This window comes from Saccoglossus kowalevskii, chromosome 6 (genome assembly GCF_978046115.1).
Source record: "Saccoglossus kowalevskii chromosome 6, keSacKowa6.1, whole genome shotgun sequence".
Classification (NCBI taxonomy): Eukaryota; Metazoa; Hemichordata; class Enteropneusta; family Harrimaniidae; genus Saccoglossus; species Saccoglossus kowalevskii.
Window position 1 is genome coordinate 27,286,814 of NC_140646.1, and position 60,948 is coordinate 27,347,761.

The window sequence follows — 60,948 nt, forward strand, 5'->3', positions numbered from 1 at the left end:
AATCGAATCGCTAAACCACTGCATGTGCATATGTCCCACATAAAGTACTAGGCACATGCAAAGAATGAACAGAATCGGTCCAAGGGATTCTGAGATACGACTCCGGACGGACGGACGCACGGACGGACGAACGGACGCACAGACGCACGGACGGAGACCGAATTATAAGTCCCCGTTTTCGGACTTCGTCCGAACGAGGACTAACAAGTCATTTATCTAATTTTTCGCCAGTTTTTTAAAGTTGTTTTTTAAATATTTCAATTTCAATCTTTCCTGACGCCTAAAATAGTCTATTTAAGTTTTTATTCAAGAGAGTGTTCATTGTTACTAGCGTGAATGGGTAAGCTTCATTTCGTCAATGAGCTGCTATCACTGTAAACAATATTAAATTATTCTTCTAATGCTCAGTTTATCTTTTGAAAACAACTATTTTTTGATTTGAAAAAAAAAATCATGCCGTTTTCCCATCAAAATGCAAGCCAAAAGATCATACTACAACATCGGCAAATCTCTTCCGCGTTGCGTTCAATAACATTAACATATTTAAATGAGCTACGGTAATTTGAACACGTTGGTATCATCCAGCATTTTGATTGGTTAATTAGCGATTTGACCTATTAGGTCAACTTGTGCAAGATAAAGAACATGGTGGATACCCGACAGCATCGAGTATTTATATGCGACCAGAATCATTTGCTTATGATGAAACTAAGTTGAATTTTATTTGCATTTCATAACAATTTAATTTTTGTACGTTATTATAATCTCTACTGAGTAATAATCAACAATTGTGAAACGCAGCATGACCAGATTGCACGACAGTGATCATTTGTTGCTACGCAATGCAGTTGTGTTAGTTTTTATTTGAAACTTCGTTTAGAATATACCGGTACTTTCATTACCCCAAAACGTACAGACCAATATTCAAGTGAAACGCAGGATCAAATGCTGTTTGACTTAGTAAACGCACCCAAGAGTGATTAGTGACCCCCGGGGCTTAACAGTCGATCCTCAAGTTAATTTGGACTATGCTAGTCGATGAAGTCACTCGAGTATAGTACACAAGATGATTTTTTTATGAATAAATTAGCATAAATTATCGCTCAGGAGAAGTTTTAACTTCTATTCGTTTATAAACCCCCCCATTTTTCGTCAATTTGCCGGTTCCCGGGGGGGGGGGGGGGGATTGTTATACTCTGACAACTACGGTAGTGGCAAAAAGTCTGTCTGCTGCTGTGTCATCATCGTCCAGTGTCGCTGCTGCAAACGTTTTTGTGGATATAATTTCAATAATATTCAGCTGATCACTATCAAACTTATATATATATATATGGTTAATCTGTTGATATAGTTGGCCTGTATAGATTTGATCTTCCAAAAAGTGTACCAGTATATAGTGTCATTGCTTTGCAAGTGGAAGATAAAAGTTAATTTTTTTTTTTTACTTCTTTATTTTCCTCTTTTTTTCGAATGAAGAATTATATATTTTCATGTGATTTTTTTTTTCAAATTATTTGTTTTGCTTATCAGTAGAGGGCGCCCTTTAACGTTTTGTTCAATAACTTAATAATTTCTAATATTTTCAAAGAATTTAATAACAAGAACTGTTCTCTGACCGTGGTGGTATCAAGTAGGGTAACACCATTGATCAAAATAGGAAGGGATGTGCAGTCATGATTTCTATGAATTTAACTAATCTTATCAGGTTGATTGGTCATGATAAATAAATTATTTACATTAGTGTTGATTTTGTTTCTGTCTTGCTGTTCATAATTGTAAGCCTGCTTTTGAATTCCTTTAAATTTTCAAAAAAAGAATCATTATAAGTAACATTTTTTTCTATACTCTAATTAGGTGATACAAAAATGACATTCCTCACTCTATACTGTGATCTTCCGACCAACTGTTGTGAACTTCTCTACCCCTTGTAGTTCATCTCTTGATCCTATGCTATGATCTGCCCACCCTTACATATACAGGGTAAGCCATATGTAGTTTAACTATGTTTATTTTGCATATAACATTTGTAGTTTGCATTGATACAGATACTAAAGAGGCTGCTACACACATGTGTTATTGAACACCCTATTTACCTCTCAAATCATCTATCTGGTTATGTAATACTTACTTTCAAATGGTACTTCCATGGTAATAAATTCCCACAAAGTTATTCCAAAACTATAAAAAAAACAGTCACACAATGATTTATTTCTTCTGCAGGATATAAATGACTTATTGATATATTGATCAAATCAATGGCGAATTAATTATGTCAAGGTCAACTAGGGTCATAAAAATCTCATTGATATCTAAATCAGATGAGAATGCTAGAAACGATTATATTATATTGATATATATATATATATATATAAATACCGCTATTGTGAATGACTGGAAGAGAGATAAACCAAACACGAGACTTGATGGTTGAAATAGCTCCACTTTCCAACAAGAACATTGTGGTAGCCATATCAAGCAATACACACCCATAAGACAAAACACAATTAACCCACAAAAAAGTTGATTCTGGTTGTTAAAAACATTCCAACCAACCTAATATCCTCAAACTGTTCAGGCACAAAAATAATGTACACCTTAAATATCAAAGCAATCTGGCTGATAGTTTTTCAAAAAGAAGTGGAAAGTATTATAGTTTTTCACCAAAAATGACATAAATATTTACTAAAAATAGAAATTTAATAATATCATCACGAAATGATCTGATAGGGGGGTCCACCTACATATAACATATCAAAGCAATCTGGATGGTAATTTTACTATGATGCATGATTGCCTTGAAATACATCTAAAACTAGTGCATTTTCAATATTTTTGAACTTATATTTGAACCTATAATGTTACATTGAACAATTAACGTGCACATAATTATAGTCACATTTGGGAATGGCATATACCAATGATTGTTGTCATGGGGCAGTCTAAAATAAACAAGGTGTCAACTGACTTTGAGCATTAATTGGCTCTTTGCCAAAAACAAAGTAAAATAGCACGAGACAGAATAGGTTAATTGTCAATATCAGTCAAACCACAAAGTAACCAACACTGGCAATACTACACACAAAAATTTTTTACGATATCTCTGGATTCAGCATGTGCCATTGTATGTGCCATTGTTATTTGTTGACTCCAGGTCAAATAAACAAATACCAGGGTTAAAAAACAACACTAAGTCAAATTATTGTAGATTGAATAATCAAAATATTGACCCAACTGAAAAATAGGATATCACGGTTGCTCATATGATAAGAGGATTTATTACCTGTAAACATCAAACTCATAAGTCGGTTTTTTGTTGATATCTTCCAGACTCTCTGGTGCTATATGACTTATAGTGCCAATTAGTTCATATGACGATTTTTTGCGATATCGCGTAGAACATCTATTCCATATGGCCAAACCAAAATCAGACACCTGTAATTCCATAGATAAAAGGACTTACTGTTTTCTATAATGCACGCCAAATAGTTTTGTAAGTGTATATACCGTTTAATTTTCATCACTGTTTTCATGATTTGATAGAAGGCTTTCCTGATGATGAAATTTTGTGAAGTCACTGACTCCCTAGGACCCTAGCAAAATTCACTGCGACTCCCAATGATTCAAATGAAATTCACTGTGACTCCCTAGGAGCCAAGTGAAAGTTATTGTGACACTTTAGAACTCGGGTGAACATCACTGTGACTCCTTAAAACCTACTGTAAAATACTTTACTGTTTTCGTTCAGAATTTATCTTCAGTGTAAATTAAGTGTATGGAATAAACCTTATTCTATGTTTTACATTCATCATGTCAAAAAATCAGTGAAAATAAATCCACACAAGACACCCAAACAGTTTTTTCAGCAAAAATTAATTCCAGCTAAAATAAAGTATTTTATAGTAAGTTAAAGTCACTGACTCCTTGGGACACCAGTGAAAGTCACTGCAAATCTTTAGGACCTAGTGAAAGTTACTGTGACTACAATGTACTTCGGACTGCAGTGAAAGTTACGGAATCCTTAGAACCCCAGTGAAAGCCACCGACTCCTTAGGACCCTGGTGAAAGTCATTGTGACTCCCTAGAACCCTAATAAAAGTCACTGACTCCTTAGGACCACAATGAAAGTTGTTGTGACTCGCTCTCCTGTTGACCTAGTGAAGCGTCTAGTACAAATATGAACTAAATATAAACTGTCTTGACCATATGCTCCGAAGCACATACCAGATAAATTACACCAAATGGCTGGATACTAATAGAGAACAGTACACAAATTATTTTGTTATATTTTTAGCTTTTTCTGCTTTCATTTCCATGTTCTCATTGATATTTTGGGAGTGACCTAAGATTTAAAATATTCTGAATTTCAATTTATTTAAATTATTGCTATTACATTTGCACATTAACTGACCTTTGTTTGGAAACGTCTATTAACAAGCACATTTTCAATTTTCAAGTCTCTATGTACAATTTCTGCTGTGGTGTGGAGATAGTTCATCCCGAGTATAATGCTGTGCACCATGTCGACTTTCATTGCCCATGCAACATCATAATTTTCTAGGAATTGCTTCACAGATCCATGATGCATCAATTCCATTACTAAGCCAAAACTGCAAGGTTCCTTGATAATGCCGTAGTGTAAAACTATATGCTTGCAACGTAAAGAAGATAATAAAGTGGCTTCTTTTTCAAGTGACCGTTTGTCCCTGGAAAACCAATGATGACAAATTTATAGGCATTAGCAACATGCATACATGTAGGTTAACATTCTTAAAGTTGTCAGCTTAATAAGGTCAGGGAAGAAAGCAGTCAGTGAATTAAGCTATAAAAGATATGTTGTTAACACATAAATACATGTAGTTAGCTTACTAAGGTCAGGAAAGAAAGCAGTCAGTGAATTAAGCTATAACAGATATGTTGTTAACACATAAATACATGTAGTTAGCTTACTAAGGTCAGGGAAGAAAGCAGTCAGTGAATTAAGCTATAACAGATATGTTGTTAACACATAAATACATGTAGTTAGCTTAATAAGGTCAGGGAAGAAAGCAGTCAGTGAATTAAGCTATAACAGATATGTTGTTAACACATAAATACATGTAGTTAGCTTACTAAGGTCAGGGAAGAAAGCAGTCAGTGAATTAAGCTATAACAGATATGTTGTTAACACATAAATACATGTAGTTAGCTTAATAAGGTCAGGGAAGAAAGCAGTCAGTGAATTAAGCTATAACAGATATGTTGTTAACACATAAATACATGTAGTTAGCTTACTAAGGTCAGGAAAGAAAGCAGTCAGTGAATTAAGCTATAACAGATATGTTGTTAACACATAAATACATGTAGTTAGCTTACTAAGGTCAGGGAAGAAAGCAGTCAGTGAATTAAGCTATAACAGATATGTTGTTAACACATAAATACATGTAGTTAGCTTAATAAGGTCAGGGAAGAAAGCAGTCAGTGAATTAAGCTATAACAGATATGTTGTTAACACATAAATACATGTAGTTAGCTTACTAAGGTCAGGGAAGAAAGCAGTCAGTGAATTAAGCTATAACAGATATGTTGTTAACACATAAATACATGTAGTTAGCTTACTAAGGTCAGGGAAGAAAGCAGTCAGTGAATTAAGCTATAACAGATATGTTGTTAACACATAAATACATGTAGTTAGCTTAATAAGGTCAGGGAAGAAAGCAGTCAGTGAATTAAGCTATAACAGATATGTTGTTAACACATAAATACATGTAGTTAGCTTACTAAGGTCAGGGAAGAAAGCAGTCAGTGAATTAAGCTATAACAGATATGTTGTTAACACATAAATACATGTAGTTAGCTTACTAAGGTCAGGGAAGAAAGCAGTCAGTGAATTAAGCTATAACAGATATGTTGTTAACACATAAATACATGTAGTTAGCTTACTAAGGTCAGGGAAGAAAGCAGTCAGTGAATTAAGCTATAACAGATATGTTGTTAACACATAAATACATGTAGTTAGCTTAATAAGGTCAGGGAAGAAAGCAGTCAGTGAATTAAGCTATAACAGATATGTTGTTAACACATAAATACATGTAGTTAGCTTACTAAGGTCAGGGAAAAAAGCAGTCAGTGAATTAAGCTATAACAGATATGTTGTTAACACATAAATACATGTAGTTAGCTTAATAAGGTCAGGGAAGAAAGCAGTCAGTGAATTAAGCTATAACAGATATGTTGTTAACACATAAATACATGTAGTTAGCTTAATAAGGTCAGGGAAGAAAGCAGTCAGTGAATTAAGCTATAACAGATATGTTGTTAACACATAAATACATGTAGTTAGCTTACTAAGGTCAGGGAAGAAAGCAGTCAGTGAATTAAGCTATAACAGATATGTTGTTAACACATAAATACATGTAGTTAGCTTACTAAGGTCAGGGAAGAAAGCAGTCAGTGAATTAAGCTATAACAGATATGTTGTTAACACATAAATACATGTAGTTAGCTTACTAAGGTCAGGGAAGAAAGCAGTCAGTGAATTAAGCTATAACAGATATGTTGTTAACACATAAATACATGTAGTTAGCTTAATAAGGTCAGGGAAGAAAGCAGTCAGTGAATTAAGCTATAACAGATATGTTGTTAACACATAAATACATGTAGTTAGCTTAATAAGGCCAGGGAAGAAAGCAGTCAGTGAATTAAGCTATAACAGATATGTTGTTAACACATAAATACATGTAGTTAGCTTAATAAGGTCAGGGAAGAAAGCAGTCAGTGAATTAAGCTATAACAGATATGTTGTTAACACATAAATACATGTAGTTAGCTTACTAAGGTCAGGGAAGAAAGCAGTCAGTGAATTAAGCTATAACAGATATGTTGTTAACACATAAATACATGTAGTTAGCTTAATAAGGTCAGGGAAGAAAGCAGTCGGTGAATTAACCTATAACAGATATGTTGTTAACACATAAATACATGTAGTTAGCTTAATAAGGTCAGGGAAGAAAGCAGTCAGTGAATTAAGCTATAACAGACAAAAATACATGTAGTTAAAAATTAAATCTGACCAAGGGGCTAATTAAAATCCATATAAAATGGTTCAATCACTATTGATGGCTTCACATCAGTGTTTCAAAATCAAAGTGGGCTGTCATAGACAAGACTTGCATGAACATCACAGAGGCATCAACATCCCTCTAATGTTATTCTTATAATGCAATTTTATCAATTTTGACCTCAAAAATAAGACCCTTCTAAATTTCTAAACATTCAAGCCCTACATAGGGATGTACATATACATGTACATTACATATGTATTAAGATATTTTATTCTGATTACATATGAAAGATAAAAGTGTCAATAATTTTCAATATTATAAAATTAAATTTCAGTAAGAGTCGTACGTGTTAATTGTTATATCTATGCAGTCTCAAATTCTGATATCATTAAACAAATATCACGAATACCATATCACACCTGTACCAGCAGTGATATACACACTAAACATGTTCATCATCGTGTGATTAGGTGCCGTTATTTTAGTAGCATGGAAACACCTACCTATCAGTGGCTTTTTCAAAGTTCTTCATCTCTTTCAAAGCAACTTCACCCCAATCGGTATGACTCACTTTATACACATCACCAAAACTACCACTACCAATTCGCTTCTTGTTGGTAATTTTGCTTTTGCACGTTTGAATAAGCTTTGATTGTGCCATATTCACTCAATAATGGTCGACCAGTTATGTGCTATCATATAAACTGGGATATGAACCAATTTCAGAATTAAATAAGATAGAAACAAAGATGCATAAAATACCTGTACATGCCACTGAAACTGAACACTTAACTTCGGAACTTTTAAATATGCAATTTTTGGTTTCTATTGCCTCTATTGAGTGAACCCAAATTCTAAGAAGCATGGTAGGCTAGTGCACTAGTTAATATAAACCCTGACCCTTCCCTGTGGAAAACACAAAAATACCTTGTCATCCACACTCTACCTGTCCCTATCCCCTAGGTAGAAAATTTCATGAGAAAAGGCCAGATTCCTTTAAGTTCCCTTAAGGGGAGGGGTACATGTTAGGGTTTCTCGCTATAGCGACATCCATTTCCCCCACAAGATTTTGAGTTGTTTTATGAATCTTCTTGAATCAATCACAATAATTATGTCAACACAATTCGATTCACAATTACAATAAAATTAGTTATGTGTATTCTATATTTCAGAGTAAACATTGTGTAGAAATGCGTACACTAGGTTCAGTGCGACTTGCGTGCTCAAAGCCTCTGGCGAGTGTGCTGACTTAGATGAAATAGTTTCATAATGTATTTAAAGCCGAGGAGTTAAAAAAAAAATATTTGATATAATGTTCTTAGTCCATTGTGAATCATTGTCAGATACTAGGTCAGCCAATTCCTTGCCTGTCAAAGGTAGAAAATGTTGAATCCCGTAATCTGACACACTTGATATGTGTATGCAAGGACGTAAATATAGATCCCAGTGCACAGGACGAAGTCTGTTGAATATTCCTAAAGTAAGGTTACTTTGGGAATACCAATAAAGTGTACTATACATGTATAAAGTTCCAACAGAATTACATGTACCTGTAGTGCCACTTTATAAACCTTATTAAACCTATTTAACCAGAACATATTTGAAACACAAGCATCATGCTATTCTTTGATTTAGTGTTTAGAAGCATATTCTAGCGCCAAATCTCAAGCAATTTTGAATGCAATATTACATAAACCATATTAACTAGCTAGATCCTATTTAAATCATACGTGTCCTGCTGTTTTTTTAAAAAAATTGTATTTCTAACTTTTTTTCACATTGTGAATGATTCTACTAATTTTCCCTTGCCTTGTGTGAATAAAAAGGTTATTAAAGAGCCAGGCAAGAATTTACTCAATGACTGACAAACAATACATGGACATACCTGACAAGTTAAAACATGTTATATTGTACAAAAAAATTGTATCTTTGTTTGGAATTTATTTGCGCTATTTTCACTGAAGGAAAGATTCAGTGAAAATAAAATCCAGCGAACACATGCATATCCTATGTTTTACATTCAATTAAAAAAATCAGTGAAAATAATTTCATATAGAATTCAATATCAGAATAAAGGAGACACACACGAGTTAACGTGTTGTAGGTTAGCTGTGAAGTGCCACTTTTTATTGTGTAACACGTGATCAGCTCATGACAACATAAGATGGCGTAATGTGATTAGCTAATAAGGTCATGGTGATTATGTAACCCTAACTCTATGAATAAAGTACAAGAAATGCATGGCAAAGTCAAAGATACAACAACAGTATATTATATATTTTCTACAGAGGAAGAAAAAGACAAATATACAAATATTTATGAAGATTTTAAGAACTGCAATTTATTACATGTTCTGAATTACGTACCCTTTGTTCTTGAGGGGGTGTGAAGGGAAAGAATTAATACTGGTAAATTGGTATATAGGTCTAGTTATTCACCTCAGGTCTCTAAAGACGAAGCACTAACTCTTGCATTGAAAACAGTGTACAGCTCATTAGCTTATTCATGACGAGTTTAATAGTTTATGTTTAAGGTCGTTTGGAAACATCTAACGTATTACAATTTTTTAGTGTGTATTACAAAATTATTGATTTGGACATTTTTGCGTTTTATATTGAAATCAAGAATTTTGGTCGTATCAATTTAGATTTTTTATGATTCAGATAGAAAATTTCATGAGAAAAGGCCAGATTCCTTTAAGTTCCCTTAAAGGCCCAGGTATACTATAAATACGCTCCTAAACAATAGGGATTATTTCCTTGCTTGTTACGCTGTAGTAAACAGCTCCAGCCAAGCTCCAGTAAAAACGCGTTTTCTCGAACTTACATGTCTATTATGTCGTGCCAAAGTGGATGCATGTGACTATGAATATCACAGCAGTGACTGTGTGTAGTATTTATGACAATAAATAGTGTACGAGCTGAGATTTTGGCGGATAAAAGTAAAAAACATGAACCGGGGAAAGGGATGCGCGACTAAGCTTGAATAATTACTATTGTCAATCAAAGTCACGTGATGTTGGACCGCTGGAACAGGATGCGTCATAGGCTATGCAAGTGTTTAATACCATGCATTAAAATAGCCACACCTCCAATTCACACTTGCCCGGGGCAAGTGAATTGGGCCTTTAAGGGGAGGGGTACATGTTAGGGTTTCTCGCTATAGTGACATCCATTTCCCCCACAAGATTTTGAGTTGTTTTATGAATCTTCTTGAATCAATCACAATAATTATGTCAACACAATTCGATTCACAATTACAATAAAATTAGTTATGTGTATTCTATATTTCAGAGTAAACATTGTGTAGAAACACGTACACTAGGTTAAGTGCGACTTGCGTGCTCAAAGCCTCTGGCGAGAGTGCTGACTTAGATGAAATAGTTTCATAATGTATTTAAAGACGAGGAGTTAAAAAAAAAAATATTTGATATAATGTTCTTAGTCCATTGTGAATCATTGTCAGATACTAGGTCAGTCAATTCCTTGCCTGTCAAAGGTAGAAAATGTTGAATCCCGTCATCTGACACACTTGATACATGTATGCAAGGACGCAAATATAGATCCCAGTGCACAGGACGAAGTCTGTTGAATATTCCTAAAGTAAGGTTACTTTGGGAATACCAATAAAGTGTACTATACATGTATAAAGTTCCAACAGGATTACATGTACCTGTAGTGCCACTTTATAAACCTTATTAAACCTATTTAACCAGAACATATTTGAAACACAAGCATCATGCTATTCTTTGATTTAGTGTTTAGAAGCATACTCGAGCGCCAAATCTCAAGCAATTTTGAATGCAATATTACATAAACCATATTAACCAGCTAGATCCTATTTAAATCATACGTGTCCTGCTGTTTTTAAAAAAAAATTGTATTTCTAACTTTTTTTCACATTGTGAATGATTCTACTAATTTTCCCTTGCCTTGTGTGAATAAAAAGGTTATTAAAGAGCCAGGCAAGAATTTACTCAATGACTGACAAACAATACATGGACATACCTGACAAGTTAAAACATGTTATATTGTACAAAAAATTGTATCTTTGTTTGGAATTTATTTGCGCTATTTTCACTGAAGGAAAGATTCAGTGAAAATAAAATCCAGCGAACACATGCATATCCTATGTTTTACATTCAATTAAAAAAATCAGTGAAAATAATTTCATATAGAATTCAATATCAGAATAAAGGAGACACACACGAGTTAACGTGTTGTAGGTTAGCTGTGAAGTGCCACTTTTTATTGTGTAACACGTGATCAGCTCATGACAACATAAGATGGCGTAATGTGATTAGCTAATAAGGTCATGGTGATTATGTAACCCTAACTCTATGAATAAAGTACAAGAAATGCATGGCAAAGTCAAAGATACAACAACAGTATATTATATATTTTCTACAGAGGAAGAAAAAGACAAATATACAAATATTTATGAAGATTTTAAGAACTGCAATTTATTACATGTTCTGAATTACGTACCCTTTGTTCTTGAGGGGGTGTGAAGGGAAAGAATTAATACTGGTAAATTGGTATATAGGTCTAGTTATTCACCTCAGGTCTCTAAAGACGAAGCACTAACTCTTGCATTGAAAACAGTGTACAGCTCATTAGCTTATTCATGACGAGTTTAATAGTTTATGTTTAAGGTCGTTTGGAAACATCTAACGTATTACAATTTTTTAGTGTGTATTACAAAATTATTGATTTGGACATTTTTGCGTTTTATATTGAAATCAAGAATTTTGGTCGTATCAATTTAGATTTTTTATGATTCAGATAGAAAATTTCATGAGAAAAGGCCAGATTCCTTTAAGTTCCCTTAAAGGCCCAGGTATACTATAAATACGCTCCTAAACAATAGGGATTATTTCCTTGCTTGTTACGCTGTAGTAAACAGCTCCAGCCAAGCTCCAGTAAAAACGCGTTTTCTCGAACTTACATGTCTATTATGTCGTGCCAAAGTGGATGCATGTGACTATGAATATCACAGCAGTGACTGTGTGTAGTATTTATGACAATAAATAGTGTACGAGCTGAGATTTTGGCGGATAAAAGTAAAAAACATGAACCGGGGAAAGGGATGCGCGACTAAGCTTGAATAATTACTATTGTCAATCAAAGTCACGTGATGTTGGACCGCTGGAACAGGATGCGTCATAGGCTATGCAAGTGTTTAATACCATGCATTAAAATAGCCACACCTCCAATTCACACTTGCCCGGGGCAAGTGAATTGGGCCTTTAAGGGGAGGGGTACATGTTAGGGTTTCTCGCTATAGTGACATCCATTTCCCCCACAAGATTTTGAGTTGTTTTATGAATCTTCTTGAATCAATCACAATAATTATGTCAACACAATTCGATTCACAATTACAATAAAATTAGTTATGTGTATTCTATATTTCAGAGTAAACATTGTGTAGAAACACGTACACTAGGTTAAGTGCGACTTGCGTGCTCAAAGCCTCTGGCGAGAGTGCTGACTTAGATGAAATAGTTTCATAATGTATTTAAAGACGAGGAGTTAAAAAAAAAAATATTTGATATAATGTTCTTAGTCCATTGTGAATCATTGTCAGATACTAGGTCAGTCAATTCCTTGCCTGTCAAAGGTAGAAAATGTTGAATCCCGTCATCTGACACACTTGATACATGTATGCAAGGACGCAAATATAGATCCCAGTGCACAGGACGAAGTCTGTTGAATATTCCTAAAGTAAGGTTACTTTGGGAATACCAATAAAGTGTACTATACATGTATAAAGTTCCAACAGGATTACATGTACCTGTAGTGCCACTTTATAAACCTTATTAAACCTATTTAACCAGAACATATTTGAAACACAAGCATCATGCTATTCTTTGATTTAGTGTTTAGAAGCATATTCTAGCGCCAAATCTCAAGCAATTTTGAATGCAATATTACATAAACCATATTAACTAGCTAGATCCTATTTAAATCATACGTGTCCTGCTGTTTTTTTAAAAAAATTGTATTTCTAACTTTTTTTCACATTGTGAATGATTCTACTAATTTTCCCTTGTCTTGTGTGAATAAAAAACCAGGTTATTAAAGAGCCAGGCAAGAATTTACTCAATGACTGACAAACAATACATGGACATACCTGACAAGTTAAAACATGTTATATTGTACAAAAAAATTGTATCTTTGTTTGGAATTTATTTGCGCTATTTTCACTGAAGGAAAGATTCAGTGAAAATAAAGTCCAGCGAACACATGCATATCCTATGTTTTACATTCAATTAAAAAAAATCAGTGAAAATAATTTCATATAGAATTCAATATCAGAATAAAGAAGGAGACACACACGAGTTAACGTGTTGTAGGTTAGCTGTGAAGTGCCACTTTTTATTGTGTAACACGTGATCAGCTCATGACAACATAAGATGGCGTAATGTGATTAGCTAATAAGGTCATGGTGATTATGTAACCCTAACTCTATGAATAAAGTACAAGAAATGCATGGCAAAGTCAAAGATACAACAACAGTATATTATATATTTTCTACAGAGGAAGAAAAAGACAAATATACAAATATTTATGAAGATTTTAAGAACTGCAATTTATTACATGTTCTGAATTACGTACCCTTTGTTCTTGAGGGGGTGTGAAGGGAAAGAATTAATACTGGTAAATTGGTATATAGGTCTAGTTATTCACCTCAGGTCTCTAAAGACGAAGCACTAACTCTTGCATTGAAAACAGTGTACAGCTCATTAGCTTATTCATGACGAGTTTAATAGTTTATGTTTAAGGTCGTTTGGAAACATCTAACGTATTAAAATTTTTTAGTGTGTATTACAAAATTATTGATTTGGACATTTTTGCGTTTTATATTGAAATCAAGAATTTTGGTCGTATCAATTTAGATTTTTTATGATTCAGATAAACATGTATGCCCATATTTGGACATTGTTTTATCTCATTGCTATGAAATTAACAAACATACAATATTAGCCCGGAATCTGTTAAATTTGGTAACGAAAAATCATCTAAATATTCTAATGTAGTGCATTTCCGTGTAGAGTATGTAATGCAGATACATACATACCGGTACATCTTCTGGGGCCATGATATTGTAGCAAACCAGCCAGAGCACCAGTCACAGTTTAGGTGTAAAACAAGCCAAAATAGGAAATATCTTGGATTAAACATGTAAAAAATGCTGATAGCATATCATAATAACAATAAATTAAAACCCCAAACAGCATCAGTTCAGCATCAGGTCCAAGCTTTCAGGCATCTATATCCTAATTACTGTAGAATACTTTATTTTCGCTATTTTCGTTGAAGGGATGATTCCGTGAAAATAAAATTCAGCGAATATACTCTTTTTCCTATATTCCAGCGAAATACATTCCATACAAAACGCCTAAAAAGCCTTTACAGCGAAAATTCATTCCAGCAAAAATAAAGTATTCCATAGTAATGAGATCACGGTCCTGAGAAGTCTTATAGACCGGGGATTGGACACCCAACTACAAAGTTATGGCGGAGAGCCTTTCTGCAGTTTTTTTCATAATTATAATCAGCCAAAACATCCATCAATCATAAATATCTTTCTCGTGGTCGAAACATAAATCTACAACACTAGAACGTTGAGAAAACCTAGTTGAAGAAACGAAACAACATTTGTTCTCTCTATGGATAGAGTTTGGTTGGAAAATGCTGATTTGATCCACACTAGCGGAAATCTTCTGTAATTTCGCTGCCAGTTAAGGTATTTAGGATAGTAAGACGTATCAACATTCTTATGTTCAGCCCCTTAAATCGCTGATACAGCCCTTCACATAAGTGTTGAATCCCTGGTCTATACAACTTCTCATCTTGCACTTTCTACGCCTTTTTTTTTTTTTAAGACCATACTGCTGTATCTTTCTACCTCAGTAGCACAGTTCATAAGTAAAAGCTTTGAAGTCAGGAAGCGGCGTTTTAATGCCTGCTGTCATTTTAGTAATTTCATATTTTTTTTAGTATTTTAGTGATTTATTTAGTAATTTAGTGATTGTATTTTGTTATTTAGTATATTGTTTTTATATTTTTTTTCTTGTACCTTGTGACCATTTCCTCTCCCTCCGGGGATTGTGTAAGAGTCAATAAGTAAATAAATAAAAGTGTTGTGTCAATAAAATATTATTATATTCTCAGGACTGTGGGCCGAATGATCAGCAGAAGAATGCCAACCGACTTAAGGCTAACAATGTACCTTCTAAATTTTCGTAAACGTTCCGTTTCGTTTCGTTTCGGACTGAAAGTCGCTATTCGGGGCTTTAACGCCAAATTACGCACGGAAAAGTTGACATTCATATCAGTGACATGCAGTATAATTGAGAGTCAATCAAAAACAAATGCGAGACTTACCTCTTTGCGTTGATTATATACAGCAACAAACTTGTCTCCATGCACTGTCTCAACTAGCCTGTCGCGGTAGGATAGCCATCGAAGTCTACTAACCGGGAAATCCCCTAGAAATTACCGGCAAACTTGGTTCATAGGGGGCGTGATTCATGTAGTTTTACAGTACATATAGAGGGCGCGCGTCTCGCATCTGCTTGAAATAAATAGGATGCATGTTTTAGTGTCGTTATTTGCGAATACTACCAGTTTGCTGGGCTTCAATAATAAATTTAAAGTACCGATAGATTGTTATTTCATTTTTACATATTTACTTTAAAGGCCACAGTCGTCGCACCGCGTATTGTTCGATATGGGACTCATAGCGACGTATGATACAACGCGTGTAAAATACATTGTTTGGTTTACATGAAATTCGAACACGCACTGCACGACGATCAGCGCCTTTTAAATTTTCCCTCAGAAGTACAATTGTTCACAGTGCAATGTTACCTCTACCGTGGAACTAGTGCTTTTATTTCACTGCAACTACATATACACAAACAAAATTCTTTTCAACATGTTGAAACTATTTGCAGAAAGTTATTTACACAGAGCAGAAGATACTATAAAACTAAAAATAAATTATTTATGTATGACCAAATAAATATATTAAACTGCAGTTCTGCGTCTCATTTGAATATTAGTCTCTCGTGTATCGCAAGTGCGATATAAGCCATACATGAGTGCACAATTGTTTCGAAGATTATTATATCGAATCAGATTACCTTAGATTGCCTACGGTGATCGACACGGCTGAACAAAATAAACACGTTAATATACATCTCAGTAGAACTCCACTATACAGTTACGTCTTTGTAACGCCACTCTCCGTCGACGTCGATAGATTGGTAGTGACGCGTCATGTGACTTCTTGTTCTGATAAACGCTAGTCTCCTTGTAAATCGTCACGGTCACGGTTGTAATCATATAGAGATTGTAAACCAGTATTGTCGATCCAACGCCTGAATATGAGAAAGAGAGTTCCTCCTCAACTACGGGAAAAAACGTGCCACAGTTCGAACTAACGATATCACTCACACCAGGTGGTGAGGGTTTTTGTGTCGTTTCACCTTCACAATATGTTGCCCCTAAAGCAGTTTTGTTCCAAATTGCTGTTTTGCCCTCAGACTAGTATTGAGTCTGAGTTTTGCCCCAGTGCAGTTTCGTCTGAGTGAAAAATAAACATCGACTGTAAGCCTATGGGGGAGTCGTCACCTGTGCATGCGTCAGGTGGCCATAGCGTGTCATTGTTTACAAATGTGCTAAACGTAATTCAATTCTAGTACGGCTGGCAGTTTTTTCTCAATTAAGACAAATTAATATTGAAGTTTCACCGATGATACAAATGGTAATTCATGGTTCGAAATTTCGTATTTATGTTACCAAATATTAATCATTAATTTCACTCTTAGACAAAAAAAATCTCGTATCGAGTTCTGCTGTACAAATCGTCACATAAATCATTAAATGCCGGTTCAAAATTACAAATTATTAAAAATCGACAACTGTATTCGATTAAAAACTACACCCTGCTCAAAGTCTGACAAATTATTGCGAACTATTTAAAATTTAGCAATAAAAAATGAATTGCTATTTGAAATTACACGCTGTTCGAAGTAAGACACTGTAATAATACCGGTATACTTCCCTCGTCGCATATAATTATGTACGAATAGAGACGGAACAACAATGGGACGAAACGACTGTCACCAGGACGAAACTGTGTTGGTAGTTTCTCAAACGTTGGAGCACCGTGACGTTCTTCAATACAGATGTTGGGATGACCAGCTATCAGTGGGCTATTGGGGATTTTGTCTTTTCATCGTCGACATGAACTGAAACGTATCCGACACCAATATAGATATGTATTTTGTGATTTGTCTATTTCAATAAATATTCTCCTTTCCGTTGTGTCGTTCTAAGGTATTGGTATAACAAACGCGTTCAATCGGGTTTTAGAATACTCCATTTCAGAAATATCAGAATAGGACCATGGCAGACAAACAGACAGAATCAAAATGACTCATACACTCAACTAAGCAGCGCGTGGGAAGTTGATGCACCTGCCAGTGCATGGAGTTTTTGTATTAGCCAATAGGAGCAGTGCAATTGAGCACACTGCACCGGTCAACAACCAATCAGACGTAGCATAATTAGAACACCTATACAATAGTTAAAAATACATACTAGTAAAAAAAACTAATAGTATTCGCATAGAAGCATGGTTGATTTTGAAATTGTCATTTTTGTTGTTGTTTTTCGTGATATTAGTGTACGCTTTATCGTGTATTTACAGTTATAAACCTCACCCATAACTGGTGTGAAGAGGATGGGTAGTTATTTTGGTCTTAATGAACTCCTTCCTATCGTAAATTATAGTATCGTAGTGAGTCTTGCCGTGTACAACAATTTCGCGTTTTGTCTGGTTTCTCGGGATATACTTGTGACAATAATTTATTTATTCATAATGCAACTTTTGAACTAAAAAAATGAAAAATCGCACATATCAATGTTCAATGAAAAAAAAAACATAACAAAAAATAGTAGATGAATACATATTTACAATGTTATGTTATTAAAGTATTTTAGTTATACATGTATTTCCGATTTATTGTTATTGAACTTAGATGGGAAGAACAAATACTGCCTCAACGTCGATCGAATTGCCCATCCATGGTATTAAACTGTTGTGCATGGTAGGATACAAATCCAGCTCATTATATAAAATAATAAAATCATATACTGTGTGTAACATAGATTTTTGGTAATAACATAAAATAATAGTACAATTTCAGTAAAACACGCAATATCGCAATTGATTCAATTTTCACTCATACTGCTTTTCTGGTTCAATATAAATAGAGCCAAACCATCGCCAATATACTCTGAGCAATACCTGTGTGACTTAGTCCAACAGGAAGAGTTAGAAGTATCCATGAAACGAAGACAGAAACACTGTGATGGGACTTAAGTATAGTAATTTTTGATTTACGGATAAATAAAACGAAATTACATTAACGAACGTGACTGATAACTTTTACTATAAAAACCTTAGCACCCCGTTGGCAGGCCAGTCACACTGGTTCTCACTACAAGAGGTTACGATCCCCCCTGCCAAATGCTAAGAACAACTGAAACTTATATATACATATTTACATAAAATATTGTCCATCTATGCGGATCTGTTGGTGCAAGGTTTTTATGACCGTATGCCTTTACTGACGTCAACCAAACATTTTATGTGGGAAGTTGGCACCCAAGGCTGACAGGTACTACACCTTGCCCAAGGGTGACCTGGAGGTAGTTGTGGCAAAGGGTAACCCCATTCTCCCAAGTCCATAGACTCCACAACCGGATGTAGTTTAAAGTCTTGCCCAGGATAAATATATACATAATTAAATGACCATACATGTTTCCTTTATCAGGTAATACCTCACATTTGAGGTTGAGTTGGTGCAAGGTTTGTATGACCGTATGCCCTTACTGACGTCAACCAAACTTATTATGTGGGAAGTTGGCACCCAAGGCTGACAGGTGCTACACCTTGCCCAAGGGTGACCTGGAGGTAGTTGTGGTAAAGGGTAACCTCATTCTCCCAAGTCCATAGACTCCACAACCGGATGTAGTTTAAAATCATACCCAAGATAAATATATACATATTTAAATAACTGTAAACGTTGCCTTTAATAGGTAATACCCCACACGTGAGATTGAGTTGGTGCAAGGCTTTTACGACCGCATGCCCTTACTGACGTCAACCAAACTTGATATGTGGGAAGTTGGCACCCAAGGCTGACAGGTGCTACACCTTGCCCAAGGGTGACCTGGAGGTAGTTGTGGCAAAGGGTAACCTCATTCTCCCAAGTACAAAAACTCCACAACCGGATGCAGTTTTAACGTCATGTCCAGGACTTTGACAAATTGACAAACAGAAGTGTGAAAACGACTTCTGAACCATAACAGTTTTCACAATTGGATTTGTAATTTTCCATTTTCTAAGGAACAAAGAGCGTCATTTGTAGTCCAAATGTATTCGAACCTGTCCTCCTGTTTCACAAGTTTGAAGTACTGGTACTTAGATTTAATTCTGCTAGTGATGCGAGTTTTGAAAATTTCCAATGGATCCACAAAAGCACTTCCCTCCCGTTTATTCCGCCGGGAGATGTGGATAGCTACTTTTGCAGTGATAAGGATAAAAAGGAAAATACTCTCACACTGACGAGAGAGAAAACAACGTGAGTGGTGAGGTGGTAAAATGACAAACCACCAAGGAGGAACCGTCAAACCAGGTTGTAAAAATTCAGTAGAAATGCGCGAAATGAAGCGACAGAGGGCGCCAATCGCCGGACATTCAATGAAAATGTAAATGAGCGAATCCAGATCACCACAAAATGGACAGTTTTCAGAATTGGCAAAATTTGCCCCAGCAAGAAAACCAGCAGTAGTATATGCACCATGCATTATACGCCATTGCAAATATCCCCCACGTTTTGTGATGGGGGCAGTATAACACCCTTTGAAATTGGGTTTGATATCTGAAGGCAAGGCCAGAAGGTCACGCCATACAGTGTCAAGTTTGTCCGGGTGACGAATTTTGTTCATAACCGCTATGAGGTATTTGTATGTAACGCCTTTTTCAAGTTTGTATAGAGGAACATTCAGTTCGTCTGAGAAATGTAGCTGGAAACTGAGGTGACTAGATACAGGTTGATCAAGTATTAAGTTGTCTTTCAATTTTGTATTTATGGTTGCTTTCCATTTACCAGGAATAGCATCATGTACAACATTTAAACTTAGCTCAAGTATACGTCTGGAGTGTATATTGACTTTATTAACAAAAAAAGCGCGAGGAAGCCAGGTGTTATTTTCAAATTCAAAAAGGTCACGTACCCTCAAAACGCCCGCAGCGGCAAAATGTTTTGAAAGAAACGGTTCATTCCGCAGTGAAATATGCGCGTTGTTAAACAATGGTTCAGCATAAATGTCAGTAATGTTTGAATCATTAAAAATACGCTTCTTGTCAAGTGACTTCCAACAGCGTAACAAGTCAAAGTAAAATGCAGGAAGTTGATGAAATTCAGTATTGAGTGTAGTGCATAATAAGTGTTTGCCATACGACAGATTACCGGCTTGATTGAAAAAAATAATTAGTAAATCTAAAACACGGATGATTATAATCGGAATATAAATACCGCTGCACGTATTCAAGGCGCATACTGTCAATGCGAGATGGCAAGTGTGTGAGATTTTGCCCACCGTTTTCTGTAGGCAAATACACAGTTTCCGCCTGCACCCAATGGCGGCCTTGCCATAAAAAGTTTACAAACGATCTTTGGAGTGATGAGATAATGTCATGGGGAGGGGACAAACTGTACAAGCGATAGAATAATTGTGACGAAAGCAAATTGTTGATAACAAGTGCGCGCCCTCTGTACGACATAGCAGGCGCAAAATTTGTGCTTTATTTCAGTCCAGTTTTTGTCAATGAATGTCTTGGTGTTCCCTAAATATACACCCGACAGTTTTAAGCCCGTGCTAGTCCACTTAATACCCAATGGCGAGCTGCTAGTATTTCGCCAACTGCCAACCCACAACCCCTCAGACTTTTGAAAGTTGATTTTGGAGTTGGATGCGCTCTCATATATTTCCAACCATTGTGCTAGTTTATTAAAGTCTTGTTTGCGTGTAATGAATATTTCTATGTCGTCAGCATATGCTGTCAGTTTGCTTTTTAGTCCGTTACTCTGGGGGATTCTCAATACCTGTGATGTTTTTATCTTGCCTGATTTTATGGAGTAACGGCTCTATGGCAAGGACATATAAAAGTGTGGAGAGAGAGCATCCTTGACGAATGCCTCAGTCGGGACAACATGATAGGTGATGTGAGGGCGCTGTTCACTCTAACCAGAGAGTGGGCATTTTTGTACAAAAGACACATGTACTGGATGAAATTTGGTCCAAAACCGAATGCACGTAGTGTCTTGAACAAATAAGTGTGGTTGATTCTGTCAAAAGCTTTTTCCTGATCAAGAGCTACAATACCCAATGGAGTGTTTGTGGTGTTACAGTAATCGATACAATCTCGCAGTAGATTGATGTTGTCGTGAATGTGACGATTTGGGATACTGCAGCTCTGATCAGGATAGATGATGGAACCAATGACAGATCGAAGGCGTAGTGACAGTGTTTTCGTAAAGATGTTATAGTCACTGCACAGGAGGCTAACAGGCCGCCAGTTTTTAAGACAAGTGATGTCCCCCTTTATAGGCAGTAAAGTCACAACGGCCCTAGTGCAAGAAAGTGGGAATAAACCATCATGAATAGAACAACCAAAAACTTCAAAGATCTCTACCGATGATATTCCAGAATTTTTGAAAAAATTCGTATGGTAAACCATCAATACCGGGAGTACGCCCACTGCCAAAAACTTTAACAGTTTTCGATACTTCTTCAAAAGAAATGGCTTTGAGATGTTAACGATCTGCTTCACTGAGATTTGGTAACCCTTCAAGAATAGTATTTTGTGCATTTTCATCAGTGTTATCGGGTGTGTAAAGGGATGCATAAAAGTTGCGAGTGATGTTAAGTATCTCACAAGTGTCATCAGTTAGACGGCCATTTTCGCGCTGAATACAAGATATCGCTTTTTTGTGTCCATTTAATTTCTCAAGTTTGAAAAAATATGAACTGGGGGCGTCAGACTCGTTCAGATATTTGTGACGGGCTCGAATGGCAAAACCTCTGTTTTCGTGCTGTTCAAGGCGTGACAGAGTCTCCTTCTTTTCCTGATAAGCACGGGAAGGAGAAGAAATGTTTGTTACATGTTCCATTTTCTTGATTTCATTTTCTAAGACGCGCTTTTTCTCTCTGTACACCCCTTGTTTGAAATGACAGTAGTCTTGTGACAACATTTTGATTTTGTGCTTCCCAATGTCCCACCATGTTTGCAAGTTTTTGAAAGTGTTACGTTGAGTTTGCCACTGGACCCATAATTCTGTAATTAAATTCACATATTCTGTGTCTTCAAGGACATGAATATTCAAACACCAGACTGGATTTTTTTGCTTTATGTTGTTAGTCAATTTGATGTGCACCAGAGAGTGGTCTGAAATGGATTGTGCGTTATTGTGTATTTCAATAGTATTCAGACAGCTGCGCATGTGCTCGTAGATGTAAAATCTGTCAAGGCGTACGAGAGTGTCGCCACGGCCCCAAGTGAAATTTGTGTTGTTGCCATGGTGATGACGCCATGCATCGATAAGCTTAAACCGATCTAGCACAGAGCGTAGTGCGTGCGACGTGCGCATGTCTGGCACCCTACCGCCATTCCGGTCAATGCCAGGTGCAAGTGTGCAATTAAAATCACCCCCAACAATAACAGGATCATCATTCAATTTTTTGAGATGTTGCTTTAGTTGCTGAAAACATTGAACACGCTCATGCCCATCAATGGGAGCATACACATTATAGAGATTAAATGGGTTACTATTGATTTTTACATGTACATGCAGCAAATGACCAGGCATAATGTCAGTGACAGATATAATGTCTACAGTTAAATTTGGCGCCAAATAAGATGGCTACGTCAGCATGATTAGTCGTGCCATGAGAAAAGACGCCTCTTCCCTTCCATAAAACTTGCCAAGCGTTTTCGTCTGATGGTAAAGAGTGGGTTTCTTGGAGAAAATAAAAATCACTCCTATAATTACGCTTCAACAACTCAAAAGCGCGGTACTATCATGATTTATATTTCAGTCAGTTTGACAGTGGTTGCCATGACATATACTGATAAAGGTTAATGACAAGACCAGATGGCGAGCTGGTCGAAATCAACCAAAAACATCTTATGACTCTGCAATTTTTAAGATACAAGACAGTAGCTGTAATTCTAAACCAATGTTGTTTGCGATTTTAACTAAGGTAGTATCTTTGTGGAATGTTAGTGCGAGATTATTACCCCCATCAATATTAGTTAGCGTTGACAATGTATAGAAATGTTTTTTCTAGACAGCTTGACGAGTAATTAATTGATTATGATGTGTAAAACTTTCATGTGATTGGTTGTTTGTTGGAAGGCAAGGCCTTGGAGTCTCTTATACTGATTGTAATTGGTTAAGGGGTGACAAGAAATAAATATGGATTTAATGCTGTCTCGGGTGAAAACCAGGGACTTGGCAGAGAATCGTTTTGGGAACATGAACGAAGCTCGTGTGTGTCTTTTGTTAGCCTAGCGTGGAAACGACCGAATCCCGGTTACCTAAGTGAAAGGTTTTTAACCATCAAAAATACCTATCACACGTGGTGGATAACCCTTGGGCATTGTGTTCAACACAAAAATCATCCTGGGAACACTGTATGATTACAAGACAAAAGACATACATGATGGAAGGGATTCGTGAAGTTTTAACAGAACATCTTGGACAAATGACACAAGCCATTGCTGGAGACCAAAGAATGACACAACAAGCGGTAGAAGGAATTCAGGAAGTGGTGGAAGATCTTCAAAATCGTCCAACGCCTGTCAACATGGGAATCGGGCCAGCTCCGTTTAAAGGTAAACAATCAGAGAACGCAACATCCTGGTTACAGAGATTTAATGCGTACGCAGACTTTAACCAACTGCCGAATGATAGAAAAGCGGCAGGATTCAGAATGTTGATGACTGGCCCAGCCGAGATGTGGGTAAATGAATTGCCAGCCCAAGTAAGAGATGATTATGAAGCTTTAACGGTGGCCTTTATTGCATATTTTGAAAACGCCGATTTAGACTGGATACTAGAACAAGAATTGTCTGAGCGAAAACAAGGGGCCGACGAATCCGTAGAAGATTACGCGGCAAATATCAAGTCGCGTTGTGCCCGACTTCGTAAAACACCCGAAGAACAATTACGTTATTTTCGCGCCGGGCTACGGAATGACATCAAGAGTCAGGTGATTGTCCATCAACCTCAAACCATTGATGAAGCGAGACGAAGAGCCAGACTGAGTGAGATAGCTTGTCAGATGCAGGAAGGCGAGAGAAAAAAGAATGGCGCAGATCTATCAGCGATTGAATTCAGCGTGGAAAGGTTAGCACAGAAAACTGAACAATTATTACAAGAACATCGACCGCAGTACGTATACAGCCCGCAGCAGTTCCAGGGACCAGAGAGTCAGGTTGGTTCAAACCTAACTTACCAAGGTAGACAATTCAATACAATTCCGTTATGTGGCATTTGTAATAAGCAGGGTCATTCAGCAGCCGGCTGTTACAGCCGTGGAAATTATTTCAGTGGAAATTGTTATAATTGTGGCAAAAGGGGTCATAGGGAAAGGGAGTGTCGAAGAGAGGCACAAAAAGGAAATTCGAGAGATATAATTTGTTATAGTTGTGGAGCGAAAGGCCATATTGCTAAAAATTGTGATAACGAAAAACAAGGGGGTAATTTAAACCCAAAAAGTCTATTTTAGTAAGGGCGGAGAATAGACTGACTAGCCATAAGAAAAGAATGGTAGACAGCCCTCTTTTGTGTTCAGTATCAACCGATATCTATAGAAATAATGTAATTAAAGTAAAATTAAATTAGATAATGATTATGTATGGGCATTGGTAGACACGGGAGCTGAGATTTCAGTTATTTCAAGAAGTTTCATACGAAACTTTCCAAACTTGAGAAATCGTAAAATATATCCCCCCCCTTCGAAGTTCAGCACGTACTGTGAACGATCAAATAGTTCCGCTCAGGGGTCGAATCTATGTTAGGGCAGAAATAGCGGATCAAAAAGTGACTATTCATTTCCACAATGTCGACTATACAAAAAGTAATGTGATCATTGGAGCAGACTTTCTAGCGGAACATAAAGCAGTTATTGATTTCTCATCCCGAAAGTTTCATTTGAGACCGAAGTCGCCAATATGGACACAAAATAGTATTACAATTCCTCCCAAGACACAGCAAATTATGACTTGTAAAACTCGATATCATTATCCAAACGGAGTAATTGCAGAAAATAAGTGCGTGAATAATTTATCTAAGTACGGGTTATTGACTGCAAAAGGCATTTTTGAAATACATAAGAATAAGGTGCCAATTAGAGTAATGAATCCGTTAGACACAGAAATTCAAATTCCTCGAGGCATTAAAGTTGGAATGATACAATGTTTGACCCCGGATACTGGCATAATTAACGTCGGCTCAGAGGGGGAGCACTTAAGTTTGAATGAGTTCAAGTACGATGATCACCCTAGTGAAACAGTAAACCCTTTCAATATTGACATGGCGAGGGCGGATTTAAACTCTGAACAAAAGGAAAGGTTAAGGAAATTCCTAAATATGAATGGAGATATATTTGCCGAAATTGCAGGACACATGGGTCACACGAAATTAATCCAACATAGAATAAGATTAGTAGGCGACCCCGACCCAATTAGTTGTCGGCCATACAGGGTCACTCCTCAAAAAAGATCGGAGATTGAAAAACAAATTAATGATATGTTATCTGAGGATATAATTTCACCTTCTGTTTCGGAATGGAGTTTTCCGGTTGTCTTGGTTACAAAACCTGGGGGTGCTTATCGATTCTGTGTCGACTATAGGAAGTTGAATGCAATCACAAAATTAGAACCATATCCCTTACCCTTAATAGTGGATTGTTTTGACTCCTTGGGAATAGCCAAACCCAAATATTTTTCGACGCTTGATCTAAAAAGTGGATATTTCCAATTAGACCTACATCCAGATAGTCGTGAACTCACTACGTTTACGACCCATGCTGGGAATTATCAATTTAACCGATGTCCGATGGGGGTTCGCTGGGAGTGGACATTCATTTCAACGGCTCATGAATATTGTGCTTAGGGGATTGAATTGGAAGAGTTGTTTAGTTTATCTAGATGATATAATCGTATTTTCCGATACTTTTGAGAAACATTTGGGGGACCTGAATCAAATATTCCAAAGGTTAAGAAAGGCTAACTTAAAACTGAAGTTATCAAAATGTAATTTTGCGTGTAGAGAGATTAAATATTTAGGTCACGTGATAAGTAAGGACGGTATCAGAGCAGATCCAGAAAAATGTGCAGCCATAAGGGATTTCCCCGTTCCACGTGATGTAAGAAGTTTGAGAGGATTCTTAGGTATTTGTAATTATTATAAAAAGTTAGTGTTCCAATATGCGAAAATAGCCAGGCCTTTGAATACAATGACTAGCAAAAATATTGCGTTTGAATGGACGGAAGAATGTCAACAGGCATTCAAACAGCTGAAAGAAGCGCTAACAAATCCGCCTATATTGGCATACCCCGATTTTGAGAAGCCATTTATATTAAGTTGCGACGCCTCTGGCCAAGTTATCGGTTTTATTTTATCGCAAATACAAGACGGACGTGAGAGAGTTATTGCGTATGGCGGGCGGGCGTTGACCCCGGCAGAGCGTAATTATCCTATAACACAATTAGAGGCTTTGGCCGTAGTGGTAGGAATTAAATACTTCGACCCGTATTTAAGGCACGCAAAGTTCAAGGTAATAACAGATCACTCAAGTTTAAAGTATATATTTGGGTTAGTAAGACCTAAGGGCCGAATCGGAAGGTGGGTCATTGCCCTACAACAGTATGATTTTGAAGTTGTACATAGGCCCGGTAAGATTCACCAAAACACGGATGCATTGTCTAGACGTACCTATGAGGGGCCCCAAACGATTACAGAATTAGAGGAAGACGATGATTTGATTGGAATAGTATCCTTAGTAACTGATAAAGTCCAACCGGAAATTAATAATGAAGGAACAGTAGACGTATATTGTGAAGAAAATGTAGTCGGTGGAACGCCTGCAGAAACAGGCTGGTGTAATGTTAGCGAAATGCAACGAGCCGACCCAGAGATAAGCCAAATAATAGATTATTTAATAAACGGGACCCTACCGCCTGAACCGCGCAAGGCGCGAATATTAGCATATACTAGAGACGAATATGTTATGAAGAATGGAAAATTATGTCACCTCTGGTTCCCCAAGGGTAAATTTAGTAAAGAACAGGATTGCGTAAAACAGTTAGTCATTCCGCATAAATTAAGAAATCGCGTTTTAGAACAATTTCACAATGAAGTAACGGCAGGTCATTTTGGGTTTGCAAGAACTTATGCTTCAATCAGGCAGCGTTATTATTGGCCAAAAATGGCTTCTGAAATCCATAGTTGGGTGTCTACGTGTGTAGATTGCGCCACTAGGAAATCTCCTAAACTACGCTCCAAGGCCCCCTTGATACCGTTAAAAATAGAAGCCCCTTGGCATAGGGTCGGAGTTGATTTTATTGGGCCCATGCATAAAACTCGAGCGGGAAATCGGTATATTATTGTGTTTACTGATTATTTTACGAAATGGGCCGAGGCGTTCGCGACGGAAAACATGAATGCTCGAACAACAGCTAGGATTCTATTTGATGAAATTATATGCAGGTACGGAGCACCAAGATGTCTCTTGTCAGACAGGGGTCAAAATTTCTTGTCGGAAGTAATCAAAGCGACCTGCCAAATGTTTGGAATCAGAAAAGCAAACACGACGCCATATAACCCACAATGTAACGCGAATACGGAACGTTTTAATCAAACATTAATTCAAATATTAAGTATGTTTTGCGACTCTAGACAGGAAGATTGGGATGTATTTATACCGGCCGCGTTATTTGCGTATAGAGTAACTAAACAGGAAACGATTCAAGAAACACCGTTTTACTTAACATATGGAAGACGGGCGACGTTGCCAATAGACACAGTGTTATTAGAACCAGAACAAGAGAATAAGGTACCCCGAGATTATGCGGAATTACTGAAAGAAAAATTAAAGGTTGCCCATGAGACTGCTTTAAAATGCATTGAGGCTAATCAAGAAAAAATGAAATATTATTTTGACAGGAGAGCGAAAGAAAGTACGTTCCAAGTTGGGGATATTGTTTATTTGTACACGCCTAAAGCAACATCGGGATTGAGTAAAAAACTAGAACATCGGTGGCATGGCCCATATCGCACGTTCGAAAAAGTATCTCCCGTGAACTTTCGATTGCAACGCGTATGCGATGGGAAAATATTTAAAAATATAGTTCATGTAAACAGACTGAAACGCGGAGCTTTACGGGAAGAACAAAATGAAGGGGATATATTTGGGGAAGCCCCTGAGTTTGAAATCGTGAATGCTGATGAGAGGGGTACGGAAATGCAAAGTGAACCCCCATCCACTCAAACGGAAATTCCTGGAGAAAATGTTCCTAATTTAGATGATATACCCGAAGGAGAAAATGATTCGGTAGGGCCCAGAGACACAGAGATGAATAGTAAGAATAGCGGATATTTTGGTATCGAAAAGATTATTAAGGGTAGGCTAAGGAACGGTAGAAGAGAGTATCTTATTAAATGGGTGGGGTACCCAAAAGATCAAAATTCTTGGGAATGTTATGAGAATTTAAACGAACAGGCGAGATTATTTTTAGAAGACCATCCGATACCCCTTATGGGGTCGACAAAAGCGAATAAAAGAAGGCGAGAAAAGTTGATTAATGGTTTAGAAGTATATTAAAAAGAGATTAGTGTGTGACAAGACGAGTGTTATTTAGGCCCTGGGACGTACATCATTCATTACTAACGATAATACTTAACGAATTCATTCATACGAGATCATTTCTCAAGGAGCGTGGAAAGAATCCATGATAAAACCTAAGTTTAAATTACATGGAGGTGTGATGTCCGCACTATAGCTACGTACGGGTTTGGTGTTGGGGGTCACACTTTCATGAAGACGCCGGGCGGTGACGCCATGGACAATTTGATGAGAACATAGGAAACGCTTTAGGTGGGTACTTAATTCTACCATTCGACCACGCAAATTGAGAATTGGCCACGAATTTTTCATTTATCATGTGTCATACCCCTTTCTTTTCATTTCATTACTAATTTATAGTGCGTCTCCCGAGAAATTGATGTCAAGATGAGAATAGCGTTGATATTTATTAGTGTATTACTGGTCGTACGATGGAAACCCTCTGTGCAGATGAGAGATTATGTTCTGCGTCCCAATTATGGAGTATTGTTTGAACGGGTAGCAAACATCGATAACAGCCTAACGTACTGGCATCATACGTTCGCAATACCTTATTTAGATATTCCTATGATGAGTGTGAATGAGTCATTATGTTCGAACGAAACAGTTCACCTCATTCCGAAGTTTTGTGAGGAATACGGGGAAACTTTGAAGTTAGTCGAACAACAGAATAAGTTCTATATGTATCATATTTCGAGAGATGAACGAGCGATTCGTGTGTTATTTCCAAAGACAGAGAAAAAGAATTTGGGAAATGAACGGCAGAAAAGGGGATTATTAGACTTTGTTGGGAAGGTATCGAAATCTTTATTCGGAACGGCCACGTCGAACGACGTAAATATTTTGAGACGACATGTAGCGGCATTGGAAAGTTCCACCGAGGTTATGACAGATCAAATTGTTGCGTACGAAGATGATTTAAATTCATATGTTTTCACAACGAATAAAAGAATAGAGAATGCTCTGAATGAGATTAAGGAAAATCATGAGGCCATTTATTCGATCGTATCTGATTTATCGCAATGGAGAAAGCGTATGAACAGAATGGAACTAAATCAAGAGGCGTTAGAAAAAGAATTAAATTATGAACGGCGATCCACACATTTAATGTTTCGATATGCTATTCAACGCCTACAAGCGTTACAGTTACTTGAAAGGGAGACACAACGTAGGGTGAGTTCGATTGACGTGTTATTACAAGAAAGGTTACCTTTGCAGTTGATAGGACCGAGAGTGTTAGGGGATGCTTTAAGGGCAGTGCGAAAGAAACTACGAAAGAAATATCCTAATTTTGATATAGCATACACGAATTTGAATTATTATTACCATAATGCGAGAGTGACATTTCGGCGTACAGACAATAATGTGTACATAAAGGTTGGAATCCCCATTACTATAAAAAACGACATATTCGAAGTGTATAAAGTGATAGTCATGCCTATGCCCCTCCCTTATGATTTAGGTGATAAACCTCAGCATTTCGACAATAATACAGCAAAGAACGGGCGCACGAAGGTAACGTCAGTTGCAGAGTATTTTGGGGTTAATGAAGATGAAACTTACTACATTGAAATGAGTGCAGACCAAATTTCGTCCTGTACTGGTCTGACAGTAAAAGATTGTCCCTCTGTGATTACCATGATAAATATGCGCAAGTCGTCGTGTACGAAGGCCTTGTTCTATGATAATAAAGAGGAAATTCATAACACATGTAAAATAGATTTAATACTCAACCCAGTATACGACCCTAAGATTCTCGAAATCGGACAGGGGAATATTTTGGTGAATAGCAATGATACTAAATGGTTAATAGCATGCGGGGATAAAAGCCCTGAGCCTTTTGAAGGTTGTACAATGTGTATAATTAAATTGCCCTGTGGATGCGCTATAAATTCCGACAATCTCTATATATCGCCATTGTTAACCAGTTGCACAGAAGACGAGGCCCCCACGTTTCTGCATCCGGTAAATTTGCCATTTTTAATACCCTTTTATGACCCAGATGATTTGACAGAAATTACGGGGGAATCGATGTATGAAAACCCGTGGCGAGTACAACTCCCTAACATCACCATTAACAGAGGGAATTTCGAGGAAATTGTACGTTCTGATGCACGTTTGGTGGTAGATTTAAACAGAACTGCAGATTTATTAAGGAAAAATAAACCAATTTATTATTCTAAAGTAGACAAATTATTTAGCGACATTACGGATGAAACCCCTGCCTTACCGTTTTTGGAAGTCAAAACTATTACTATAATTGAAACCATTCTGGCTATTATAAGCACAGGGTCACTGATTTTGTCAGTATATACAGTTTGTAAGGTGAGAACTTTAGCATATTGATTGCATCCCTTCCCAGGGTCCGGGCTAAAACGTTATATTTGCCAGTAGACGAGTTAATTACGGACCATCCCTTGCGAGATTTGAAGAGTTCCATGATCCAACTTCGAAATGAAACGTTAATTCTGATTTTAATGTGTTCAGGATTCTTATTAATATTGGCGGTTATTCGATTGTGCAAGTGTTATCGTAATCGCTCTATAATGTATCGTGCACCTAAATTGCCCCGTACTAAGTTAATTTTAGAGATATCCAATGACAAGCTGTATGTCTTGGTAAATGTTATGACGCTGTACGTGTCTCCGAGTCATTTGGCCTTTGCAAAGCGACCCGTGATCGAGAATTTAACAGTTGAATGTGGTATAATTTCGTCCGTGTTGAATATCGAATGGGGTGATTTAAAATACAAATTTCATGGTGTAGAACGTGTAATTCCTTTGCCCAAAGCCGTTAAGATACCAAAGTGGAAAGATAGTAAGTGCATGGCTGTGGAAGAGGTAGGGAATCATTATAGATTATTGGTAGGTCTATCTGAAGTATATACCGAGATTCCCAGGGATATTACTAGTATGCAGTAGATAGGGAACCCAATACTGAATAATTGGGATAGCAAGTGAAGTGCTGGCACCTCTCCTTGATAGAGTAGGATATTCGAAAATATAACCAATGTATTTAACCTCATAATCTTTTTATTTAAATATATATAACTATTGTATTTTAGAATCATAACAGTAGTGTTTAAATTTATAGCTTTTTATTTGCAATTATAATTACCATATGTAATCATTGTATTTACTCATTTGAAACTATGTATTTTGTTATATTAGAGTGTATTTTACTTGCTTAACAATTGTTGATGTATTTGACGTATGAAATATAAATGTGATGACATCATTGGTATTGGAACGGTATGTTCGGAGAACATGCAGAATGTAAAACAGGGGGTTGTATCATGATTTATATTTCAGTCAGTTTGACAGTGCTTGCCATGACATATACTGATAAAGGTTAATGACAAGACCAGATGGCGAGCTGGTCGAAATCAACCAAAAACATCTTATGACTCTGCAGTTTTTAAGATACAAGACAGTAGCTGTAATTCTAAACCAATGTTGTTTGCGATTTTAACTAAGGTATTATCTTTGTGGAATGTTAGTGCGAGATTATTACCCCATCAATATTAGTTAGCGTTGACAATGTATAGAAATGTTTTCTCTAGACAGCTTGACGAGTAATTAATTGATTATGATGTGTAAAACTTTCATGTGATTGGTTGTTTGTTGGAAGGCAAGGCCTTGGAGTCTCTTATACTGATTGTAATTGGTTAAGGGGTGACAAGAAATAAAGATGGATTTAATGCTGTCTCGGGTGAAAACCAGGGACTTGGCAGAGAATCGTTTTGGGAACATGAACGAAGCTCGTGTGTGTCTTTTGTTAGCCTAGCGTGGAAACGACCGAATCCCGGTTACCTAAGTGAAAGGTTTTTAACCATCAAAAATACCTATCACAGTACCTTTTCATTGCATCCCGACAACCATTTACATTAAAGGTTGCGCCAGATATGGAGTATGCCATGGCAATAATTAAAATATATGTTGTCATAGTAGTCATTACAAGTATAAATATATATATGCATTTGACAGTATACTAGTGAACGTTAAAATTCTGCTATAAAGCAACCTATTGATTTAATATGTTTCTTTATTTTGTTGATGAGTTTTTGAATCCTGATTTTTTTTGACGAATTCAGTGTTTGAGAATACCTGTAATTCGTCAAATGCTTTAAAAGAACTTTTAAGTTAGGGCAAAATTCAAAACATCTTTCAATGAATTTCCTGGAGTGCAGTGTTGAAACCAAGAAATCTGATATGGAGTCATTGCTGAGATGAATGTCAGTGTCGGGACAGCTGGAAATGTCAGAAACGACCGACCCTTCATCATCAGAGTCATGATTTTCAGTTTCTTCGTGTATATCACTTGGTGCAGTTGGCGTCACAAAAAAATCTTGTGACTGAGAAAAACTATGATTTTCAACTGACAACCCTGAAAGCGAAACAGGTACACTTGTTAATGGTGAGTAATCAGGAGACTTGGCAGTGAAATCTAAAGATGGCGCTGTGTCTGACGCCGTGGCTAAAGTTTGATTGACTGGAGATGTGCATGGTGGCGAATTGCGAAGTAGGACCTCCGCATAGACATGTGGCGGCGCTTCCCCAGAGCTTTGTGTCGGGTGAGGTGAAGATGGGGGTGGGGGTTTGAAGGAGGAGTTTGTACCCTCTCTTCATCAGTATTCACGATTTCTGTATTAGTATTACCTTCGATGTTAGCCTTTTTACTTCCTGTTTGATTTTCTTTCATTTCATTCAGTTTTTCCCGATTCACCGGCGATTTAGATCGCGCGCGTTTTTTATTTGCATTTCCCAATTGTTCACTTTCTATTATGCTCATTTCCTTAACATTTTCCTCTCTGTTTTTTGTATTTTTAAAAAGGGTTTTCAGCTTCAATCTCTTGAGAAATGTTTTCTACTGTTTCTGTATGTTCTGTGTTTTCACCGTTGTTTTCAACGACATGCGTGACATGTTTACCCTTGTTTTTGTCAGTATTATTTGTGTGATTTAATTCACTGTTACTGCTTGGTACCGTGTTTACATTTGTGACATGATCATTGTTGTGTGTATCATTCGACTGTGGACAGTTTTTACGTGTGTGTCCCGGTTTTTTACAGAGAAAGCAAATAAATTTATCAGTGGAGACATAAATATTGTAAACTTGACCATCATGTTGTATTGACAGCAAACCATTAATATTGATGTCTTTTAAAAACACATACACCTGTCTACGGAAAGACTGAACATGTTTCAATGCCGGCCTTTTACAACCGAGTGGAATTGTTCTAACGTTGCTCATAACCCGACCCTACTGGGCAAGGGCATTAACAATGCAATCATTTGGCATGAATGGGGGAACATTTGATAAAATTACCTTGGTTGATGGTCGTACCAACGGCTCTACAGCCACATGTTTATCAGCAATGTCAATACCAGTAGAACAAACGAATTCCACCCATGACACGTCAGCTAGAAAAATTACAACGGATCTGTTCATGCGGGAAGCTGCAATGATTAAATTTGCGTCGATTATATCGACAAGCGCCTCAACGTACACTTGAACAGAAACGCCTTCTATGTTCTCACAGCGAACAGCATGATTCCTTGTCAACTTAGGCTTGGGTGTGGTCAAGGTCTTTGTTGGAACGGACGCCGCCATCTTGGTTGCCGTTCACCTTGCCACACCTAGAAAACAAAACACCTCACAAAAACGCCAAATTAACCAGTAAAGGAACACAAATAGTAATAAAATAACTGTACAATTTTTACAAAAATACCTGGCTTGAAAGCCGAGATCCTGTGACACCACAGAGCAAACCAAAACCACGAGTAACATTCGATGGCACGGAGCGATGCGAAGTGCGTGTTGCCACGTCACTAGTATAGTATAAATTTAGTAATTTGAAAGAATGAAATTTTTAAACTCCTTTCCAAAAACAAACCAAATACACCCTCAAAATAAAGCCAGACACAGACTGCTTGATTGCAAGCGATATGTAATCTTGTCTTGGAAAGTGATGCCTTGTCCGCTCACATGTTTTCGTATCCGTTCAGAAAACCTTTTCTCTACGAACTAATATGTAGAGGCAATTTGTTGGAATATTGTCCCTTAACATTTAATAATGTTATATCCTAGATAACTTTCCTTGGGGAGGGGGGGGGGTCGTATTGTAAAATGGAATCGCAAATCAGAAAATTTTCTCAGTCAAAACATGGAATGTAGTCGAAACAATTAAATGGTTTAATAAACAAAACAGCATAAACAAAACCATTGGATTTGTATACTCGTGTGCACTGCAACCACACTATATATTTATGGTAAACGAAAAAAAAGTTTATTTGTTTTCAAATCTCAAACAATATTTTCTTGTAAATGCAAGATCAGTTTCTTCTGTAATATTCCTTATTGTAAATGTTTAAATAAAACAAAATAGACTTTTCACTATTTGTCAATGCACGTGACCATTTACGTTAGTTTCGCCCTCTAGTGGCAGGGCGATTCTGTGACGTCAAAATAACGTACATGGGTGAGTGAACAAAATGTCGTTCAAATCGACAACTGTGTTTATAGTAGTTTGTCATCTAGAATATTATAAATGCCGTAAATATCTCAAAAGCATACCCTTCATTGGTCGATGTAACGATATACCCCATGAAAACATTGTCTCCAGAGGGCGCGATATATAGAAAAAGGTGCATTCTAGTGAACAATCTTACACGATTATGGTAAACATTGGAGAATACGAAAAAAAAAACATTATTTGAATTGGAGTAAGATATAAACAAATAAAGTAATCAAAATAACTAATTTTATATAGAATTGTGAAGTAATTCACAATAATTAAAAAAAAGAGCAGCAATATTTAAATTTTCAATCATAAAAAACTATTTCGAAGAATAAAATACGCGACCAATTTCAAGACAGCATGGAAAGACACTGGGTCATCACATCTAAACCACATCTAAATTAACTATCGAGAATATACAACGAAGTTTCTATTTGTATACAATAAAGAGGCATATTCGAAACTATCTGCATATTTATGTTTTGTTGAGTACTCTTATTTAACTATACAATTCACTCATATTTGAAAATATAAATATATATATATCTTGAATATGTATACGATAATGTCGACCACGTTATTCGTGTTCTATTATAGACGTTTAGACACATAACACATCGCAGGAAATAAGTGAATATTCAATGGGTAATATGTAAACTACATTGTGATAAATATTGTCATACAATATTACTTTCATTATGTAAACCTTTCTATTCGTCCTACAGTCACACACTTTGATGAATTCAGTAGTGTATCGCATGACGCTATTGTACTGGGCGGATGTTATACTGGGCCAGCTAGCGGTGGAAATGTTATTTTTTATATATGATAATTAATTTTAGGAACAAACTTGTAAAATCGGATCAAGACTAAAAAAGGATAACATGAAAAATAAAATTGCCACAGGAATTTATAATATGATAGCGACTCATATCCTGTTCAATGTTGGCACTAAATGGAATGGTGTGGAGGTGATTCCGGGGGGGGGGGTTACTCCCATAGTTGAAATAAACGGGTATGCGCCGCTGTTTTGACTCCCTCTTATCACGGTCGAGAAATGTTTGAGCCAAAAGGCGCCCTTAAAGTCGATCTTTAAACTGGCTACTAAGTACTCCCACCTCTTCCAGGAGGTGATAACTCGATGATGCAATGATAGACTAAGCATTGAGCTTTATAACATACGAGATTATAAGTTGGATTACTAGATTGATCACTGTATCGTGATTTTTTTACAGAATTGAGCAACAACTTGAGTGTTTTTTATTTACTAATGGTGCCGTAGAGACGATGTTATTAACAGCATGGGGTTCTTGTTGTTCTGGCGGCGCAGGTAATGCCAGCAATCCTCGTCTCTCCGTGGTGGACGTATCTTGAGTGCTAAACGTCATTGATTCAGCCTCGGCATCCAAGTCATCATCATTATCATCATCATCATCATCATCATCATCATCATCATCATCATCAGCATCAGCATCATCATCATCATCATCGTTAACTGCATTGGCCAATTGTCTCAACATTGCTAGAGCTAGCAATCCACCCAATAATTCTCCGATGTCACCATCTGTTTCTTCCTCCACATCTAGAGTTACATAGAGTAAGTACGAATGGAATTAAAAACAAGTTTCTAGAAATTCAATTCGATGTGATTCTTGTTCCACATACTTGCAGTTATCTCGTAGATGGGTTGCTTGGTTGGTTATATTTACTATCGCACCAGTCTTCGTCGCGATATTTAATTGATTGAAATAATTTCTGTTTTTAATTGTACTTCCTAAACCAAATAAGTCACTCAAGTTCGTACCTTGATCTAAAAGTCTGAGGTCATTGTGTTCTTTACCATATCTATAGTTGCCTCTCTTTCCGTTTGGCCAGCGAACCTACAAAGATATTGTAAACATAACATAACGTCACGTTACTATCTAATTCAAATCCGCTGTAGGCATAGACTTCATTTTTTTCTTGGTGCCTATACCTATATCGAATTTTAATCAGATTGATTGCACTTTTATGTAGCTTATCATATTGGCAGCTTTCGTATAACACTTACTAGAACATTAAAGTCTGCATTTGGCGCCAAACGATACACCGCCCCGATATTGCCAGTTCCGCCATCTTGGTTACCCCATTCCCAGTCAGGTCCTGTTAACATATTTTTAAAATGATGTATCTTTCAACGACACTAACATATATTAGAATCGATTATACGTGATGTTAACACAAATCACGGCAACACATTTGTTTTATGTGGGTTGAAGACATTGTACGTACCTCGTATTACCCGCACACCAACTTTAACTGTGTCACTAGAAGATAGTTTTCTGGGTTCATCAACCACCTATTGTAAAAAAGGTGATATGGTTAATTGCGTCATCCGACATGTTTTACAAATAAACGTGTAAAATTACGATTACAATGTCTGAAATTACAGTGATGTACAAACTGTATCCTTTAGATGAATGTAAACACGAACAACGTCGACAAATAATCTTAATCAAATGTCGTGCTATGTCGATTCTTTTATTTTTAGTTGCAGTCTATTGTTATATGGCGTCTCATTATCGCCATATGTGGAGCCGAATGTACAAAATCGTTCCTAAGAAATTAAAAAACACACAAACCCAAATCTAATCACCTTAATGGTATAAAATACTGAAAATTACAACGGATCAGGAATACTGAGATTAACCCAATCATTGTGACTCGAAAACCTGCGTGTCCAATCCAAAATACTCGCACCAAAAAAATAAAGAAAAAAATCGTAGTTTTAAGTTCGAATGTTCCTATATAGGCAACAAACTTACAGGGCAATTAGTATTTAAACCTGGTTCTGTTTTCAACATTATCAAATATATTGCTGAATATCGCTTATAAGGGTCATCAAACCAGTAGAAGGTGACGTGGGTCCCAGCATGCTTTGTTTTGAAATAAGTGGCCATAATGACGTTATTGTTCAATAGTGGACGGTTGTTGATGTTGTTTGTAGGAAAAAAACTCTTTCTCAGTTCCAAACAGTACTCGTTTACTAGTTTCTTTGTTCTCAAGAATATTTTAGACTGTTTCTTTCAAAACTAGAATGTTCTTACATTATTCAAGTGAAAAACACAGACCCCCAGTATTTGAAGTGACACTCTACTACATTTCAAAATAGTTAAGCAGGTAATTTAGTAGTTCCGTAATTGAATCAGGTGCGATTTCTCATTTCTACAGGTCATTGGCCCATTGTCTGTACCAAAAAGAGTTACGCGACACACGTAAGCTGTGCAACGCACAGCCCGCGATGGGGCTACAGAGAACTCGCCAAAACTCCACTGCCTTACCCGTTTGGGGTCTCGGTTCTCTAGTAAACGCTAGTTCGCTAGGACCTCGACACCAAACAGGCCGCTTACTTCCGCTAGCCATATAACAGCCACAGTCATGGGCGGTGGTCGTCGCGCAGTGCGTGTTCGAACGGTGCGGCCCTTCAACTCTCAGTAAAACCGATGAAAGGTTATTAGACAGTTTCAGTAGCAGGCCCGTAGCCAGCACCTTTGAATAGAGGGTTCGAAAACAACAATAATATATTTTATGTGAATTTTAGAATATTCAAAAAGTGTCATTGAACTTAAATTTTTATATTCTCGGTTTTAAATTCAATTGGTTTACTTTGTGTTACATTGGTAAGTTATTTCACATAACATCTTTGAACTATTTTAACATTTTAGAGGAAGGAGCCATTCCCCACCCATAGACAAACACACCCACACTCTAGATCCACTTTGGAAAAATGTTGTACACAAGAAAGACAAGACTGTACGTATTATTGTCTAAGCATTTTAAGGTGGAATGCTACTCACGAGTTTTTTCGCTCTTCGCAGACGTTAGCGCACATAAAAGTGACACGATTTCATGTCGAAATCTGTCTACAATTATTCATTTTAGTATTAGTCAATTTTGTATTATGTAATTTTATTTATGTACAGGGCCTCAGCCCATCGTACAAAATGTAATGGGCAGAAAAGTGCATAGCACGTTTTAAACACAATACAACATCCATGTAAACATATGGTACTAAGTTAATCTGAATTCATATTCATCTCGTCGCTTGAAAACTTTTAAAAGATACAAAGCTATTTGATATATGGTGTGGCAGTTTGTGTAGCGACGAAGTAAGCCCAGACTGTCAGTATTTGCATAATTGCATAGGGTTATTGACAAAAGATCAGCCCTTAGATCATTATAAAATGGACATATAAAAACAAAGTGAATGTCATTTTCCACCATGCTAAATTCAAATGTATCACTGCAAAAAAACTAAAAATTTAGTGATCTAACTGTATTTTTGTGTGTCTGCCTAATTCAACATTATGTTTATAGCCAAAACAGCGAAAACTCGTCAGTATATATTTAGTCTATAATTGCCTGCCAATAAATCTCCCAGGTTATAATATTACTTTGATTTTTCCGAAAGTATACAGCCTGGATGACTGTGAAATTGAAGCATGCCATTCTTGCTGACAACATTTTTTTATTCTTTGAGTAAATATCTCTAAGAAATTTGCAGTATCTCCAACTTGTTTTTCAAACCAGACAATGCCGAAACCAGATTTGAACAGGAGATTTTTATGCGGATTTCTCAAGTAAGTCTGCCGTTTAAGCATGATATATCATGTTTTTGGGTTCCAGCTATTTTATACTTCAAGTAATTTTAACCAATATGAGATACAACGCTTGAAATAACCACAGCATAATGGCAGCCTTCCACATTCGTTCAACATCGCTACATTGTTTGTACAACTATTAACGCTCAGTAGATATCTGCAAAATATTGTCTGTACCCTCCCGATTTCCGAATTTCCGTGCCCCCATATCGCTACCATAAGAACTGGCCGACACAATGATTGCATCAAACAAATTAAATGCACCAACCAATGGCATACCACCAAGTTTCTTACAGTATGTAAATTTTTTGGTTCACTGTAAATCTGTTTTCAGCGGGCGGTAAAATAATGTGCATATAGTGACAGTTTAGCAGCGATCTCGATAGATCTCCCTTTTATGAACCCACTAAAGATATAGAAAATGTTTTAAGACATAAAAAAAAACGTATAAAAAATATGTTTCAGTACTGAAGCAACACTGTGGGGTAAATTGTTGGCTGCAATAAGCTCTTCGACCTATAATACAACTCGTGATGATAAATCTTAGCTGTACACTGTTGTCCAATAACACAGGCTACACATACTAATACAGTGAGTTGACTACATTTGGCTGATACACTTGGAACAAAACAGTATATATGCCATCATTAACTTGAAGAATACAAAACTAATGAACCAAACTAGGAAAGTACAGTGTCGTGTTGTCGTGTCAATCCCGTTCGATCCCCAAACTTTACTAACTGAGTAGCACAAGACAAACGACCCTATTCAGGACCACCACATCATTCAGAGAGTGACTACCATTACATTATTGTTTCAATGTTGTTTTAATATTTAACATCAGCTGCTTGAACGCGATCTTTATTACACCATCGCGGAATCACCAAATAACAACTTTTTTTTGGATTTGCTGCTGAGACGGCGTAACTTGACATTTAAAGCTCATTGCCACCAAAATGCTCATTACTATGCAATTTTAGCTGAGCCTGATAGTTACCTCACTGAGTCAAGTGATGATAATTATTTTAATTAATACTGTTGGTTTTATTATGTTCTAATCTACGATCATAAATCTATTCACAAAATTTAGGGGGTTCGACCGAACCCCCCGAACCCCCCAAACTACGGGCCTGAGTAGTAACACTAAAAATGTGAAAAAAACTAGGCTAACTGTGCACTACTGGAAATCACGCAATTATGTGTAAGGCTTCATTGATACATTTCACTAAACATACAATCCTTTATCTTACAGGTGAAATTACAAAACATTCAAATAATTTAAATAATAAAATAATTCACTCATAATAAATTAGAAAAATAAATTGTTAGGGGTTCGCACGCTACTTTAATTCCACAGCACACATTTTAATTCACAGCACTTAAGTTCTGCTGCGATGACAACAAATTCTGCCGATTACCACTCCAATCCATTCTAACTATGCTTACAAACACACTTACCCTCAAATCTCTTGCATTTTCAGCACCATGTCGATAAGTATTAGTTCTCCCATTGTCCCATTCTACTTCAACAGTGCCTGTCGAGACGTAAACAACGAGAACATGTACTATCAAAAGTTCAACGCCCACATGTCCCGTAAATCTTTTATATGGAAATACATTACTTTATTGTGTTTACCTCCCTGACTGTGCTTGACTACAGTACCAGGGCCGCGGCTATCTTGGTTTCCCCATTTCCAGTCACGGCCTCGGCGAACACGTGCACCAAGTGTTGGGTAACCAGGTAACTCCTTATAGTAAGTGAAATAATAATGAAATTCCCAGACACAACAACCCACAAGTAAAGTTATTGCTGAAATTACTTTTTATATGATTTTTATCTTCTGTGAAACATTTAAAGGAATCTTACCTGGTCTTTTGAGTCTTTGTCATCGTTATCAGATAGGACCAACATAGCCAAGAGAAGTGTAGATAGCCCTTGCTGGACATATTGAAGCAATAACGGACACAACATGTTAGTTTATTTGACATAGTGTGAGTGTTTTATAATAGTATGAGGTTCTGTAAATTTTTCTACATCATGGAACGACATACTAATCTGACTAACACAGTGCAGTATCATTGGGTATGAACAGCATGCCACGTTTGATGATTGAGTCCATACGAAAGAAGTGTCAGGCTTACAGGGAGTGCCAGTTACACGGCTGATAAGATTGATGGGTCACATAGGAGAGATGGCCATAAAAATGGGGGGGGGGTCATTAACGGAAACAAATCTGCACGGCTAAATTCTAAGGGAAATATATTTCACAAAAAAAACAGCAAAAGAAACACAAATTCATTATCATTCATTCACCAGTCAGCCGTATCCACTTATATCATGTATCATTATACTTTTTTGTTTAACAAAAATACATTTGTGCTTCTATTTTGGGTTTTGTGCATTCGTTCATTGTGTATATTTCCCTTAGTTTAGAAGCATTCAAACCCAATGAATGTGGTTGGAAACTTGTATTGGTGAAAAAATGTATTTAATCATTCTTTGAAAAACAATATTTAACAAAGTTCACAATACACAAACGCCATTATAGATGCAGAAGTGTTTGACCTACTAATTCATATGCATGATTGTATTCCTTACCAGTTCATCGTCTTCCACGGATTCTCCCATTTGTTGCATAAACTGACGAAGCAACAACAGATTTCGCAAATGCTGCAAATCTAGGAGAAAAACAGATGTTACACTTTTAGGACATTCGTCTCACAAGCACAAATGGCAACATCAAAATGAGTATTTCCAAGTATTGAAAGCGGCATGCCATATACTAATACATCATCAAAAGTATTATGTCAGCGCCATCTGACTACGACGGTCTCCCGTGACGTCAACAAGACCAAGTTCGGAATAAGAGATTCAGATATATAACGCTGGTTGACTGAATATAGCAAATCTTTAAAAAAGAGTATTTGTTTAATTGGTGGACGATCACAGGTCAAATATATTTCAAACTATAAACGGCGTATTTTACAACATTTGCCCAAGGAATTGTTTTGTCGCTAGAGGGCGTAATTCACAGGAACAGCGTATTGAGCATGCGCATATGCACGTAACAACACCCAAAAGTACACACTGGTGAATCTAAATTGTATATCGACCCTTATTCGTACCACATACCCCATTCCTCCAGTTGAACTGGAGTGTTTTCTTTGAAGACGTCGTCTTTGCAACATTTTTTTTGAATATTTGAATTATTTTCAGGGCCATTCTGTTGGAGGAGATAGTCACAACATGTTGCTCCTACATAGCCTGAGGGTCAGGTCGATGTATAATTTATGTCAACGTTATATTTTAACAATTAAAAGAACGACATTTTCTCAACAAATTATTATTTATGTAGTAATACATAAAGGAAAATTACCGCCTGAAAACTTTGCCACAAATTGAATGAGCAGTACTTGTTTTCGAAAAAAATTCGTTAGTTGACTGATATCATCGGCTAAAACAAACATTCCATTGGTAAACTTTGCAACGACAGATAGTAATTCCTGAAACGATAGAAGGCAAATTGACATTGACGTTGATGTACAAAATTGTATGTCACCAAAAAATTGACAATAGTGGAAAAAAATGTACACCAAAAAGTTCTCATGAAGTTATCATTAGTTTTCGAATGTGTTCATACCCCAATACACATGACACTATCATCAGTACACTACCTTATCAACGTCCATGCCACAACCAACACATGCAATTGGGATAGGATGCGGTAATCCAACAGTTTTCCACAAGGGCCCATAGGTCATGGCCACTTTTACTACTTCATCTTTGCTCTGAATAAGACAATATGATTATTTCAGAGCAAATCTCCATCATACAGGGTATTTTGTATAGATAAGTGTTTTGAGGTTTCGGTTGGTTGGTTGCTCTCTTTGTTGCTAGACACAATACATCGGTTGTGTCTGCACAATACACACATAATTCACGGAACAGTAAACATTCGTTATCTATTATACATTACAACTGGCAGCCAGAATGATGTCACTGACCACTACCACCAAAATGTTCTTTGACTGTCACAGTTTAGCAGTTTATTTCCTTGGTCGGTCTAAGTAACCCGGATGTGGTTGACTTTTACTCACACTTGGTTTGCCATTAGTCATCAAAATAATCCGGGGTGTCAGTTTTCTCCCACCAGCAAGGTTAAGAACTCCGCCTAGGTAATTTTGAAAAAAAAGAATGGTCATCGGAATGTTGATCAAATCAAGCAACTGATCAAAAAATAACAAATGACAAGTGTTTTACAAGAATAGTACGTTGCATTTTGGTGACTATTGATAGATACTAATTCTGTCAATTCTTTTCTAACGGGACGAAATGTTTTCGCCTGCTGTTGTGAGCTTCGGGCAAACCCATCGCCATGTTTCAGACAATTAATCTACCGGTTGCGCACGCTGACGTTATTTTGGAATCCATCTCTTTGGGTAAAGCCTGTTATTTATACTAAATTCGTGTGGAAACACGATCCTTTTTGAAATTCTAGGAGTGACAGAGTATAAAGAATGTGTTTATGTATATAATAAGCCAGACTACAAGGACGTTTTTGGATAAAAATCTGACCCAAGATAAAGTCCACTTAAAAGCCACAGACTCTAACTACCTATAAATATATATGTTTTGGGGGGAATTCTCATACCTCTAAAGGCCTGTCAACTATTTCGAACAAATCCTTAATGAGAAAGGAACATTACCACTGTTTTCAAATGGAATGTGATACAACGCTATGCAATAATCGGTACACATAACGACGAATAAGTGGCCATTGCTTTCATACAATTTGCATACTGAAATTAAGGCAGGTGTGCGTAAGATCTAAGTAAACACAAAATCATAGAATGGAATAGCCTAAAAATCATTGACAAACATTGACTTCAATACAGCTGCGTGTCTATTCATCATTGTCTTGTCTTGGCACAGTAAAACTTGGTCAGTCAATTTATAGGCGTATAAATAAGACTTGACTTGTATGATGGTCCTCAATGGAGCGATCTGATTCGCCGAGAAGCACTGGTTGCATTCCAATCTGGTCAGTTTCACAAATTATAGATTAACAAATACCATAATATTACACTATTCCTATTCTGAACTCGTTACATGGAATTTGTGGGCCAAACAAATATTTATTTTCGATTTGAAAAATGTTCCCTACTTTCCTTGAAAACAGTAGTTGGGTGATGTAGTTGGGTACCCATTTGCTCCAAAAGTGGCACCATCGGGTTTTATAAATAAATAAAATATTGACGAAGTTGTCGCCTGATGTAAATAAAGTTCGTACCTCTTTCTATTATCTCTTTCATAGCCTCGAGAAGAGCATCAGACATGGGAGCTGGTCCACCAGCAACAAGGGAGTCTATTATTAGAAGAATACCAACACGTGCTTAAATTAAAATATGTGTTTTCTACAGAAAATTAAGTTTAATATTTTGTAGTGTACTTGAAGTAAATGTCAGCGAATCTTCCACTGGTTTTGTAGATATTTATGCTTTATAATAAATAATCTCCCACTCAATAAATACGGAGCCTCATTTTGAGCAAAGGGGGTGATTTTTTTCAGCAAGCAAGCCGTACATAAATTTTTTTTTTGATATATGATAACCCAGTCACCAAATAGCTTCAAGGTGACTCAGTACTTTAATACATGTATTACGAATATATTGTATGTAGCCTCCATAATTTGTGTCATATTTAGCCGGTTACTTTTAGATGCTTTAAAGAACATTGACGCCTCAGCGAATATAGTTCCAAGCAGATATAACTCCTTGAATCGTGTCCACTACTAGACATGGTCTCATTAAAAAATACTTTAAATAGCTATTGCTGTTTATAGAGCATGCAAACTGACATCTAACCCCTGAGTACATACATATGAGTGTGTACATACCACAAACCTTACAGAATCGTACATTTATAGGACAGTTTGTCAGCAAACGTAGTGCACTGTGTTTACAAAAAAATCTGACCCGAGACCAAATTTCAATTCAGTGGTTCATTCAGACACAATTGTTTTGATCGTGTGAGGAATTTTAAGTTACAGCGAGTTGTGTACTAAACAATCGATTTTACTATCAGGTCAAGGGTTGAAGAAACAGGAACTTAAAGCCTAGTATTTACCTATCGCCTTGGCAACTTTCACGTAGTCGTTTGTGAGCTGTTGCACAATTCTGACTTTACTACCGAATTCTACCACAGCGATGTTTTCTTTCAGGTCAAACTGTTGAGCTGTCTGCAATACCCCCACCAGAAATTCCTTACAGGCTGTTCTGAGCTCCTTTGTTCCCGTCCCTCTCATGCAGTCAGATGTGTCCAAACACAACACTGTATCTAGCGGCATGGTTTCAGCTTACCAGCGACGACAGCGTGATTGTGGATGCACTAATTAATACATAACATATGAAACAATATTTTAAACAAAATATATGTTATTCACACTCTAGTCGAATTGCTCCCGCATTTCACGTTCTATGTCATAACATCATCAAAGTATGAACACAATATTTTGACCTACCGTGGACTGAATTTATTCGGTGTTTTGCGCTCTGAGTTTGCTGCTGCGCAATGCTTAACACTAAACTGCCAAATGAACTGTGAGGTGACACGTAAACAATACCACATTAAAAATCCAATACAATTTACCTTGCACGCACGTCTCAATCCCACGGAACTGAATGCGGTTTTTGCCATGTGCGCACAATCACAGTGACATGTGCAGATACATCCCCATAATATGGTTGCAATAGTGTGCCACATCATGCACAAATAAATAGACAGACAACAATATTAACATACGTTTGGACAAATTTATATTCAGAAATTTAAAAAAATGCGAAATACAGTCTACGAGTAAAGTTGGCATGATTCTTTTGGCTGATGTTTGGGAGAAAAGCAAACAAAAATATTGTTGTAATATGAGATATAAATTATAATATCGGGAACTATATTATATATAGTCGTTTTCTTTAATTCACAATAAAACCAATTATTATAATATGCCTTACACAATATTAAACGATAAGCCCACACAAGTAAGGTTAAGTTCATAGATTGATCAGTGATACAGATAGACTGATTGTTCATACGTTGGGCTAATCTGCACTGGCTCGGAAGGTTGTAAATGATTAGCTAGTTTGAATTTCTAATTTGCATAACATTACTGAGAATGAACGTGCATTCAACGCCACAAGTCTTTTGTTTTTTTAGCCAATCAGAATTCATCTTCCGAGCCAGTGCAGATCAGCAGCATACGTTAATTTATTATATTCGATATCCACGATATCCATAATTAATAACGGAAATACAAATCAAAGAACACATCAATGATAAGAGAACCCCCTGGCACATATTACAATACGTGGTGTAACTAATGTACGAATGGTATATAGACCTCAAAGCATATATACACATGATGTAAATTTATTCCTATAAATAATGTATTCCCAGAAGGTGCTGAGACGATTAACATTTTTGTATTTGTGTTTGCCATCTGAAAGTTGTACACGAATACGCCAAAATCATAAAATCAGCAATCCATAATAAATTGGTTTTGACACATCCAGTAACGGATAATACGTTTGTCTAACTGAATAATTGAATATCTATTATAACACATAATAAGCAAAAAAAGAAACACTGCTCAAATTTGATGTCAGTCAGTCTGTACTCTAGGGTTTTGTAGGGATTTTGATTTAAAAGTAAGTCCTTTGAAAATCAAGTTGAGACAGTTTGTTGACTGCTTCAATGGAAAAGAAAATTGTATTTTTGTATAGGTGATTTGAGGCACAAACACAAATAGTGTGGCCCCTGATATTCTGCGTTTTTACATTTATTTTGTTTATGGTTTTATTTTACCAAATTATACATTCCATAACTATAGTAAGATCACTATAAAATATTATTAGCACGGTAAAGACAATGTGACATTTTTTTTCGCGAAGTAACTGACTGTAATTATTTGTTTGTTCATAGTTGGTCAGATCTTGAAATATTTCTGTATAGGTTTTGTCTGTTGCATATAAAAATTGTCGTTTGTATATATGGTACAGTCGGTTGTAAAATGTTGTTCGTCTTCAATTGTGTTACATTGTTCATAAGTTCTATTTTATAGTGGAATTTTAGGTTTTGATGTCGAATCTTGCAAATAAGCCTGTCATCGAGTTTTTGTAAATACATTACTTGTCAATCTGATTAAAATAGGTTTTCTTGCTGAATGTTATTTTTGAATATTTTGAAGTGTTTAATTTTTTATTCAGTTCTGTTCATGATTGTTCATCCATGCTTTGATATACCATTTTTCCCATAGTTCTTGGAAGCGTTGTTTCCTTGTTACACTAGTGTAATAGCTGTAACTGCAGTCAGCTGGTGCACATGTGATAATAAAATAAATGCGATATTTACTATATGGGGGCCGCCATCTTGAATGCGGTATAAAACTAAATAAATAAAGTTGATTCCTACAAATCAGGAAAAAATACTTCACACTTTATTCGGGTAATATTAAGCCAACCGCTAACAAGATTCGGCCGAATTCGTCGTTTTTGTGTGGAAAAATCCTTTGCATACGAACACCTAATTACACGAAGAACATATAACACTTTCCTGGGGTATTTGAAACTGCAATTGTCATCTCACTGTAAGGTCGTCGCTGATTGGCTGCTGAGTTGGAATGACACTCATTGGTTTCAAATACCCCAGGAACAATAAAGGAAGATATATGATTGTGACGTCAAACCTATATAAAGAACATATTATATATTATCTTCATAAACGTGCTCAGACTCTCCTACCAAATTGTACCACAGCAATATTTTCTTTGAGATCGAATTGTTGAGCCGATCTTAGCACTCAGTATCAACTGCCTGGACATACGATTGTTTTAAGTGGTATAGTAAGAGCTTACCAATGACGACAGTGTATTTTTGGAACAACTAGTAAACAATAACAAATAAACTAAAATACTATTTTGTATGAAAGCCAAATGTTTGAAGGTGTTGACATATGTGCTTTGAGTTTTGTTGGTCTACACATCAAACTATACGCGGGTTACAATTCACTATTCACCCCCATACTGTTTAGCCTCATTGTAACGTTTCAAAACTCTAATTACATGATAATGGATCAAAGATTATATTGAGCAATGTTCACAATTGAAAATCATTATTCGCCTTTATATTTCAAAATCATGAGCCCAATTGCATCATATTGTGTCTGACAGGGTATATTCATACATTATTTGAAAAAACAATGTCGCTTTCATAAATTGTATATAATTCGCGTGTGATATTGGACTCATATAAACAAAGTGGCGACTTTGACTGTTGCGCAGACCAACGACTACAAACTGAGACGTTGCCAAATTTTAACTGAGTAATTTCTAATTTTAATTACCCAGGTGATTTTACGCGTGATTTTCATTAAAATAGCGCATTGGATTGTGGAAAAATTATTGTTTTTGAAAACAAAGGTCGCACACGCTCGGCGCGACGACCACCGCCCTTTCACTATTAGTATATGGATATACCGGTAAAAATATTTACGCTACTATTACGCTTCGGCTGGAAATCTTTATTCGTAACACCAAATAATGAAGACGAACTCAGACCGATAAGGGATGAATATGCCATTCGAAATTACGTAGATTGCCACGCGGATTGTATAATGTTCTGTAAAAGTGGAAATATTGTCATGGGCCTCAGTCACTCTGTAGCACACGAGACCGTCACAGTACTTCATTTCGCGTTTGCTTCTCTATTCAATACCCTATGTTATATCTTTTACGTTCGATCGTAGGAGGTCATCACACCACATCAGCGACATTCTCCGACGAGGAATATATTATTGTCTCTTGCATACGTCAAATTGCTCCGCTTGACCCCTATGTTTTCAATTCCTGGAATTGGTGACAGTACTCTCTATATATGCTACTCGGCGCTGTAACAGACGAACATAAAAACACAATCCCAACTCTGTTAAATCGACCTAGGTACGCCTGACACACGTCGACGTCAACAACGGGTTACACAGAAAATTCGCCTAATATATAGGACACATATCCCGTGAGTTGATCTACACAGTTATTTCACTGTACGGATAAGGTAGGTGCGTACAACTACCTTCCATTTTTGTAGACGGAACTACTAAACACAATAAGGTAATTTTAACAACGACCTGATATATACACACCAGGGCGTTGGTAACACTCGACATATACATCTGCCCACTAGAAATTGAATGTGCGTCCCAGTAATAACATGTTCTATCCGTCTTTCTTTAACTGTAATGCCACTTTTATTTGGATTAGGCAATAATTAAACCCCAGCCGACATCTTGCATAATGGCCGACGTTATTGCTTTAAAGTGAACTTTGCTCCACGTCCATTGTGTCTCTTGTACGCGGAAGTAAATATCGGTCAAACCAACCACGTTTAAATGTTCAACAAAACAAAATATTACATCCGTTTATAGATTCGATTATTGTTATGAATATTTCTACCAGCAATGTAACCTGGCAGGCGGTTGACATAGTGGGGTGTACGTACCGTAGAGCTCAACGCTAGTGGCATTCGTACTGTGATATTTGAACATAGTTACATGCAGTGTTGAACTGTTGAACTGAAAACTATCGCCATGCCACTGGACACTATACTATGTCTGGATACGTCTGGGAGTATGGCTGGAAGAGGTATGCGAGAGCTCAAAAAGGCCGTGGTCACTTTCTTGGAAGGTAGGTCATCAAATGACCAGTATTACTTGCCAAACATTACAAAATTAACTGCATCTATTCGGCAGATTCAACAGCACAGTTTCAGGGAAAAAACAGCATCACACCACACATACATTGCAACAACACGTGTACATTTTATCGTTGTGCCAAATAAGTAAGAATAGCATAAAATGCCACACCAACATAAAAACAATACGATATATCAGAACGAAGCTCAATACAATACTGGCAATAATTTCCCTTTGTTTAAAGTATTTTTGTTTTTGTACAGGCGTGGAAGAAACGGCTAAAGAGTGTGATATTAAAGAAAATGTTGCCGTCGTCGAATTTGGGAAAAACGAAAGAATCGTACAGGAGCTAACAAATGATTACAACAAAGTGAAGAGAGCCGCAAGTAAGTAGAAAGACAACTTCATGGTTACTAAATGACAATGCGAAATATCGAGCAAGTAATACAGGTGTATTTGACTATCACAGTGGTTCATTCTTATCAATCATTTATGTGTCTGTTTGTATGTGAATTTTAAATCATCCTTTCTATTGATATGGAGATTGTAAATCACATACTTGTATTCTTATGCAAACCACACAGCCTATCAGAATTTTGTTTTCGAATGTCAATTTACCATGCAATTCATAGAGAGATGGATACTGTCTCTAAAACCAGCGCTATTGTAGATCCGCTGATATGTATTGAATTCCTATACGTAACACTGAGGGAAACCATTAATTTACCTTTCAGACGGTTTAACAGCTGGAGGACGAACACCAATGTTTTCTGGTCTCATGAAATGTATGGAAGAAATTCTAGAACACGGTAAGTTCAAATTTTATTTTATTCACTAATGCCATTGACCTATATCTGTCTGACATGTCTGTTTCTTTTTTGCTGTTACTGTACCAACAATATATCTAACCATCATGTACTGTACACTGTGCCCAATAATACATTTGTATGATGGCAGATATGCGATGGTGGGCGATGATGGGCCATAATATATGAGGGTGGGCGATAATATTTGAGGGTGGGCGATATTAAGCGATGATGGCCGATAGTATGCGGGGGTTAGCGCAAATTTGCTTCGCCACTATATTTCGATACGCAACGTAACATAAAATAATTATCTCCAGGCGGTGTTGTGAAAGTGGCTGGTAAGCCTTTGACGCCACGTATAATTCTTATGACTGATGGCGCACCGACTGGCGAGAAAGGAGAAGGCGAGGTAAGCAACCGATGACGTTCAGATATACGTATTATTAGGGAAGCAGTAGCAACTTTGTTTAAATACAACCACATAAAGATGACCTAATCTTACCAAAATATTGTTTTAAATACAATACAATTTTGCATGGACAAAGGGACCCTACACAAGACTAATTAATGTCACGTGAAACTTAAGGGTCGAGTATGCGCCATTTCATTGAAATCGATCATGTGATTGAAACCGTGAAAATTGTGATGCACGACACACAGTATTATGAGAAATAACACATACAATCTTCAGTGAAAGGTTTAGCTCCTCATGATGGCGACGTATTCGACATTTCGCCCAGAGCCCCCGATAAAGTTGTCATCTTGTACCGTATTACCCGAGGTTCGCTTGACAAAACTGGATTCAATATATGACGCCCTCTGAAGACCCGGACGCAACGCCGCGGCCATCTTTTTTCATTTGCAAGTGATTTAATGTAAAACGTCGATATAGAGTGTTCACAAAATTAGTATAATAATGTGTGAAAATTTATTTCCCCAATTTTCACTATTTTGCGATATATATACTAGTATAATGATTTCTATTTCGGGTTTAATTTGAGAAAAACTAGCATTACATATTTTGAGAGGTCAGAATTTTCTCGCAAAAAATGTGCAGTATTATTAATATGGAAATTCGTATTAGTACTTGTACAGGGTTTGCCTGTTGTGATCAGTCGATCGTACACTCGTAATCGTTGGATACTTAAACCAGTTTGTTCAGTTTTGGGACTGAATCACAGGTCTTCTAATGGCAGATATAAAACTATGCTTCATCCAATCGAAGAAATATCGATAGCTACAGTGATTGCTGCTTTAATTGCATAATTTATAATCATAATTTATTCGGCCGCAATTCAAGAGTCGTAGTTGTAAATTTTACAAAAGTTTACTTTACTAATACTTTTTGTTGAAAATAGATTAATAAATCAATTTTAAAAGGTTTAGTGGCTAAAAACGATGTTATAAATGCATTATTAGATATTGTATTGGTTGATAATTTCAGGCAAAGATGGAAGTTTTAAAAGCAGCTGCAGCATTCGGACCAGGGTGGAAAGAAGTAGGACTGCCACATCCGATACCAATCGCGTGTGTGGGATGCGGCGATTGCGACCCCGTAAGTATAGCCTAATTGGTGTATTTTGAATAACTCTACAGGCTAAAAGTAATCATTTACATGTTAGGGTGCATTTTATAGCACTAATGTAATCCTTAGTAAAACAATATAAATCAAACATCTAACAATTCAGCAGTATTATAAATTATTCTACTTTAGTGTGGGTGTGTTTTTATTAGCCCTTGGGGTTTATGGCAAGATTCCAAAATATAGGTCAGCCTCCTCACATTTTTTAAAAGAATTTCAACATTTTAATTGTATTCAACAAATGGAGACGCGCATTTTCAAATTTATATATTTTGTTAAATAGTGGATGGGAGCATATTTTTATGTGTTGAAAGATTTTTGTTTTGACATTTTGATTCAAATGAATTCGACACGAACTTCGTTAAATTGGGTTATATGCTTGTTAACCTCAGTAATTCAACAGTACGACAAGGACAATGTTTTTCACATACTCTGCTGGTTTTTAATGAGCACCGAGTCTAAACAATCTGCTTAACGCGGGAGAGTCGTGACCTGCGCATGCGTCAGGTGGCCATAGCGTGTCATTGTTTACAAACAAGCGTCTGCCCGTGAGCCTTTGCGTTTTTAGCATGTGTTTTTATCGTCGCTTGGAACTCAATTTCCGCGCGTACGCAGGTGACGACCCTCCCGCTTTAACATTTTATACTATGAGCCTATCAATTCCAGCAGAAATACTAGTGTGAACGAAATATGCTTTTGCCTGCCACCTTCAAACACCATAAAATGAATGAATAATAACATGCATTACAATTATTGAAAAAAGGAACTTTTGCAAGCAATCGCCAAGTTAACAAATGGTATGTTTGTGGTGGTTGATAACGTCGAAGAACTCAGTGGATTCTTCAAGCGTCAGGTACGACATACTAATATACCCTGAATCTCAATGAAAATCAATATCATATTTAATTTATATTTACAAATGACCTGTTAGAGATATATAAACATATATCTAAATGTGTCTCATCTTTTTATTCATTCAAGGTGTTACTCATTCGGTTTGCCACGAAATTCGGTGATGGTAAGTATCCAATGCTAGGTGAGTACGTGTATTTCGTACTGACCAGAACATCATTATTAGCGTATTATGATATATTGGTTTATTTGTCTTCATAGATTTGAAGAGTCTTCGATCTTTACTCATGCTGCGTCAGTTCATGACAAGTCTCGGTGAAGCTGTTGATGAGGATGAAGGAAAAGCCATGCTGGCAATGTTACTGTTGATGATGGGTCTCGAAGATGACGACGAGCAGGGAAGCAAGGTATAATATGGCACTTGTTGCGTTGTTAAGATTGATAGCAGTATATACTAGTACATTTATTCGTCCATAATTTGTTCTTGTAGGAGATAGATAGTCTTCCGACTCTAGGCAGTAGAGTAAGAAGAGGAAAAGACTGGAAATGGAAAGACCAGGACAAGCACGGTGTTGGTACCGTAGTAGAACACATTTCACCAGGTAGAGAGCGATAATTCATAATTACCCACATTGGCGAGAAAGAGACATTCATGCCTCAGTTTCATACAATATAGTAACATTACAGAGTTTACATACATCTATTTGGTAACTGTATGGTATACTGAATATTGTCAGAACTAAATAGTATTTTATAATTTTGAAAAAAACAAGGCAGCCAAAACAAGGATGAGCAAAACACATATTTTACAATTTACACAAATATTGTAAATATTTTGTTATCTCAACTGTCATCAAAGATGATAGAGCGGAGCTGTTCATATAGGTGATTGACCGTTGAAAAAAAACTACCAGCTCAATTGGTTTGACCTGGTATGTAGGTAGATACGTTTGTTTATTTGTTTATTCATGACGATAACTTACATTCTCTAATTTTGGCGAATATTGTTGTCATTTTTGGTATTTTTTTAATTTTCGACTTCTACCAGCTCAATTGCTGTGATTCTTGGTATGCAGGTACCTTGAATTTATCTCTGTCAGATTTGTTAATATCATGAACATAACTTCAATTCTCTCTGTGTGGCAAATATTTTTGTCATTTTGTATGCGTTGTTCGACTCGGCTAACACAATGTTTTTGTAAGTCAGCGGAAGTATTTCGACTATCAGGTCGCTTGTTCATAGTTATTTTGAATGCCCTGCTTCCGTTCTGACGTCACAACAGGGGCGTACCGGGCAGTCTGTGCCGCCCTTGCTAAACCAGCAGTACCGGAGAAGCCTGATAAAAGTTGACTAACGATGAGACAGTTAAAAGTCATTTATGCAATTTTGGCAATAATAAACATGGTGTTTTATGCTAAACAATCACTCCTGACTACGCTCGGACACACGACACGACTAGAATTTCAGTTTGTGTGCTGTGAGGAAAAACCTAGATACAAAACGCAGGTTACAGGTTCAAGTTACTAATGAATCAGTGACGAGAACCAACTGGTTCGGACGACCCCAGTTTATTTACCTTAAATACTCATTACTCAGTCAAATATGACACATTTATGGAATTACGAGACTGTAAAGAAGCCGCCATCTTGAAAATACTTTCGTGCACTTATGCATTGGATTCGATGGAATCATTATTAGCGTGTACTCGTCTGCGCATGTACGCAATATTATTTTCATGAATGTCCGGGGTTCATGGGAGCTTTTGATTTTAATTATTTATCGATCTGGCGCATGCAAAGCTTTTCCCTCGTTCAAAGAAAGAATGACAAGTTTAAAACGCGTTATGCGAGCAGTCACAACACTGATAAAATCACCCTTACTCACGGCTGTCTAAAAAATAAGGTATCATTACGTTAATGCTGGCAATAGTTTGTGAATTATAAAATCTAGATTACATGTATGAACGATCCCAAATACCAATGAAATCATTTTTTCTCTCGAAAACCATGACTGTGTGTTTAATAGTACGTGTCAAACTCAACTCCATGGCGAGGGGAAAAATACTGCCACAACCGAAGTCAAACCTTGAATGAATTATCGCGAGTATATTTGAACGATGAGTTTGGTTAAAATCGTAAACGACGATAAAATTATCTTAGTATAAAGGCCGTAACAACTTTGAAGAGAGATGTTCGTAAATTCTGCTTAACTTTCTATTGTTTTCCGGATCCACAGAAAAGACTACAAGAAGTTGACTAGGCTAGTGACACGGGTACGAATATATTAGGTGCAAAGACATTGGGTCTGCAATAGTAATTGTGCCCTCACCGGTGAATTCATAAGCTTATATTGAGTCCTGAGAATGAACACGGAATTAAATTATTGCTTATATTTTTAGCTTTCAATTTGTATTGAATATGTACATTAAAACATTCATAACTCGTGCGCAAGACCATGCCGTCATTGTAAACACATTTTGCACTAATGAAGGCACTGGAGTTACCATGGTGATAATACAAATGTTTATTAATACCAATGGAAACTTGAGTCAGTGCTATGCCTTCTATGCATGCCCATTTTTATAAATTGCAGGGGTTCTTAGAGTGCAGTGGGACCATGGAGATGGTAATCAATACAGGTATGGTGCGGAGGGATCTCGTGATGTAAAGGTATTAACCATTGTACGTTGTATTGTACATTGTGCTTAAATAAAATGGAAGCAAATATTAGTATGCACATTGAAAATCAAAACATTGATATAGTTACTTTTGAATTCCAGGTTGTTGATGAGCCTCGTATAATACAACCCGGAGATGACATCAAGGTCGGGGTCAGAGTTCAAAGAGGTATGTATCTATCATATTAATCACTACTGAAGATGTTTTGCAATGGAAATGTAAAATACAGGCTCAACGATGTGGCGGACCAGATTGTTTGCACCAATGACGTACATACAGGATCAATATATTCCCAGCGTGATATTCAAAACATTTGTGTGTTGATATATTTTTACGAAAACTTGTCATTTTGCTCTCGCGATAAATCGACCACATTTCTGTTATCTGACAACATTAGGGAAAGATTGGAAATGGGATGACCAAGATGGCGGCTCAGGTAATACTGGCGTTGTATATAAAGTACACAGTGGCGCAACCAAAGGTCTGGTGCAGGTCAGAAAATTATTATAAGGGACTTTTGTGAATCGACATTGATATATTTCACCCGTTTTGTCATTCGCATAAAATGTAACTTCTCAGTTTTTGGCGCAATTGACTTTTGAAACTCTTAGAATGTTGTTCTTGATAATGCAACATTGTCACATGACTCATATTGGATATATCGGAGTATTATTCATCTTTTTTCAAACAGGTTAGGTGGTCAAATGGTGTAAAAGCGGACTATCGTCATGGCCGAGACAATTGTTATGATTTGAAGATACTAGGGTAAATATGAACCGGTTTTGTGTTATGCTTTTATTTACATACAAATGCACGTTGTTTATTTACAGTCAGTAATTAAGACAACTTTCTGATATGCATTGGGCAGTATCAAACAAATCAATCGACATTTGGACCCTGTAAATGTTCGTCTCAGTTGTTCACATACAAATATTTTGTGATTTTTACCTCCACATTGTACCTGCACGTATGCTGAAGTTGTATTTATTATCTACTTTGTTTGTAAATAATATTGAAATAAAATTATCAAACAGCTGAGACGTCAACCACCCATAAATAATGTATAACACTGCAATGTAGTCAACTGTTTCTAGGCCAATAGTTCGTACGCCAACAAAAAGAAACAAACTGAAAGAATAATGTAGTATATTACGAATATTCATGAGGCAAGATTGACAGTTTTTGTGAATTTGCATGTCAGGAAACCATACGTGCATATACACATGTAGTAACATACGGCTGGCGTCAGCATTTTATATTTTTGAAAGTAATATAGACAGTATAGCCATTGTTAATCTTTTGCTCACCACAGTACCCATCACATATTTATTATTTCAGTGATGGAAATATAGTAGGTAGAGTTGAAAAATCTGTCTCATCTATCGACGCAGCTGGGCCGACAGAAATTGTTGAAATAGGCGACGATGATGATATTACAATATCCACAGTTTTGCCAAAGACAACACCAACAGCAACGACAACCGTACGACGTGAACCAGAGATAACATATGCACAGGTGATGCCAATTACAGGTATGGACATATGCAATTTCAAATGTATTATTGTCCATGTGTTATTGGATGTCTTGAATACATAGTTTGATTTCTGCTTGATATCCTGCTGTAGAGACTGTGATGGCATGGCGCTGGAAAGACAACCATCAACAATGGAGGCTATTTGATGAGCCATATGGTCCACAAGTGGAGGAAAGCTACAATAAGAATCCCAAAGGATGTACGTCGATCAAAATTGGGGATTATACGTAAGTCTTAAGACGCTGTAGTCTGACACTTCACAGACATAAATGAGTTCACAAAAACACGCCACCTTCTGTTCTCAGCCAGGATTTGTCAATTACGCACTGAATATATTTAAGCAGACTGTTTGTAATATGAATAGTTCTGCAGATCGTTTCCCAAATGACGTCATCGCGCACCTCATCCACGCTGAATTAATAATTTACTTACTGTTAGTTTTGTTGACTGCTTCAACAAGCAATACAATAACATATGAGAGTTAGCTAGCTCTACCGTTATAAGTTATAAGTTTAAAATACATTAATAATATATTACATGAAACACATTCCTTTTCAGTTATAACTTCGATTTTTCTGCAATGACACAAGTGAACCAGTCAACAAAAAGATCACGTCCTATCAGGAGAGAAGGTAAATACTAAAGTGGCAAAAGCTGTATTTTTGAACATTTGTTTGTTTAAATACAACTACATAAGTTACCAAATCTTTCCGAACTATTGCTTGGACACAAGTGCATCGACAACGTCACCCTATTTTTGTTGCGATCGGCCGCGTGATGGTAGCTGTAGATAATTATGATGCACGACGCAAACTATTATAGTAATATACACATAAAATCATCAGTGAGAGGCTGACAGTTAGAGATTGATTTACCCTCTCAAGCCGGCGACGTATTTGACACTTCACTTAAGGCTCCGTTAAATTGTCATCCTGTACCGTAGGCTCTGAGGTTCGCTTGACAAAACTGGATGGCTCCCTCTGGACTCAACCCCACGACCATCTTTGCAAGTGATTTAATGTACAGCGTTGGTATATATCGTTTATGATATTATTTCAGTGTTCATACTGTGGCGATTGCAGTTACAAATTGGCACTAGTGGATTCTGGATATGTTTTATTGAAAATAAAAATCGAAATAATTAAAAAGATCGATAGTTACAGATATTTCCGTGTTAACAATCAGAATAATTGAAACACATATGTTTGGCATTATCCATCATTATTGTTATTATTATTATTCTTTTGTTTATTTTTTACAGGCCTTGACAGAGAAGAATATGATTTATTACTTGCACTTGAGCGTTCACTTTCTTTATCTTGATAACGTCAAATGTTTCATAAGTGAAGATACAACTGAAAACAAAAAAATGGTACACAGTCTAGAAAATATCCAGTATATGTTCTATGGCCATTATTTGATAATGATAACTATAAAGTCATTATTGTCAATTCAAATATGGACGTAGTCATGGGCAGCCCATTACAAAAGAATTATGTCATATGTGGAGCAGTACTAGTATATGATCACCCCTTGGTTGTAAACATTGGACTCTATGTATATTTTATTCAATGATTTTAACAGTTTTGTAATGTATTATCTGTATTTCGCCTGTAATTGTATTCTGTTCAATATCTTGTAAATTCCCTTTGTGACCTTAGTTGATTTACGGTTAGGTATATTATTTTCACTTCTGTAGAGGTTATATAACACTATATATACTTGATTGTTATGTATATTGCTTGAATACGATATATAGTTTACCTGTTCATAGATAGTAATATTAACAAGTCATTTACAGAAAGGAATTGTAATCAGAGTTTGCCTGCCTTTAATGGTTATTATGACGTATTTGGTGTATATATATATATATATATATATATATATATATATATATATATATATATATATATATATATATATATATATATATATATATGCCTTAGTATTTAAGAATATCCCCCTAATCACGAATGTAAATATAGAGGTTCACATTGACAGGTCATGTCATGTATGGTAATAATGTGTTGAGGAGACATATCTAGAATATTTCCAAAAAAACCTTGAACTGAAACTCTGAGAAGAAACGATTAGGAGTGCTTGTTGACGATGATAACATTTCAGCTCCCATACGTTATATGAACTTTCTGCAAAACAAATATTAAGCTAGTACGAAGTGTATTCTTTTTGTATCAAATGTTGGCAGCTATCTTGTGGGGGAAGCCCTCGATTACTATTATGAGAATTGCTTACTAATTGCACATAACTTATAACATAATGTGTTGTGTGTAATATTTATGAATAACAAGACTGGACAATATGATGTGCACCCTCTCGTGGCCAGGCTGTAAATCACTTAATGCAGGACATTCCATTCATTATTATTATTAAAACAAATAACAAACGTTACACAGGCAGTCCATTTACAGATATAAATGTTGGATCTAATTTGTCATTGTATGCAGTATTCAGCTATTACCCAATTGCAGTAATGTCTTGGTTGAAATAACACGTACACAAAATACTGTTCAATGTCTTGTAATTGTCTATAATATAAAAG

At 36.5% G+C, this 60,948-nt stretch overlaps 3 protein-coding genes across 4 annotated transcripts in view; 1 reads left to right on the forward strand and 2 right to left on the reverse strand.

Moving 5' to 3' along the window:
* Positions 1-15,560, reverse strand: part of LOC102805866 (receptor-interacting serine/threonine-protein kinase 1-like) — a 23,357-nt gene extending 7,797 nt beyond the window's left edge. Inside the window, exons 1-5 of the mRNA XM_085500286.1 lie at positions 15,431-15,560; positions 7,544-7,744; positions 4,409-4,703; positions 3,281-3,432; positions 2,129-2,178 (exon numbers count right to left, since the gene is read on the reverse strand). Of these exons, the coding sequence (XP_085356412.1) occupies positions 2,129-2,178; positions 3,281-3,432; positions 4,409-4,703; positions 7,544-7,701 (655 nt within the window). The 5' untranslated portion in view covers positions 7,702-7,744; positions 15,431-15,560. The remainder of the gene's footprint in view (positions 1-2,128; positions 2,179-3,280; positions 3,433-4,408; positions 4,704-7,543; positions 7,745-15,430) is intronic.
* Positions 15,561-35,205: 19,645 nt separating this feature from the next.
* LOC144346055 (uncharacterized) lies at positions 35,206-46,788 on the reverse strand. The gene is made up of 14 exons (XM_078007068.2): positions 46,715-46,788; positions 46,321-46,581; positions 45,485-45,559; positions 44,292-44,365; positions 43,869-43,982; positions 43,571-43,697; positions 42,793-42,872; positions 42,061-42,132; positions 41,830-41,941; positions 41,652-41,728; positions 37,825-37,891; positions 37,604-37,695; positions 37,358-37,433; positions 35,206-37,135 (listed from the first exon to the last, which is right to left on the reverse strand). The coding sequence occupies exons 2-14, from the start codon at positions 46,538-46,540 to the stop codon at positions 36,783-36,785; spliced, it is 1,539 nt and encodes a 512-aa protein (XP_077863194.2). The 5' UTR covers positions 46,541-46,581; positions 46,715-46,788; the 3' UTR covers positions 35,206-36,782.
* A 3,149-nt stretch (positions 46,789-49,937) lies between these two features.
* On the forward strand, positions 49,938-60,207 carry LOC102801576 (uncharacterized). Of its 2 annotated transcripts, none has more exons than XM_006811312.3 (18): positions 49,938-50,301; positions 50,699-50,926; positions 51,198-51,320; positions 51,669-51,743; positions 52,058-52,149; positions 53,185-53,295; positions 54,086-54,175; positions 54,304-54,340; positions 54,436-54,581; positions 54,665-54,776; positions 56,768-56,844; positions 56,955-57,021; positions 57,251-57,345; positions 57,545-57,618; positions 58,192-58,385; positions 58,480-58,615; positions 58,947-59,020; positions 59,650-60,207. In XM_006811312.3, the coding sequence occupies exons 2-18, from the start codon at positions 50,830-50,832 to the stop codon at positions 59,709-59,711; spliced, it is 1,662 nt and encodes a 553-aa protein (XP_006811375.1). In that variant the 5' UTR covers positions 49,938-50,301; positions 50,699-50,829; the 3' UTR covers positions 59,712-60,207. The 2 variants fall into 2 exon arrangements, with proteins under 2 accessions (XP_006811375.1, XP_085356419.1); XM_085500293.1 differs by having other exon boundaries at positions 49,938-50,297.
* Positions 60,208-60,948: the final 741 nt, after the last annotated feature.

Coding starts and splice junctions, on each gene's coding strand:
- LOC102801576 (XM_006811312.3), top strand. CDS start 50,830: ATGCCACTGGACACTATACTATGTCTGGATACGTCTGGGAGTATGGCT. Junction 51,744..52,057: donor GGAAGAAATTCTAGAACACG/GTAAGTTCAAAT, acceptor AATTATCTCCAG/GCGGTGTTGTGAAAGTGGCT. Junction 56,845..56,954: donor AGGGATCTCGTGATGTAAAG/GTATTAACCATT, acceptor TTTGAATTCCAG/GTTGTTGATGAGCCTCGTAT.
- LOC144346055 (XM_078007068.2), bottom strand. CDS start 46,540: ATGCCGCTAGATACAGTGTTGTGTTTGGACACATCTGACTGCATGAGA. Junction 43,698..43,868: donor GTGGCATGGACGTTGATAAG/GTAGTGTACTGA, acceptor CTATCGTTTCAG/GAATTACTATCTGTCGTTGC. Junction 41,729..41,829: donor AGTCAAGCACAGTCAGGGAG/GTAAACACAATA, acceptor ACGTCTCGACAG/GCACTGTTGAAGTAGAATGG.